The sequence below is a fragment of the Hemiscyllium ocellatum genome, chromosome 35 (genome assembly GCF_020745735.1).
Source record: "Hemiscyllium ocellatum isolate sHemOce1 chromosome 35, sHemOce1.pat.X.cur, whole genome shotgun sequence".
NCBI classification, from domain to species: Eukaryota; Metazoa; Chordata; class Chondrichthyes; order Orectolobiformes; family Hemiscylliidae; genus Hemiscyllium; species Hemiscyllium ocellatum.
The window spans coordinates 11,450,371-11,522,459 of record NC_083435.1 but is presented as its reverse complement, the minus strand read 5'-3'; the positions used below and the strand labels follow the sequence as shown (position 1 = coordinate 11,522,459).

General features: G+C 45.5%; 2 protein-coding genes across 3 annotated transcripts in view; both read right to left on the bottom strand.

Moving 5' to 3' along the window:
* LOC132832424 (zinc-binding protein A33-like) overlaps positions 1-5,192 on the bottom strand; it is a 22,560-nt gene extending 17,368 nt beyond the window's left edge. Inside the window, exons 1-4 of one of the 2 annotated variants that reach the window (XM_060850402.1) lie at positions 4,743-5,192; positions 4,545-4,640; positions 4,218-4,451; positions 244-266 (exon numbers count right to left, since the gene is read on the bottom strand). In XM_060850402.1, the coding sequence (XP_060706385.1) occupies positions 244-266; positions 4,218-4,451; positions 4,545-4,640; positions 4,743-5,153 (764 nt within the window). In that variant the 5' untranslated portion in view covers positions 5,154-5,192. The remainder of the gene's footprint in view (positions 1-243; positions 267-4,217; positions 4,452-4,544; positions 4,641-4,742) is intronic. The other variant, XM_060850403.1, reaches the window with a different exon arrangement.
* A 29,266-nt stretch (positions 5,193-34,458) lies between these two features.
* LOC132832963 (zinc-binding protein A33-like) lies at positions 34,459-71,408 on the bottom strand. Its single transcript, XM_060851210.1, has 6 exons — positions 70,790-71,408; positions 70,592-70,687; positions 70,265-70,498; positions 69,775-69,797; positions 68,491-68,606; positions 34,459-38,650 (listed from the first exon to the last, which is right to left on the bottom strand). The coding sequence occupies exons 1-6, from the start codon at positions 71,198-71,200 to the stop codon at positions 37,905-37,907; spliced, it is 1,626 nt and encodes a 541-aa protein (XP_060707193.1). The 5' UTR covers positions 71,201-71,408; the 3' UTR covers positions 34,459-37,904.
* Positions 71,409-72,089: the final 681 nt, after the last annotated feature.

Sequence of the window (72,089 nt, the reverse complement as noted above, 5' to 3'; positions counted from 1 at the left end):
ATTTACAGGCATCTTGTTATTGTTTACAATGCTGCAGAACAGCGTCGTAAAATCTAACACTGTTTAAAACCTGTAACAATTTTCTTCTTATAAAAAACACGTGTGTGGACCATAACCGGAGTTACTGTTATACGATGAATCACCCTTTAAAGCGGCACCATTAACCAGGAAATAAATCCATAATTACCCGTCCCTGAGTTACTGAGCAAACTGGGCAGAGTTTCAGTAAAGAGCATGTCCTACCTTCTCTTCCGACCAGCTTCCTCCTGAAAGAAATGAATCACAAACAGTGAGGATGGCAGTAACAGATTTCAGGAGGAGACAGACACCCGCCCACACACTCTCCACATGGAACTGGAACTGGATTACAATGGGAGTTCCAGGAGACAATTAAACTTGGGGAACACGGAGATAATAACAAAACAAATAAAAACGTCACAATCCATTCCCGGGAGAATGTCGGTATTCCCGAGTAAAAAATCACACAACACCAGGTTATAGTCCAACAGGTTTAATTGGAAACACACTAGCTTTCGGAGCGACGCTCCTTCATCGGGTGATTGTGGAGCGCTCGATCGTAACACAGAATTTATAGCAAAAATTTGCAGTGTGATGTAACTGAAATTATACATTGAAAAATTGATTGTCCGTTAAGTCTTTCATCTGTTAGAATACAATGATAGTTTCACTTCTTTCATGTGAAATCACAAAACCCTTCTTTTTAAAGTTGCATTCTCGGGTTAGCTGCTAACAATGGTGATAGCTAGACAATATGTTGAAGGTGTTGGCCCCCTGTGTTCTCTGTCTATGAACTGATGTTTAGATTGATTCGAATCTAATAAGTGAGATAACAGTGTTTTACATAAATTCATGCAGTTTTTGAGCTCAGAGTTCTACATGAATATCTGCAGTTTTTGAGCAAAGTGCAATGTATCTCTGCAATACAAATTCACCCCACAAAATATATGTGTGCATGTGGGTCTTTGTCTGTGTGTGTCTGGCTGTCTGGGGTGGGGGTTGTGAGTGTGAGAAAGTGTGTGTGTGTGTGTGTGTGTGTGTGTGTGTAGTGGGTGCAGAGTGTCTTAAGTCTACGAGGGGGTGCATGCGTGAGCGTGGAAATGTGTGTGTCTATAAGGGTGCGTGTGGGTGTCTGTGTGCACATCTGTGTGTGTCTGTGTCCGTGTGTATATGAGAGTGTGTGTGTGTAGGAATATCTGTGTGTGTGTGTAGTGCAATGGTGATCACCTGTAATGTGACATGAACCCAAGGTCCCGGTTGAGGCCCTTCCTATGGGTACCGAACTTAGCTATCAGCCTCTGCTAGGCCACTTTCCTCTGCTGCCTGTCCCGAAGTCCACCTTGGAGGATGGTCACCCGAAGGTCGAGGCTGAATGTCCTGGACCACTGAAGTGTTTCCCAATTGGGAGGGAACCCTCTTGTCTGTTGATTGTTGTGCAGTGCCCATTCATCCGTTGTTGTAGCCTTTGCTCGGCTTCCCCAATGTACCATGCCTCCGGGCATCCTTGCTACAATGTGTAAGATAGACAACGTTGGCTGAGTCACATGAGTACCTGCCATGTACAAGGTGGGAGGTATTCCCACACGTAATAGTGGTATCTATGTCCACAATCTGACACGTCTTGCAGTGTCCACCGTGACAGTGTTGTATGGTCCACCCTGTCATGGTGGACTCTGCAAGACGTGTCAGATTGTGGACATAGATACCACTATTACGTGTAGGAACATCTCCCACCTTGTACATGGCAGGTACTCATGTGACTCAGCCAACGTTGTCTATCTTACACATTGCAGGCAAGGATGCCCGGAGGCATGGTACATTGGGGAAACCGAGCAAAGGTCACGACGACGGATGAATGGGCACCGCACAACAATCAACAGACAGGAGGGTTCCCTCCCAGTTGGGGAACACTTCAGTGGTCCAGGACATTCAGCCTCGGACCTTTGGATGACCATCCTCCAAGGTGGACTTCAGGACAGGCAGCAGAGGAAAATGGCCGAACAGAGGTTGATAGCTAAGTTCGGTACCCATAGGGAGGGCCTCAACCGGGACCTTGGGTTCATGTCACATTACAGGTAATCACCATTGCACTACACACACACACACACAGATATTCCTACACACACACTCGCTCACATACACACGGACACAGGTACACACAGACGCGCACACAGACACCCACACACACCCTTATAGGCACACACATCCCCACGCTCACACATGCACCCCCTCGTAGACTTAAGACACTCTACACCCACTACACACACACACACACACAAACTTTCTCACACTCACAACCCCCACCCCAGACAGACAGACATACACAGACAAACACCCACATGCACACATATATTTTGTGTGGTGAATTTGTATTGCAGAGTCACATTTCACTTTGCTCAAAAACTGCATAGATTCATGTAGAACTCTGAGCTCAAAAACTGCATGAATTTATGTAAAACACTTATCTCACTTATTAGGTTAGAATCAATCTAAACATCAGGTCATAGACAGAGAACACAGGGGAGAAAGTGAGGACTGCAGATGCTGGAGATCAGAGCTGAAAGTGTGTTGCTGGAAAAGTGCAGCAGGTCAGGCAGCATCCAAGGAGCAGGAGAGTCGACGTTTCGGGCCTGAGACCTTCTTCACGAATGAGGAAAGTGTGTCCAGCAGGCTAAGATAAAAGGTAGGGAGGAGTCTTGGGGGAGGGGCATTGGAAATGCGATAGGTGGAAGGAGGTCAAGGTGAGCATTATAGGCCGGAGTGGGGGTGGGGACGGAGAGGTCAGGAAGAAAATTGCAGGTTAGGAAGGCGGTTCTGAGTTCGAGGGATTTGACTGAGACAAGGTGGGGAGAGGGGAAATGAGGAAACTGGAGAAATCTAAGTTCATCCCTTGTGGTTGGAGGGTTCCTAGGCGGAAGATGAAGCGCTCTTCCTCCAGCCGTCGTGTTGCTATGGTCTGGAGATGGAGGAGTCTCAGGACCTGCATGTCCTCTTGGAGTGGGAGGGGGAGTTGAAGTGTTGAGCCACAAGTGGTTGGGTTGGTTGGTCCAGGTGTCGCAGAGGTGTTTCCTGAAACGTTCCGCAAGTAGGCGGCCTGTCTCCCCAATATAGAGGAGGCCACATCGGGTGCAGCGGATGCAGTAAATGATGTGTGTGCAGGTGCAGGTGAATTTGTGGCAGATGTGGAGGGATCCCTTGGGGCCTTGGAGAGAAGTAAGGGAGGAGGTGTGGGCGCAAGTTTTGCATTTCTTAAGTTTGCAGGGGAATGTGCCGGGAGTGGAGGTTGGGTTGGTGGGGGGTGCGGACCTAACGAGGTGGACATGGAGGGAGTAGTCTTTTCCGAACGCTGATAGGGGAGGGGAGAGAAATATATCCCTGGCCGTCAGGTCCGTTTGGACGTGGTAGAAATGACGACGGCTGATACGATATAAATGGAGGTTGTTGGGGTGGTAGGTGAGGACCAGTGAGGTTCTGTCCTGGTGGTGATTGGAGGGGCGGGGCTCAAGGGCGGAGGGGCGGGAAGTCGAGAAGATGCAGTGGAGGGCATCGTCGATCACGTGAGGAATACAGGGGGCCAACACCGTCAACATATTGTCGAGCTATCACCATTATTAGCAGCTAACCCGAGAATGCAACTTTAAAAAGAAGGGTTTTGTGATTTCACATGAAAGAAGTGAAACTATCACTGTATTCTAACAGATGAAAGGCTTAACAGACAATCAATTTTTCAATGTATAATTTCAGTTCTATAACACTGCAAATTTTTGCTATAAATTCTGTGTTACGATCGAACCCTCCACAATCACCTGATGAAGGAGCGTCGCTCCGAAAGCTGGTGTACTTCCAATTAAACATGTTGGACTATAACCTGGTGTTGTGTGAATTTTAACTGTGTACACCCCAGTCCAACACCGGCATCTCCAAATCAGGTATTCCCGAGAATCTGCAGATAGTTTGGCAGCGGTTCGTCAAAAAAAAACAGAAATTACTGGAAAATCTCAGCAGGTTTGGAAGGATCTCTGGAAAGAAATCAGAGTGAACGCTTCGGGAGCATTGATCCTTCTTCAGTGACAACAACAGAACCGCCTGGACACTCACAAGGTCAGTTCACTTTTTTATACGACATTCCATATTATTTTTACAGTTGTCATCATCATGTCCGAAATCTGTCTGAAATAACCTGCAATATCTTCCCTCACCTTCAGAAACATCAGCTCGTCTTTTAGCTCCATCTGTTTCTGCAACTTTGAGAATTTCTTCTCAATAGAATTTAAATTCTCCGGAATCTCTCGAAGGTTTTTCTCCATTGGTTCTACAATCCTCTCCTCTTCTTCCCTGAGATCTCTGAGTAAACGCTGCTCTTTCTCAGTGAGAATCTGGTGCATTTTAGTGAACTCGGATGTGATGTGGATCTGCAGACTGCTCGCCTGTTCCTACCAAATGAAATGTGAAACCTCATTAATGTCCCGCGATAAAGGGAACAAAACTAACCGAGATCCCAGAAAATCAGCACAGGGAGACCTCACCCTCACTTCGGAAATCTTCCGTTTCAGGGTCAGTTCGGTTTTTACAACGGCCGATTTCTTCTTTGTGAGAGAATCTAAGGAAGATTTCAGCTTATTCTGTAATTGGGAAAGAAATTGAAGAATTAGGTGTGTTAGTTTAGGTTTGGGGTCAGGGATATGTGATGAAACGCGCACTTTACAAAATATTGTCTGTTTGACCTTGTAGGTTTCAAAGGCCTCATCGATCGGCAGGAAGCGGTGCTCTCTGTGTTCCCGCGAATCTCGACAAATCAGACAGATCAATTTCTTGTCAGTTTGACAAAACAGCTTCAGATCTTCCTGATGTACCTCACAGTGAGGTTTACTCTCATTCTCTTTCGGATCCAGCTTTAATTTCCGAGCCTCCTCGGCCAGATTCGCTAAGGCCAGATTTACCCTGAGATTTCTTTCCGGAAACACCTCTCTACATTCCGGGCAGGAGTTTATCTCCTTCTTTTCCCAACTCTGGGTGATACAGGAGCGGCAGAAGTTGTGCCCACAATCCAGTATAACCGGCTCGGTGAAGAAATCCAGACAAATGGGACAAACTGCCTCCTCCGTCAGTCTCAGGAGCTGCTGTCTGGAAGCCATGTTCACATTCAGCACTTCCTGATTCAAACCGCTTTCAGTTTCAATGTGACTGCGCTGGTGAACACATTCCATTCAATCACTTACCGATGGATTTTACTGCAATTATCAGAGAAGAGTAATCAGTAACTATGGTTTATAAAGATTTTGACCTGGGAACATGTGAAAAACAATATTTTGAAGGAGAAACAGGTTTAGGATGCTGACAGGGTTTTGACCCAATCCTAGGAGGGTGAAAGGTGCCTGGAGAGTTGCTTTTGGTGGAGGGACAGTGAGACAGAAGGGAGTGTAGGACGGAGTCTGAGGGAGGGCTCATGCTCTAGATGTTCATTAAATGCACAAAAAACTGCAAGGTTTAGCTTTATGAATCTTCATCTTGTTTCTGCCTGTAGATTTTAAAAATGTCATCAATTTACTTCATTCGTTAAAAAAATACACGCACAATCAGTTTCGCCGTTCGAGTCTGTACAGTCTTTGGAGAACAAAGTCTTTCCCAACAATTCCAACAAACAAACCATGGAGTTTCTAACGTGTGCAATATGCTGTTTACTGGAGGGACCAGGAGGGTCCGATAATTGAATGAACCCCAGTTTAGTTTGGCCAAAAGATAGATCCATCGGGATGTACAGCACGGCAACAATCCATTCCGTGCAACTTGTGCATGCTGATCAGATAACATAAATAAATCTAGTGCTATTTGTTAGCACCTGACCCATGCCCCTCTAACCCTTTCAATTCATAAACCCATCCAGGTATCTTTTCAATGTAGTAATTGTACCAATCTCCACCATTTCCTTGGGTAAGTCATTCCACCCATGCACCACCCTCTGCGTGAACAAGTTGCACCTTAGGTCCCTTTTAAATCTTTTCCCTCTCACCCTAAACCTCTAGTCCTAGACCCACCCAACCCAAGAAAAAGATCTTGTCGATTTATTCTATCCATGACCCTCATGATTTTTTAAAAACCCATAAGATCACCCCTCAGCCTTCAACTCTCCAGGGAAAACAGCCCCAACCTATCCAGTGTCTCCATACAGCTCAAACTCTTCCATCAAGCAACAGCACTGTAAATCTCTTCTGAACCCCCTCAGGTTTCACATCTTTCTCATAGGAAGAAACTCAGAATTGCACACAATAATCCAAAAGTGGCCCAATCAATGTCCTACACAGCCACATCATGACCTCCCAACTCCTATGAAATGTCATGACCATCAATAAAGGCAAGCATACCAAACGGCCCCTTCACTATCCTGTCTACCTGTGACTCCACCCTCAAGGAAATATGAACCTGCAAGACAAGGTCTCCTTCTTCAGCAACACCCTCCAGGACCTTACTATTGAGTGTACAAGTCCTGGCCTGGTTTGCCTTTCCAAATTGCAGCCCCTCACATTAATGTAAATTAAGTTACATCTGCCGCCTCTCGGCACGTTGGCCTTCGATGCATCTATGTGGTGACATGAATGCCCTGAATAATTGAACTATAACATTCCTCCTTTGATAAAGTACTGCAGATGTGGTGATCTGAAATAAAAACAGAAATTCCTGGTGAAACTCAGCAGGACCGGCAGAATCTGTGAAGAGAGATGACATGTGAATGGAGATGGTCTACATTATCATGCAATGATACTTGCATTGTTTACATAACACGAGATGTGGGTCACATAGTACTGAAAAATTCTATTCGTTTTTAGTCCAGTACTTGGTATCTGCACCAGCATTAAATCCATTGCATGCCCAGGCTCAAGCTGATCATTTCACATGCTTTGTACCATGCTTCACTCGGCATGTCATGCTGCAAAAGGACAGAGTTCAGTAAGTTAGAAACTGAGAACTTCAAGTCACATATTATTATATCATGACATATAAGTATGTCATTGAAGATGTATTAGACTACTGCTGTGAGATGTAAAACAATATCGCAAAGTTTTCAAAAAGATACCCAACATCAATAAACAATGTTGTACATAACCAAGCATTCTCAATTCTGTACCTATACAGACAGGTATGAACAACGTTAACAAGATTAACAACTTAAATTTTGATATAATGTTTTTGACAGTATGCCCTGATCTGACAATTATATGTCCACTTGGAGAGTTATGTGTTATTCATGGTTCCTCTCGGTCATCTTGATGCTGGCTGCTATCACTGAGCATCATCTCACAATCATTCCCTTTAATCTTTTATTCCTGACTCTCAGCACACCCTACATTGCTCTGGAGTCGGCTTTTGTTGTTTTACAATGTAGCATGGTGATCTATCATGATCTGATACAACATGGGTTGATTGCCTACCTTAGAAACGTTTCCTGTTATCCAAGTAGTTGTAACTGGATTTCTGATCCATTCTCTGTGTCCGGTGCCTAATTGTGGTGGACCTTCCAAGTCTAAATTGTGTTGGGGATGATGATCCTTTCCAAATTAGTGGTGAACATTTGGCATTGTAATGTGAAAATTCTGTTTTGTTGGATGACACTTGAAGTATATGAATTTGATGTATGTGCTAAACTGCTGATTATGGGATGACAATATGATATGAATAACTTGCCAATTAGTAGACGTTTTGCTATACTTTGCCAGTGAAATGTGTTTTTTGTCATATACAATTTGCTCTGGCACAGTGAATGAGCTGAAAATCGAAGTCTGTGTTTCAGTGATCACACTGATTTTGTTTCTCAGTCCACTGAACTATAGGAAATTTACAAAAGCAATGTCACAAGAATGTCATTTTCGCCATGCACTGAGAGTAAATCTGTTACTATTTTTTTCCTGAAGACTGGAAATAACAATGTATGGATGTAGAATCACCTTTCACTGCTCGGGTTAATCATTTTCATACAGCCACGAGACTGGAAGAACACAAGAAGCTAGGCGGGAGAAGTCAACATTTCGGGTATAACACTTCTTCAGAACGGGGTGGGGGTAAGGGGAACTGCAGAAAAAGGGAGTGGGGGAAGACCGGGAGGGTTTGTAGGATAGAAGGGTGGAGTGGGAGTGGTGAAGTAGTGACAGATGAACACAGGAAGAGAGTCTGACCTGATCAGCTGAAGGGCAGAATGAATCCAGTTGGTAGCTGGAGGGAAGGATCACACAGAGAAATGGGAGGACGGAGGATGTTCTGGAAAGGGAGTCGGGTGAAATGAAATGTGCTTCATGCGTATTCATGAGTTGTTGGATACCCCCATTCATCCCTGGCCAGTTTAAAGATTCATGTGCTCACCTTCTCTGTGTTCAGTACCCATTATTGTTGGTGTAACATGGTCATAATATCTTGGTGTAATGCTTTTGATATTATCACTTTCTTTCTCTTGAAAATTACTTGGTGTGAAATGCCAAGTTTATCAACTCTGTCTGGCCAAAATGATCAATTTCTTAGGAACTTCCTTAATAATGTCAGGCTACTCTCGGTTGGTTTTGGCAATGCTTCTCGGAGTAGGCAGTTGCCGACTGCAGCAGTGCAAGTGATTCCAGCCAAAACACTTGTTTGGTTGCATTTGGAGTATTATACGCAGTTTTGGTCACCACTCTACCAGCAGGTTGTGCAAATTTTGGAAAGTGTGCAGAAAAGGTGCACCAAGATGTTGCCTGGCCTCAGGTCATTGGAAATGAGAAAATGTTAAGAAGACTAAGATTACTTTCCCTTGAAAGATGACAGCTGAGAGAAAGCTTATAGAAGTCTACACAATTATGAGAGGCATAGCTAGGATATACAGTGAGAGGCATTTTTCCAGAGTAAAAATATCTATTACAAGGGGGCTCAGATTCAAGATGAGAGGGGAAAGTTTAAGGGACCAGAGTGAAGAAATTTACACACAGACAGTGATCGGTGCCTGGAACACGTTGCCATAAGAGTTGGTGGAAGCAGACACGTTGGTGAGACATCTGGATAGTAACATGAATAGGGAGGGAACAGAGAAATACAAACTAAATAAGGGCCGTAGGATTTTATTTTAGATTACCTCGGGCATGATGATTGGTACAGGCTTGGAAGGCTGAAAGTCCTATTCCTCTGCTGTATATCTCTATGTCCTCTGTAAGAGATCGATCTTGAGAAATCCAGAACATCCATGAACTTCTTGCCAATTAAGTTGATACGAAACTTCAATTTGATATGATTCATTATTGCCATGTCTACCAACACACTGTAAAAGTATTGTTGTGCATGCTGTCCAGGCAAATCATACCTTACATTAGCACATCAGGGTAATAGAAAAGAATGCAGGATATATTCCTATAGCTACAGAGAAAGTGCAGAGAAAGATCGACTTTAATATATGAGAGGACTGTCCCTGTGCTAAATTCGAATGTTTTCTACTGAAAGAATTCTCTCTAAACAAAAGTAATAAGATTTTTGTGTTGCATATAAGGATGTTGTATACAGCACCATCATCGTCTTAAATTGATTTATTGTTGTTACATGTACGTACATACAGTGAAAAGTTTGGTTTTGCATGCTATACAGACAAATCAATACCTCTTTGTTCTTGTATTCAGTGCGCTGAGTAATAGAAACAATTATCTCCTGTGCCATCTTAGTCTCCTCCTAACTGCCCTGCTGCCTTCAATGCGCTCTGGAGATGTACATCAAGATCCCTCTGATCCTCTGGACCTATTGGATCCTACTGTTCACCACGTAATCACTGGCGTTGTTGGTTGTCCCACAATGCATCACTTCATAATTTTCAGGATTAAATTCCATTTGCCACCATTCAAATATTGTCAGGACACAACGCGGTCTCCACTATCCAGAAGAGACTTGCATTTTCTGCCGCTACTCGTCTTGACTGAGGAGCCTGGATCCACTGAACCGGTTAGCTGCCTGTTCACACACGCTCTCCAATGTCTGTGTGTCCTCCCGCGAATACACTGGGCAAAATCCTGCTCAGGTGTCCGATCACCTGGAGAAACGCGGGTTTACATCGTGTGATCCGTGATCCCTTCCTGTGTTTATCCAGACCCCTTAGTTCTTTCAGAACGGGGTTTATCAACAGAATTATTACCAGAGTTTTACTGGAGTTATCTAGCATTGCTCTCCACTCTGTGTACGTGCCTTTAAACTTTGTGACAGGCAGGGGGCTATCAGCTCCTGAGATCATTGTCACTCAGTCTGTAAATATTGAACCGTCAACGGAATGAATTTGTCTTTGCTCGAATGTTTAAGAATTGATTTCAGTGCTCACTATCCCAGCATTATCCCACCGACAATCTTGGTATGAACCAGGAAATAAATCCTCACCAACAATTTATCTGAACTGCTGTTCAGTAAAGAGCGTGTCTTTCACTTTCCACAAACTTCCACCTGAACTCATTCCAAACTGAAACAGTGAGCCTGACAGTAACAGACCCACGGGAAGATGTGGTGGAATGAGCGGAGACAGGACAGATGGGAATTAACAGGGGGATGGAATGGATACATTTCGGAAGGAAGGCTGAGGAGTGGCATTAAAAACTGAAACTTAACCCGAGTCCCCGGTTACGTTGATAGTGACTGTCACACACCCACTGTATCAGGGAGGAGAAAGTGAGGGCTGCAGATGCTGGAGATCAGAGTCGAGAGTGTGGTGCTGGAAAAGCACAGCAGGTCAGGCAGTGTCCGAGGGGCAGGAGAAACGCTGTTTCAGGAAAAACCGAAATGTCGATTATCCTGCTCTTCTGGTGCTGCCTGACTTGCTGTGTTTTTCCAGCACCACACTCTCGGCACTGTATCAGGGACCCAAAGGCATTCACAACACAGAGCAATGACTGGATTAACGTGGGGGCTCCTGCACCTAACTGACCAAAGGAGCGGTAAGGATGTCAAAAATATGTCAATCCTCACAGATTGTGGGCGTCAGACGATTGAATGTATGTTATTGTCGGACGATGCAAACTCTACAGGTTTTACAGTGTCATGCTCACCCTGGGTTATATGAAAATATCAGATACACATTGGGTTGTTATGAGGATTTCAAACATACATCGGGTTATAGAATCACACAGTGATACAGCATGTATACAGACCATTCTGTCCAATTAGTCCAGGCCGATCATGTTCCCAAACTAAACTAGTCCCACTTGCCTGCGTTTGGTCCATCTCCATCCAAACTTGTCATATTCATGAAGTTAGCCAAATGTCTTTAAAGTTGTAACTGTACCTGCATCCACCACTTTCTCTCGCAGTTCATTTCACACATGAACGACTCTGTGAGTAAAAAAAGTTGCCCCTCAGGTTCTTTCTAAATCTTTCTCCTCCCACCTTAAAATAGTTTTGAACTCCCCACTCCGGGGAAAATAGCTATTCCCCTTATCCATGGCTTTCTTGATTTTATAAGGACACCCCTCAACTTCCGACATTCCAGTCAAAAAAGTCCCAGCTCATTTGAATGACTCAAACCCTCCCTTCCTGGCAACATCCTGGCCAGTCTTGTCTGAACCCTCTCCAATTTCATAATATCAGGCAGGGCGACCAGAACTGCTCACAGTACTCCAGATGAAACCTCGAACATTGTAGGCAACAACCACTTACGCTTATGTCTCAACTTTAACTGACTCAGACTGTCCCAGGACACGGCCCTGTATTATAAACCAAAATCCGGCAGCCAGGCCCGTTTGGAGCTGGAATGTCATGTGACCAACAGCCTGGCCGAGGGGGGATGTTTGAAGGGAGAAGGGTGAAAGCGAAGTCGAGGGGCGAGGGGGAAGGAGTTCAACCCAGAGATTGGGGCCCAGGCAACCAGAAGACAGAGCCACCTGTGAGCGACTCAAATCAAAGGCGCTCCCATTGGACAGATTTACAGGAATGCAGATTATCCAGAGGGGTTTACACTGCAGCTGATGTGGTAAATATAGAGAGAGCATGGAGATCACGGATTTCAAAGTAAGGGGGAGAATATTAAAATCAGATTCTCCTTCACCAGGAGTCCAAGGAGCTGAGTACGGGAGTGGAGGGGGGTTGGTGTTGTGTGTACTGAATACGGGTACGTTTGACAGCAGGTTGACAGCGGGTGGGATGTGGGAGTCCTGGATTGGAGTGGTGCTGGAAAAGCACAGCAGGTCAGGCAGCATTCAAGGAGCAGGAAAATCGACGTTTCGGGCAAAAGCACTTCACCAATCCTGTCTGGAATGGGAGGGGAATGTCGAGACTGAGATTTTTTAAAATAAAAGGCATGTTCTGCACTGAGCTGGGTTTGACTCGATGGGCAGAAAGTTTCCCTTCTGTACTATAAATCCATCTCAGACTCAATATTCTCAGAGAAAACTAAACTTGAGGATCACGGAAAGAATGAGAACCCAAGCGTAAAGCTCATGACAGTTTATTCCCGGAACGATACCGCTATTTCTGGGATTTCACAGATAGTGGGCGAGTGCTGGAATTCGATGAAAACAAACACACAGCTTCCCCCAAAAAACACAAAATCGTTTAATTTGTTCCTGCTTTCCAGTAAAAATACAGCCATGCAATTCACTCAGAGAGTCCGTGGCCATTCGGGCTATTAACCATCAAAGGCATTGCTCACTTTTTGTGGGTCTGAGGGCGGTTCACCGGGCCTGAAACGTTAAATCTGGTTTCTCTCCACAGATGCTGCCAGACCTGCTGAGCTTTTCTTGTTTCTGATGTGCAGCATCCGCAGTTCTCTTTTGCGGGCTCTGTTCAGTGAACAGTGTCTTCCTGCAGTTCTGAGAGTATGTCAGCAGGTGGCAGCCGTGCACCGTGTAACAAAGAGAGTCCGGCGCCTCAACCCATCCCAGCCTCAGTGAGTTAGGGAAATTGAGCAGCCAATATATTCAAAGTACGGACTTGAAAAGCACAATCTGGAAATAAAATGTTTCGTCGGTTAATATCGCTTGGAAGGTTTGGTTGTGTGAAAATTGTTCGTCTCGCATTGACACCGGGAGAACTGCCCTGCTCCTCATTACAGTGGGATCTGAAACCTCTGGCCCACCAAGCCTGCACTGACCTATCTTCACTCGTTCAGTTTTCAGTAATTGATCCATAATTGTGACTATTATGGTAGCACAAGAATTTTTCCAGGACATTCTAAAGCTCATGAGGTTTCCTGCCTCATCTCCCATCCCAAGCATTCCAAAGTCCCATCGCACTGAGGAAAAAACATTTTCCTGAAATCCCCTCAACACAAAGAACAAAGAACAAAGAACATTTACAGCTCAGGGACAGGCCCTTCGGCCCTCCAAGCCTGAGCCGATCCAAATCCATTGTCTGAACTTGTCGCCCAATTCCCAAGTATCCCTCTGCTCCCCACCTACTCATGCATCTGTCCAGATGCACCTTAAATGAATCTACCGTGCCTGCCCTTACTACCTCTGCTGGCAACGCGTTCCAGGCACCTACTACCCTCTGTGTAAAGTACTTTGCACGTATTGTCCTCTTAAACTTTTCACCTCTCACTTTGAAAGCGTGACCTCTCGTTATTAAATCCCTCACCCTGGGAAAAAGCTTATCTCTATTTATCCTGGCTATAACCTTCATTATTTTGTAGACCCCAATAAGGTCCCTCCTCAATCTCCTTTTTCCTGATGAAAACAACCCAACCTACTCAACCTCTCTTCATATCTAGAACCTTCCATACCAGGCAACATCCTCGTAAACCTTCACTGCACCCTCTCCAGAATGTCCACATCCTTTTGGTAATGTGGAGACCAGAACTGTACACAGTATTCAAAACGCGGCCGATCCAATGTCTTGTACAATTTAACATGACCTGCCAGCTCTTACACTCAATAACCCCGTCCAATGAAGGCAAGCATACTATTTACCTTCTTGACCACTCTATCCATCTGCGCAGCAACCTTCAGGGTACAATGGACCTGAACTTCCCAGATCTTTCTGCTCAGCAACTTTTCCCAAGGCTCTTCCGTTTACAGTATAGTTTGCTCTAGAATTAGACTTCCCAAAGTGCAACACCTCACATTTGCCTGGATTGAACTCATACTGCCACTTCTCCATCCAACTCTCCAGTCGATCTATATTCTCCTGTATTCTTTGACAGCCCCCTATGCTTTCTGCTCCTCCGCCAATCTTCGTGTCATCTGCAAACTGACTGATCAGACCAACAATGCCCTCTTCCAGATCATTGATGTATATGTTTTTATTGTAAACCTCCTGCTATTCATCTTCGTACTCCTCCGGGTGCTCCGGTTTCCTCCCACAGTCACAAAGATGTGCGGGTCAGGTGAATTGGCCATGCTAAATTGCCCGTAGTGTTAGGTAAGGGGTAAATGTAGGGGTATGGGTGGGTTGCGCTTCGGCGGGTCGGTGTGGACTTGTTGGGCCGAAGGGCCTGTTTCCACACTGTAAGTCTAATCTAATCTAAAGCCCGCGATAACGACCCTTCAACCCTCCGACTAATGGGAACAGCTCATCTCTGTCCAGTCTCTCCGTGCCCCTTTTAATCGGATACTCCTCAATCAGGTCCCCTTTATCCTTGTCTGCTCTAAAGAACACAACCGGACCCTATCCAGCTTCTCTTCAGAGCAAAACTGCTCCATCCTGTGAACCTGGGCTGCATCTCTTTCCGCGATAGAGAGAACAAAACTAACCCAGATTCCAGAAAGTCGGCACAGGGAATGTCGTAAATCTTCTGCTTTCCTTCTTTTCTTTGCTGTTTACAAAACAGCCGCTCCTTCTCTCTGGAAAATTTCGAAGAAGATTTCAAACCATCCTCGGGTTTGGAGAGTTAATAACAGAAGGAAAGGGGTTACCTGTGTTACCTCTAACGGGGGAAGACTAGATCAAGCATATCTTTAGCTATTTTGCCCTTGTGGATCCCAGCAGCTTCATTGAACAGCAGGAAACTCCGAGTCTGCTGTCTGAACCAAAACCAGAAATTGCTGGAGAATCTCAGCAGGTCTGGCACCGTCTGTGGAGAGAGAGAAACTCAAAGTTAACTCAGACTTTGGAAGAAACGGCACCTGACTTGAAACGATCGCTCTCAACAAGACCCGTCTTCTCAATTTCAGAAAATAGCTTCAGGTTCACCCGATGATCCTCCCGCTTCACTTCCTCCTCTCTCACTTTCTGGTTTACATTCTCCAGCTTGACAGACCATACTCACTATTTATAAACCCTCCAGTCAGAGAACACATCCTCCCAGTACCTACCCTGTGAAGCATATGTGGAATTTTTAAATGTTTCAGTCAGTTTATTTTCCCGTCCTCTAAACTGTAGCTGGGAGAAAGTGAGGACTGCAGATGCTGGAGTTTATCAGAGTTTAAAAATGTGTGGCTGGAAAAGCGCAGCAGGTCAGGCAGCATCAAAGGAGCAGGAGCATCGACGTTTCTAAACTGTAGCTGTTATTTACCATGTCTTCTCAGTCTGTCTTCATCATACAGTTTCCAGCAGATATTCACCAAACCATCCAGAAAATTTACCGAACAAAGGTCTATAAAATCACAGTGGAACTTCACTATTCTGAAACCTCAACTCTTTTCTTTCAAATGAATTCAAAGTGAAAATACGGGCTGTGATCGGAAGTGTTACTGTATCTCTCTCCACAGAAGCTGCCTGGGCTACGAGAGGAGGTCATTCAGTCCATTGTGGGGCTAACCATCCTTCACTTTTCTCACTTACATTCTTTGCAGTCATGATTGAAGAAGGAGCGTCACTCCGAAAGCTAGTGTGTTTCCAATTAAACCTGTTGGACTATAACCTGGTGTTGTGTGATTTTCAACTTTGTTCTTTGCAGTGGATGTTATTTCCTGCAACACTGAGAGTCTGTCAACATGTGGCAGCCGTGTACCGCATAATAACAAGAGGCCAGCGATGGGACAGCGACTCAACCCGTCCCAGAAACAAACTACACCCACAATGGATTGGGGAAATGGGGTAGTCAACATATACGAACTACAATCGTTAAAAAGTACAATCACAAATGACTCGCCAGTTAATTTCTCTTTGAAAGTTCCTGTTGTCGAAACATCGTCGGTCTCGACATCGGGAGATCTCCACCGCGCCTCTTTATTGTGGAATCTGAAACCTTCCCTTCACAAACACTGGGTTTTGCTTTAACAAGAGCAGCAGCAGGTCCTTCAGCGACTCTAATCTCTTCCACCGTTCAATCAGATCGTGGACAATCTCAAATCCTTTCACCCGCAATCGCTTGGCTTTAATTGATCCTTTCGTGAGCTCCAGTTATTTCCGTATCCCTCACCATTGACAGGAAAGAATTCCTCAATGTCCCCAACATCTGGTCATGGAACAATAAACATTGGGAATTCACTCCCCAATTGCTCCATTGAATTTTGTAAAGAGTATGACACTGTTGCCCCCACCCCCACCCCAGCCGGGGGAGAGGAGGTTGGAAAGCTAAACAGGATTCCGTTCTTGGGGGCGGGGGGGAGGTGGGATTCCCGCCGCTAACAGGTTTAATGCTATTCACTCAGTAAAATGACCAAATGATGAACAAGAAGGAATCTGTGAATGAGTGTAGGTGACAGATGGCATAACCATCTTCAGCTGCGTCATCAATGACCTTCCCTCCATCATAAGGTCAGAAGTCGGGATGTTTGCTGATGATTGCATAAAGTTCAGCACCATTCGCCCCTCATCAGACACTGAAGTCATCCGTGCCCCAGTGCAACAACCCCTGGGCAATATCAAGGCTTTGGCTGGATTAGTGGTGCTGGAAAAGCACAGCAGTTCAGGCAGAATCCGAGGAGCAGTAAAATCGACGTTTATGGGAAAAACCGTTCATCAGGAATAGAGCCAGAGTGCCTGGAGGGTGGAGAGATAGAGAGAGGAGGAAAACTTCTTCAAGGCAGGCTGACAAGTGGCAAGTAAGACTGATGCCACATAAATAATAAGCAATGATAGAACCTAACTACCACCTTTTGATGTTCAATAGCATTACCATTACACAGTTCCCTACCATCAACACACTGCAGGTTGCCACTGAACAGAAATGGAACGGTCCTAGCCATATAATTACAATGGTTACAAATTCAAGTCAGAGCCGAGGAACCCTGCAGCAAGCAATCTATCTCCTGACTCCACGAAGCCCACCCAGCATTTCAAAACTTCACGTCAGGAATGTGATGGAATATTCTTCACGTGCCGAGATGGATGCAGCTCCAACAAGACACAAGAAATGTGATAGCAATCAGGACAAAGCTGCCTGCTCTATTGATACCGCATCCAGAAATATTCACTCCCTCCTCCACTAATGTTCGACAGCAGTAGTGTGTCCTATGTCCAAGATGGACTACAGATATTCAGCAAGATTCCATAGACAACACACTCAAATCCCACAAACAGTACTATCTGGAATGATAAGGGCATCGAGTACATGGGAACACAGTTACCTGCAAGTTCCCCTCCACGTCCTGACTTGGAAATATATCACCAAGTCACTAGGTCAAAATCCTGGATTATAACGTGGTATGAACACGAAACAAATGCTAGCCCAGCCAGCAATCCCCATACCCAACGAATGATTAAAAAATGTCATTATATTCAAATGTGCTCAAAAACAATGAGCCATCATTTGACATCAAATACTATAATTTGGAGCATGTTTTCAGTCACCCTTTGCCATTTTCCACATCAAATATGTTCAAAAATGGAAAAGGCAAAGTGAATGCACTTGATAGCATCAAAATTAAACACTCAAAAAGCAAAAAAAAATCAAATATATCAGGTATGATCAGCAATCGATTACATTGATAGGAATTAGGGATTTGATGAATTAAGTATAAGTATATACCTCAGCCCTTTGTCACAGGTTCTTCAAGAATGTTGGACTTGCATGGTGGGTTTGTTTATTTCTGTGCCTCAGGGCTGGTAGATGTAGATGCTTGCTGATTAATAGTTTGGACAGCCTTTAGAGGTAAATGATTGTCCCATTAACTGCAACAGCAACTGTGCCCCAACCGCATGGCCTGGCCCAGCATTCCATTGATAAAGCTAAAAATCACACAACACCAGCTGATAATCCAACAGTACAAGCTTTCAGTTAAACCTGTTGGACTATGACCTGGTGTTCTATGGTTTTGAAATTTATCCACTCCAGGCCAACACCACCACCTCCACATCATGGCTTCCATTGATAAGATTGTGTGCACCAGACTCCTCAATGTAAGCTGTGGTTTTTCCACATGCCTGAGAGCTGCCAGATGGTGAAGGAAACACTTACAGCATTTCCACTTTCTCCTGGTAATGGGCCTGATGGTTCAGAAATTCTTTTGAGTACATGACAATGAGTGTGATTTGGAGGTCTGTGCAGCTGCCAATTGAAAGCAATTCAATGGTCATGTCACAAGAAAAGCCTGACCAGATTTTTGTCTTTGCTCTCTCGATGAACTGGACTTGCTCATTTCCAAATTTCAATCATGACTCTCCTGTCTTCTGCTTTGGTGGTATCCAGTGTTCCTTGCTGTGTATTGGCATTGTCGTCATGGCTGTTCCAGTGAGTGTGATTTTGTTCAGGGTGACTGTCCTGATGTAAATTTCCAGCGGTATGTGTAAAGAAACTCCTTTTGTCTTCATAACAAGAATGTTGAAAAGAAAGTCAAGTGTGACATCATTGTCTGGTGTGTTGTGGTTCCTTGGCGTCAGGTCGTGACTATTCCGTGAGACCTATGTCTACATCACAGAACGTGCGGGAGGGGATTCTCTAAGTACACATTCACTTGCGGGTGTGCTCTCACTGATATATTGTGCTATGAGATAATGACGGCAGTGTGCAAGAAATGCACCTTTACCAGAGTAATAATCACAGTGGAAAAATTCACAAACAAAAAAGTGCTTCACCACCCACTTCACATTCAATGACAAGACCTATAAACAAACCATTGGAAACCAATTGCAATCACCAATATCAGGTTCCTAGAAGAAGCACTCATGCAGAGACTCAAACAAACAGCCCTTCCAAATATCCAAACCCAACTTTTGGTCCACGATGTAGATGATACCTTTGTCATCACGAAATGAAACAAATTAGAGAAAACCTCCAACACCATCAACAATATACTTAGTGGCAAAAAATCATGAAATAGAGGGAAAACAATGAAAAAGTGTCATTCCCAATTGTCACAGTACACTCAATGGGGAACTTCAAACCAGCGTGTACAAGAAAACAATACACACAGACCAAATACTTAATGACAGAAGCAAATCATCCCACAAATGAAGCTGCATGAGAACATTATTTCAACAAGCCACTGAAAACTGCAGCATCGAGGAACTATGAACAGCAGAAGAGAAATAGCTATACAGTTTATTCAAGAAGAATGGGTACCCAATAAACAAATCTGCCAATTTCTCAGCAACATGCCCAAGCAAACAGGCACAGTATGCCCAGACACCGAAGCCACTTTACCTGACATTAAAGACATCTTTGAAATGACATCCACATTACTCAGTCACCTTGCCATCATGGAAACCCACAAACCTACCGACACACTGAAACAGAGTCTAATGAACTGTATTAACCTGGTCCTCTGGAGTATTACTCCAGTGATATAACCAGTACACCATCATATCTGTTCATCAAAGCAAAGTAACCCAATCTTTGTGTCACAAGACAAATAAAAAATAAACCTGATATCTTTTCATATTCCACTCACATTTTCTGGCCTAGCTCTAACATTAGTCAAGTAAACTCTCCGCTTACAATCTTTTTAAACTTATATGTCTGATTTTGCACTTCTGTTCAGCATTGCTTTCTTCACTGTCTGCGATTCAGCTATGATTCAGCACATCATTCAGCAGTGGAGAGTGCTTAAGAGGACCCTCATCGGTGAACTGGAATTAATTCCTTCCTTGATGTTGAACAAAGATTTTGAGAATGTCTCTAAGCCCTCTTGTGGCACAGTGGTGGTGTCCCTACCTCTTAGACCCAGATTCAAGTCCTACATGCTCCAGAGATGTGTAATAAAGTCAATGAACAGGTTGATAAGAAAATCTTGTTGAGAATGCCTCATGAGCATGGAATAGGCAGGGTTTCCTTCACTAAAAGACGACTTTCTTATCGTGTTAATTAGATCTTCATTTCACTTTCTCTATCGCCCAATGTTGAAAACGTCATTGTCTATGCCATACCTGTTAAGTCATGTACTTGAAGCAAGATTAAGTTGGTTCAATTACATTGCAATCCACAAACATACAAGGTAGACTGTGGGAGAAAGATCTGCCACCCTGCCCACCCACAGCATAACCACAAAGAAATACAGAAATCAAGCCTGCCAACACACACAGAACACACCCACAATGCTCCAGTCTTGACCAAACTGGCTAAAGTAGAAACCAGACATGGCCTAGATACTCCCAGTCCAGAGAATACACTTCCCAAACGGGCTTCACAGCAAGCTCCCAGCCTGATGAGCACTGCAGTCCCAATACACGAAGGGCAATCTCGTTTCCCATTGAAACTGATACTGAAGAAACAAAGAGGCAGGTCGAGAAACCCCAGAAAACTTTGCTCCCAGGAGGATCACAATGGACAGACCTGGATGCCTGGAGAAGGGACATTTGCACATATTCACGCAGACAGGAAAGACTGTCCATGAAGAATACTCTCAAAGACATACTCACCTACTCACAGAGATGGCTGGAATCCCCTGTGTCAATTACAAATGAATTGCTCCTGCTGGACGCTTGATTAATGTCCACTCAGTTAAATCTTCTTCCAATCGCTTTACAATTTTTACCATTGTACTGTAACTACTTTGCAATTATCACCTTTGCATTGTACCCCGATAAAGCCTGCCTGCACTCCCCATGGGCAGGCTGGTTAATTTCTCTTCTGCCATATTGCTTTATTTTTTAATAAACCGTTTGCCAATTTCACTGCGATTCTCATTTATGATCTCTGATTCATTGGACTGAATTTCTCCGACAGAGATAAAAGCCAATTTGAACAGCCCTGCTTTATCCAGCCAATGTGCCTGAACTCAATGCAGTATCTATGTGACATGACAAGGAAAAAAGTGTAGCACTTAATTTGAAAATCTTGCTTCACTTTATCTGTCATGTTACACCTTCTGCTTGATCAGTTTCATTGGGTGCACCAGAAAATGCCTCAATGATAGTGAGGGTTTTATGGATCCAGAACATCCAGCAAATCCTTGAGATCTTTGTTTAGCTGGGCCCAGGGGGGAGGGATAATTGATAGAAACAAGGAGATTATTAACAATTAGGTGTAATGAACTAGTGTGCATGGTGAGAGGGTCTGGTTAGTAACCTGCTGATGGGACAGACTGGACAAAGGTAAAAGCTTCAAGATAATCTTTGTGACAAGGAAACTTGTCAGTCTAGAACACATTGTGAGCAAACAAACAAAAAGTTGCTGATGTTGGAAATGTGAAACAAAAACAGGAATTGCTGGAGAAACTCTGCATGTCTGGCAGCCTCTATGGAAAGAAAGCAGAGTGAACATTTCAGGTCCAGTGATATTCCATATTTGTAAATGGATCACTGGCCATGAAACATTGACTCTACTTTCCCTCTACTGATGTTGCCAGACCTACTGAGTTTCACCAGCAATTTCTGTTTTTGTCGCATAGTTTGTGATTGGCAGTGACATGTTGGTTTGATTTGGTTTATTGTAGTCACTTATGCAAAGCACAGCAAAAAGTTTCATTTTGCAAGCAGTACACAGGTCGATGATAGCCAACTAGGATGGCACGGTGGCACAGTGGTTAGCACTGCTGCCTCACTGCGCCAGAGTCCCGGGTTCAATTCCTGCCTCAGGTGACTGACTGTGTGGAGTTTGGATGTTCTCCCCGTGTCTGCGTGGATTTCCTCCGGGTGCTCCAGTTTCCTCCGACATCACAAAGATGTCCAAAATTGTCTGTAGTGTTAGGTAAGGGGTAAATGAAGGAGTATGGGTGGGTGGCGGGTCGGTGTGGGCTTGTTGGGTTGAAGGGAATGTTTCCACACTGTATGTAATCTAATCTAAAGGACATACAGTTCATTGGATGCTTATACAAGGTTACAATTGCACAGGAGGTGCACAAAGCAAGATCAACATTAGCAAGATCAATACTATTAAAGTTAGATCAGCAAACTGCTAACAGCAGGGGAAGAAATTGTTCTTGAATCTGTTGGTGTGTGTGATCAAGCCTCTGTATCTTCTCCCTGATGGAAGAGGTTAGAAAAGAGCATTACTGGTGTGGGAGGGGTTTTTGATGATGTTGGCAGCCTTTCCACAGTAACAAGAAGTGGAATTGGAGATCATGGATAGAAGGTTGGCTTCCATGCTGGTCTGGATTTTGTACATATGCTCAATAGTTTTTGGTCCTGGGAGAAGAATTGCCATACAAGCTGGCGAAGTGGGCCGAGAAATGGCAAATGGATTTTAATGCACATAAGTCTGAGGTCCTGCATATTGGAAAGTCAAATCAAGGTGAGCAAATCATGATGAATATTAGGGCCTTAAAGAGTGTAGTAGAACAGAGGGACTTGGAGGTCAGGTACACGGTTCTCTGAAAGTGGAGTCACTGGGAGACAGGTCAATCACGAAGGCTTTGGCACATTGGCCTTCATCAGTCAGAGCACTGTGTTTAGAAGTTGGGAAGTTATGTTACAGTTGTGTATGACATTGGTGAGGCTGCATAGAGTCATAGAGCTGTACAGCATGGAAACAGTCCCTTCGGTCCAACCTGTTCATGCCAACCAGATATCCCAACCCACTTTACTCCCACCTGCCAGCGTCCGGCCCATATCCCTCCAAACGCATCAAAATGCCTCTTAAAAGGTTGCAATTGTACCAGCCTCCAGATATCCTCTGGCAGCTCATTCCAGACACATACCACCTTCTGCGTGATAAAGTTGTCCCTGAAGTCTGTTTTGTATCTTTCCCCTCTCACACTAAAAGTATGCCGTCTAGTTCTGGACTCCCCGACCCGAAGAAAAAGATTTTGTCTACTTATCCTAACCATGCCCCACATAATTTTGTAAACATCCATAAGGTCACCCCTCAGCTCTGACGCTCCAAGGAAAACAGCACCAGCCTGTTCAGCCTCTCCCCATAGCTCAGATACTCCAAACCTGGCAACATCCTTGGAAATCTTTTCTGAACCTTTTCAAGTTTCACAACATCTTCCCAATAGGAAGTAGACCAGAATTGCATGCAATATTCCAACATTGACAAAACCAATGTCCCGTACAGCCTCAACATGACCTCCCAACTCCTGTACTCAATACTCTGACCAATAAAGGAAAGCATACCAAACGCCTTCTTCACTATCCTATCTACCTGCAACTCCACTTTCAAGAAGCTATGATCATGAACTCCAAGGTCTCTTTGTTCAGCAACACTGCGTAGGACCTTACCATTAAGTGTATAGATCCTGCGAAGACTTGCTTTCCCAAAATGCAGCACCTCGCATTTATCAGAAGTAAACTCCATCTGCCATTTCTCAGCCCATTAGCCCATCTGGTCCAGATCCTGTTGCAATCTGAGGTAACCCTCTTTGCTGTCCACTACACATCCAATTTTGGTGTCATCTGCAAACTTACTAACCGTACCTCTTCTGCTCGCATCCAAATCATTTATGTAAATGACAAAACGTAGAGGGCCCAGTACCGATCGTTGTGGCACTCCACTGGTCACAGGCCTCCAGTCTGAAAAACAACGCTCCAACACCACACTCTGTCTTCTACCTTTGAGCCAGTTCCGTATCCAAATGGCTAGTTCTCCTTGTATTCTGTGAGATCTAGCCTTGCTAATCAGTCTCTCATGGGGAACCTTGTCTAATGCCATACTGAAGTCCATATAGATCACACCTACTGCTCTGCCCTCATCAATCTTCTTTGTTACTTCCCGAAAAAACTCAACCAAGTTTATGAGACATGATTTCCCGCACACAAAGCCTTGTTGACTATCCAGAATCAGTCCTTGCCTTTCCAAATACATGTACATCCTTTCTCTCAGGATTCCATCAACAACTTGCCCACCACCGAGGTCAGGCTCACCGGTCTATAGTTCCCTGGCTTGTCTTTACTGCCTTCTTAAACAATGGCACCATGTTTGCCAAGCTCCAGTCTTCCGGCACATCACTTTTCACTATCGATGATACAAATATCTCAGCAAGAGGTCCAGCAATCACTTGTCTAGCGTCCCACAGAGTTGTTGGGTATACCTGATCGGGTCCTGTGGATTTATCCACCTTTAACCGTTTCGAGTCATCCAGCACTTCCAACTCTGTAATATGGACATTTTTCAAGGTGTCACTATCTATTTCCCTCAGTCTATTACTTCCATATCCTTTTTCACAGTAAATACTGTAAGAATGGGGAAATGTGTTGTTTTTCAAGGGAGTATATGAGGGATCTAGGCAAGTAGGGAAATGTATCTTTACTTTTAATGCAGATTAAAAGTACTAAATTTAATGTAGAATTATTAAAGAAATATTTAAAACAGTAATTTCATCAAAAACACTAAGATTGCTGAAACATATAAGCGAGGCACGAAACGATACATCGTTAAGATGTATGTTCAAGAATGGAATGTACCTGTGAACAATGAAAGATGTTACAAAATAGAAGGAGGGAACATCAAGATACAAGTTTAGCCTTATGTCAGCACGTGCAAGGGGGATGATTGACAACTTGGAAAGAAGGAAGCAATGAGCGTGGAGTATAGATGAGCAGAGATGGAATGGTAAGAAAGATTGGGTAATGTAGGGATCGGAAGAGGTGACCTCACGTAGCTCAAAAAGTATAACTATGTAGCACTTTGAAATCTCTTCACTTCAATTGCTTTCTGCAACTGGGGTCCTTTCTTGCAAGATCAGAGAATAAATTGTTTTGTTTCAAGCTTTGGTGGTCTTGTCTAATTTTATTGAGTTTGTTTCTTACAGATTTGAGTGCTCGTCCTGGGATCCCAAGCTCCGATCGCTCACCAATTTCGGAAAAATCGGAGAAGGTGCACCCCACTGATTTCGGCGGTCTCTACTTTCCCCCATTGTTGCGGCGGCTCGGGCGAGCGAGATCTGGACTGAGAGACCCTGGAAACAAGACGAGCAGACGCGACGTGGCGGGTTCGGTCAGGTAACTCTTGTGCTCAAGACCTGTGTAAGAAAAAGGTCTTAAATAAGTATTATCCGGGCGACCAGGTTAGGCAGCGGGTTTTGTTTTGTTGTCAGTCTTTGCCAAGAGCGAGGCGCACTAAGACACGACGTGTTGGTCGGGTAACTCTTATGGACTTAAGATCCGCATTCGCGGGCGGTCGGGATTTGCAGCAGTACTTGCTGTTTCGCCGCGGTTCTAGGTGCACTGGAAGTGGTGGATTGGTCGGGTAACTCTTCTGCGGCTGGGATTTGCATCATTACTTGCTGTTTAGTTGTGGTGCGAAGGGCACGAAGACGTGATGGTTCGGTTGGGTTACTCTTGTGTACATAAGACCTGTGTAAAGGTAAATTTCGGGCGACCTAGATTGACAGTGGTTTTTGCTGTCTGGTATTGCCGTGGGATGGGGCGCGCATTCGACCAGATAACTCTTGTGCACTGACCAAGTTATGAAAATTGACCTTTAAGTATTACCTTGGTGGTCGGTTCCGTACGAGAAGTACGGGGGAATTGGCAACTTAAAAAATAAATTGGCTAGATTAATCTAACGAGAAAGGTGTCTATCTGATTCGATCACCCAGCCTTAGACCGGTTGTTAAGAGGGAAAACCCCCACGCGAAGGTCAGGACCCTGAAGTGGGTGTGGAAGAAGGTGACACCGGACCTCAGCGAGGTTAATTAAAATTATATAAAGAAACGGCCGAGTGTTAAAATGGAAAATAAGAATAGTGAGTTTAAGTGTCGAAGGAGACATGTAGGAAAAATGTTAAGAGATTGGAAGTACAATCCTCGAAGGCAAGGAAAGGATTAAAAAAAATGATAAAATGTCAATGGAAAACAGCCTTAGAGTCAGAAGGAATCAGATTATGTTTCATGTCAGAAGGGCTAGTAGCTGAAGGGTTACTGAGGGTACACTTCGTAACTAACTTATAGCCAGACATCCAGAAAAATATTCAAAACCTAGAGGAGTCATTGCAGGAAGCTCAAACTGTGTGTGTGTGTGTGTGAGAGAGAGAGAGAGAGACAGAGAGAGAGAGAGAGAAAGAGAGAGAGGGAGAAGACCTGGACACCTCGTAGAAAGTTTAACATTTTGTGATTCAGTCTGAACACACATTTGATTTTTGGTGATTGAATGTTCCCTGGAGCTTGAGATCCGGGACTGTTTTGAATCTGATTTCTATTATGGAAATTTTAACATGATTTCTTTAAAGGTGAAGGATTTTTCAAGATTATGAAATAAAATGTTAACTCCTGCTTTTTTTTTTACAGGTCATGACGACATTACTATTATACTATTAGTCTTCAACTAATTTCTTTTATCCTTACATAAAAGCGATTTATGGTGGATGTTGAAGTTTCAGTTCAACATTAGATTGGAATAAAAAAATATCATATGGTTAAAATCGGTGACCTTGGATTTGGCCATTATTCATGCATTAGAAGTGTTTTTTTAAAAAATGACCTATAGCATTGTAATTGAGCAAAGACTGGTCAGGACTACTTAAGAAAACTAATTTTGGATCAAGGGACTAAAACTGCGTAATTATAGTGAATTTCAAAGTTGGGAACTGTATGCATTTTACATTTTCAATATTAAACACTGAATAAATGAATTTATAATACATAAATATATATTTACAAGTAAGATTCCTAAATGTATATCTAGGAACAGGCGTTAAATCATAAATTGATAAATTATATTTGAGATTACAGGGAGCAAGAAATATTGCAATATTTCTTTAAAAAATCAAAGTCTACACAAAACATTGAGTGATGAGGAATGGCCATGAGGTTGCCCTAAAGCTGTTCAGTTGGTTAAATCGGCTCAGCAATTGATCTGGCAACGTAACATGAGAAGCAGAAACAGAAGGCAAAAATAATGATAGCCGCGGTTGATGAGGAAATAAAGAAAAGGACAAAACTAAAAGGATAAGGAAACTGGAATGGTGGTGTGCAGTATGTTGAAAATAAAGGGAGGAGAAGGGATCGGGGAGGAGATGTTAAGGGGTCTGGTAGACAGGAACAAGAATCAAAGTGGAAATCCCCACAGGCGGGATGCTATTACTGTGGAAAGACAGGTCACTCTAAGAGAGAGTGTCCAGATCCGAAAAAGGAAGTGAAGGCAGTGCCGTTTATGATTCTTGATGTAAAATAGGGGTGTCAGGAGTTCATAGAACATAGAACATAGAAGGATACAGCGCAGTACAGGCCCTTCGGCCCTCGATGTTGCGCCGACCGAATCCTACCTAACCTATACTAGCCCAATAACTTCCAAATGCCTATCCAATGCCCGCTTAAATGACCATAAAGAAGGAGAGTTCACCACTGATACGGGCAGGGCATTCCATGAACTCACAACCCGCTGTGTGAAGAATCTACCCCTAACATCTGTCCTATACCTACCACCCCTTAATTTAAAGCTATGTCCCCTAGTAACACCTGACTCCATTAGCGGTAAAAGATTCTTAGTATCTACCCTATCTAAACCCCTAATCATCTTATACACTTCTATCAGATCTCCCCTAAACCTTCTCTTCTCCAATGAGAACAGCCCCAAGTGCCTCAGCCTTTCCTCATAAGATTTTCCTACCATTCCAGGCAACATCCTGGTAAACCTCCTCTGCACTCGTTCTAAAGCTTCCACATCCTTCCTATAGTATGGCGACCAAAACTGCACACAATACTCCAGATGAGGCCTCACCAGAGTCTTATACAACTGCAACATGACCTCAGGACTCCGGAACTCAATTCCTCTGCCAATAAAGCCCAGTACACCATATGCCTTCCTCACAGCACTATTTACCTGGGTGGTTCCTGCCCCGGGGACACACCAGGAGCCCTTGATAAATTTAAAGGTGGGACCTTACAAAGAGGACGCAGTTTTTTCAGTGGATATGGGAGCAGCATGAACATCCCTAAGCTTTAGACCTAGCGGTGTGAAATTAACTAACAAACATCTCAAGGTTTCTGGAGTAAAAGGTAAAGAATTCTTAAATCAGAATGCAGGACAATAACTCACAGACTCTAGGATCTTGAAATGTGAGACAATCTTAATAGAACAGGATGTCCTTGTGTTAGGCAAAGAGAGTTGCTTGAATCCAGCTGCATATCTGTGGCGGAGAGAAGGGTGTGGTCCCTGGAAATCCAGAACATAACTGCCTTGATATTACTGAATGTCAGACTAAAGTGCGAATGAACTTAAGAAACATACTGTTGCATGCGTGAGCTCGGTTGTTTATCGACAGGTCCTCATGGATGATTGAGGGTAAAAGGCACAATGGATATGCTGTTGCAGACGGGATAGAGGGGAGTATTATCCAGGCTGAAAGACTGCCTAATGGCTGGTCAGCCCAAACTTGTGAACTCTGTGCCCTAGAAAGAGCTCTCAGAACCTAAGACAACAAGAAAAAGGAACGATATGTACAGACTCCAAATATGCCTTTGGAATGGTACAAAGTTTCGAAAAAAAAACTGACAAGACAGAGGACTGATAAATAGCAGAGGAAATGAACTAGCTTATGAGGAATTGATAAAACAAATGCTGGAATCTCTGTTACTCCCGAGAGAAATTGTAGTAGTTCATAAAAATGGACATCAGGAGGTGAATGACCTGGAATTAAGGGGAAATAGACTGGTCAAGGAGGTAGTTAAAGAAACGACCCTGAATCCACAAGGAGCAGTGATATACTCCCTAATACCTGCAATTTTTGATCTTCAGAGTGCCCCATTGTTTACTACAAAGGGGGGAAAGGGACTAAAAGATTTAGGAGCTGCAAAGACAGCAGATGGAGCAGCCTTATAGTAGTTAGTATCCACCACCCCACCTCACCCCACCCATCAAGTCAGAACTGTGTTAAACCAAAAGGCAGGAAGATGGTTGACGAGGCCATCCTGATGGAAAAAGATGATCTGGTGTTAGCAACAGACACCTGTCTAAACCCAGCCACCTTCTTATGGAAGGGAGAACCCCGAGACAAACGAGACTTAGAACATGACTGTTTTGATATCATAGAGTGTCAAACCAAAATTAGGCAGGACCTGAAAGATCTACCTTTGCATGATGGTGATAGATTGTTTATAGATGGATCATCGAGAGTAGTGGAAGGAAAAAGACACAATGGATATGCAGTAGTGGACGGTAACAAAAACTAAACAGTGGAGGCAGACCAGCTGCCTAACACATGGTCAGCCCAGACCTGTGAATTGTACCCATTAAATCAAGCTTTAAAACACTTAGAGAATCAGGATGGGACAATTCACACTAATTCTAAGTACGTATAAAATAATAAGGGAAAGGCTCAAAGGAGGAAGGAACCCAGGCGTGAGACCCTTCCAATGTATACAGGTGGATTACACCGAACTACCCCAAGTGGGAAAACAGAAGTACCTGTTGGGCCTTGTAGACCACTTGACTGGGTGGGTGAAAGCTTTCCCAATATCATTAGCCACCTCAAAAGGAGTGGTAAAAACCCTTCTTGAAAATTTCATCCCATGATATGGAATAGTGGAAAGTATAGATTCAGACCAAGGTAGCCATTTTACTTCCAAAGATCTTACAAGGAGTAATGGCAGGATTAAAGATCTCTCAGGAATTCCACACACCTTGGCATCCACCCTCCTCTGGGTGGGTGGAACGAACTAATCAAATCTTAAAGAAGCAATTATCTAAGTTAGTCCTAGAGACTCGATTCCCCTGGACAAAATGTTTACCTATCGCAATGCTATGCATTATGACTGTTCCAAGACATGACATAGGCCCCTCTCCTTTTAAGATGATGTTTGGATTACCTTTCTTGGGTGAAAAGGAGCAGAGTTATCAACTTTAGAGTTAAATATATGTTTTTAAAGAACTATATTGTGGCACTCGGCTCTTCTTCGTCTGTTTTTAGGAAGAAGGGTGTGTTTGCCAGATATCTCCACTCGAGTTCGACAACCGGGTGATTGGGTCCTGATCAAGACCTGGAAAGATACCAGACAGGAGGGACCATTCCTAACCCTCCTGACGACTGAAACAGCTATCCGGACTGCTGAGAAAGGGTGGAGTCATCACACTCGCGTCAAAGTTCCTGTAAACGCCCCATTGGCGGAGTGGCATGCTCATCCTACAGACAACCCTCTGAAAGTTAAGCTGAGAAAGAGGGAATGAACTAAAATAAAAGACTCTTTTAATATTTGATGATATATATTGCATTGATTGTAAGGGTTGCGTGGACTCACCTCTCCCTGGTGCCTAAAAAGATTAAGATAGGGAGATAGGCAGGGTTCAGAGATGGGTATAGTACTATAACATTAGTAGTACTAACTGTTCAAGGAAACGGGAAAAATCACTTTACTACACTATGCAAAATTATGCCAAACAAGAGATACTTGCCGACTGTTGGGTCTGTGCAGAAATTTCACACCGTGGCGAATCTGGGATCCCCATCTCGGTAATATCGCTCACCAAAGGTATAGGTGGAAGGAATAGGGGAGATGTCAGGGGTGGGTTCTTTACCCAGAGAGTGGTGGGGGCATGGATTGCGCTGCCCGTGGGAGTGGTAGAGTCAGAATCATTGGCGACCTTTAAGCGGCAATTGGATAGGTACATGGATGGGTGCTTAATCTAGGACAGATGTTTGGCACAACATCGTGGGCCGAAGGGCCTGTTCTGTGCTGTATTGTTCTATGTCTATGTTCTAAAGAGGAAGCATATGATGCACAATAATTTGACTCGGGCTCAAATAATACAAAGTGGGAATATGAAAGGAGTACCGATAAGTTTGCGGGATGGTTCCCAAGACCAGCCTCGAAAACTCGAGGTGTTATCAATAGCTTCAGAATTTCCCCACTGAAAGGAGCAGTGAATAAGCATTGCCCCAAAACAAGAAAGGCTAGAGTGGTTGCTGTTACCTTGCTTATATAGTCCCTCACCTCCGAATAGAAAAACATGAGCCCAACCCGAGGAAGGAGGGGGTGGTTAGACGTAACACCCGAGATGTCCCTGAAGGAGACTGTCTACTGTGGACACTACTCCCTAGCTACGGCTTTATGAGGGGAGGAATGGAAATACAGAAACTGGCAGCTGCCCTTGAAAATTTAATTATAAATACTGCTGACGCAATGGGAGAAACTCAATCCCAGATATCGGCCATAACCACCGAAATGATAGCAACAAGACTAACAGCTTTACAGAATTGAATGGCTTTAGACTACCTCTTGGCCGAAAAAGGGAGAAACCTGTGCGTTGAGTGGTAAGGAATGCTGCACCTTCATCCCAAACACCTCTTCCATAGTGGAAGATAAGGCAGAAATAGTAAAGAAAAAGATATGCAATATAAGAGAAATTGAGGATGAACTCCAAAAAGATGAAAGATCGGGATGGAGTGACTGGAGACTGACCGGTTGGGGAAAATGGTTAGATAATTTAGGCATACATGTATGACTAATAATTGGAGGTTTACTAATAGAATTCAATGTGTTAAAATGGATAATGACTCGGCTGGTAATGTCTTTGGGAGGACAATAATCAATGATGATTATGAATATAACTCAAGCACAAGAAAGAGAATGTGATAGGCTACTCCAAGAGTTTGAGAAAAGGCAGACTTCGGAGGATAGAAATGACAAGATTGTGAACCTCGGCACCATAGGGTGAAAAAAGGGCAGAAAATAAAAATTTGAAAAACAACAATTGTTTAATAAAAGAAAATCGGGGAATTGTAAGAAATGGGGAAATGTGTTGTTTTTCAAGGGAGTATATGAGGGATCTAGGCAAGTATTAGGGAAATGTATCTTTACTTTTAATGTGGATTAAAAGTACTAACTTTAATGTAGAATTATTAAAGAAATGTTTAACACAGTAATTTCAGCAAAAAAACTAAGATTGCTGAAACATATAAGCGAGGCACGAAAAGATACATCGTTAAGATGTATGTTCAAGAATGGAATGTACCTGTGAACAATGAAAGATGTGACAAAATAAAAGAAGGGAACATCAAGATCCAAGTTTAGCCGATGTCAGCACGTACAAGGGGGATGATTGACAACTTGGAAAGAAGGCGACAATGGGCATGGCGTATAGATGAGCAGAGATGGAATGTAAGAAAGATTGAGTAATGTAGGGATCGGAACAGGTGACCTCATGTAGCTCAAAAAAAATTGTGTAGTACTTTGAAATCTCTTCACTTCAAATGCTTTCTGCAATTGGGGTCCTTTCTTGCAAGATCGTAAAATAAATTGTCTTTTTTCCAGCTTTGGTGGTCTCGTCTAATTTTACTGAGTTTGTTTCTTACAATACTGATGCAAAATATTCATTTAGTATCTCCCCCATTTTATGTGGCTCCACACAAAGGCCGCCTTGCTGATCTTTGAGGGGCCCTATTCTCTCCCTAGTTAACCTTTTGACCTTAGTATATTTGTCAAACCCCTTTGAATTCTCCTTAACACTGTTTGCCGAAGCTATCTCATGTTCCCATTTTGCCCTCCTGATTTCCCTCTTAAGTATACTCCTACTTTCTTTGTACTCTTCTAAGGATTCATTCGATCTAACCTGACATATGCTTCCTTCTTTTTCTTAACAAAACCCTCAATTTCTTGAGTCATCCAGCATTCCCAATACCTACCAGCCTTCCCTTTCACCCTAACAGGAATGTACTTTCTCTGGTTTCTTGTTATCTCTTTTCTGAAGATCTCATATTTTGCAGCCATCCCTTTCCTGCGAGCATCTGCCTCCAATCAGCTTTTGAAAGTTCTTGCCTATTACCATCAAAATTGGCCTCTCTCCAAAGTAGAACTTCAACTTTTAGGTCTGGTCTATCCTTTTCCATCACTATTTTAAAACGAATAGAATTTTGGTCACAGGCCCCAAAGTGCTCCCCCACTGACACCTCAGTCACCTGCCCTGCCTTATTTCCCAAGAATAGGTCAAGTTTTGCACTTTCTCCAGCAGGTACATCCACATTCTGAATCAGAAAATTGTTTTGTACACACTTACGAAATTCCTCTCCATTTAAACCTTTAACACTATGGCAATCCCAGTGGATGGTTGGAGTGTTAAAATCCCCTACCATTACTACCCCATTATTCTTAATGATAGCTGAGATCTCCTTACAAGTTTGTTTCTCAATTTCCTTCTGACTATTAGGGGGGTCTATAATACAATCCCAATAAGGTGATCATCCCTTTCTTATTTCTCAGTTCCACCCAAATAACTTCCCTGGATGTATTTCTGTGAATATCCTCCCTTAGAAAAGCTGTAATGCTATCCCTTATTTTGCCACTCCCCCTTCTCTCTTGCCTCCCTTTCTATCCTTCCTGTAGCATTTGAATCCTGGAACATTCAGCTGCCAGTCGTGCCCATCCCTGAGCCATGTTTCCGTAATTGCTATAATGTCCCAGTCCCATGTTCCTAAGCATGCCCTGAGTTCATCTGCCTTCACTGTTAGTCCCCTTGCATTGAAATAAATGCAGTTTAATTTATTAGTCCTACCTTGTCCCTGTACTTGAGTATTGGGTACAGTTTTGGTCTCCTTGCTGTAGGAAGGATGTTATTAAACTAGAAAGAATGCAGAAGACCTTTACAAGGATGTTGTCTGGACTCGATGGTCTGAGTTAGAGGGAAAGGTTGGACACATGCAGACTTTTTTTCTTTAGACCGAAGGAGCTGGAGTGAGAGGGGAATCTTTCAGAAGTGAATAAGTTCATGAGAGGCATGAATAGGGTGAATGTACTCAGTCTTTTACACAGGGTTGCAGAATCAAGGAAGAGAGGACATCAGTTTCCAGATAGTGGGAAAAGAATAAAAAGGGGCAATGATTTGATGGACAGGGTGGATTGCATACAGAATAAGCTGACAGCGAAGTGGTTCAGATGGGTGCATGAACAGCATTTCAAAGAACAGTATTTCCTTGAGAAGGATCAGGGCCAAGTGCAGGGAAATGAGGTTAGCGTGGATAGACCATTTGGTTGGCATGGACCAATCTGGGCCAAAGGGCCTCTCTCTATGGTGTAGGATGCTATCAATCTCTGATTCTAAGACCCGAAAGAAGGTAGCAATGACTGAAGGTCCGGAGTAAAAGTGGGATAATTTCCAGGCAGCTAACACTCCATTGACTTGAAATAGTGATTTTCAAAATAATCCAGACAAAGTTGGAATGCAAGGTATAAGGATACATATTCTGGAGAAATTGACAAATAGAATCTTAACAGGTTTACTCTCTTGGATTTATTGATTAAGTTTTTTTTTAAAAAAACCTTACTTACACTCGAGTAAATCACAGATGTTGATTTCATTGAAGAAACTATTTTCAAATTTGATACTGCCCTCCAATATAAATTATAATGACATAAATGCAAACATTGCAAAAATCTGAATTGGTTCTGCGCACAGAGTGCGAGAGTAATTAATGATTTTTATCAAACATGCATTTTCCTTGGGCTGACGTAAGGATTCTCTCAGTGCAGATAATGATGATAGATAATAACTCAGGGACAAGTGATAACTGTAATTCCAACTACATTGCAGTTTGTACCAGCGGAATGCTTTCAAACAGGGTTAAATATTATCTGATTATGACATAAATGATCAGTTCACCCATCCCTTTCAAATCTGAGGTTTTCAAATTTTCCAAATTTATGAAAGAGCAGCAAAATTCTGGACAACAGTTACAAACTGAAAACAAAACAAAACCAGTCTCGCTATGTTACTAAATCATGTACATTACTGACTCATGATGGAAGTCTAAAGAAGATCATTCTGAAATGTTTATTTTGATTGAGCCCAGTCCCCCCACAAAGACCATACCGACTCTGCAGTGAAATGATTTAAATTTCCCCCCGGAAACACTCCACTGACCCTGCAGGGAAACGATTTGGTGCACCCCCTGGAAAGACTCCCCTGAGCCCAGACTGAGGCCCACTGATTGATTCATCTCCATCACCGTCATGGAGCGCCACCTCCCGCCTGTGGAGCAACATTACAGGCAGGAAGGTCCCCGGGTTCCTGCAGCTCACACCTCATTCTACCCAGTCAGTCCCTCTTCACAATTGAGCTTCTATTTGTTTCTTCTCTCCTCCTCCTTCTTTCCCCCAAACTGAGACCGTCCCCCATCAGTTTACAGCTGGCAGGAGGCAGGGGATGGGGTGAAATTATGGGATGGACGTGCAAGGTAGGTGAACTTGCAGCGTGTGTTGGTACTTGGGAGTTCAATGTTCTGGCTATAACGGAGACATGGGTAGAACAGGGACAAGATTGGTTGTTGCAGGTTCCAGGGTTTAAATGTTTTAGTAGGGTCACAGGTAGGTGTAAAAGAGGGGGAGGTGTGGCATTGCTTGTCAAAGATAGTATTACAGCAGTGGAAAGGACGATGGATGAAGACTCGCCATCTGAGGTAGTTTGGCCTGAGCTTAGAAATAGGAAAGGTGAGGCCACCCTGTTAGGAGTTTTCTACAGGCCTCCTAATAGTCCGAGAGACATAGAAGAAAGTACTGTGAGGATGATTCAGGAGAAGAGTGAAAGTAATAGGATGGTTGTTATGGGGGACTTTAACTTTCCAGATATTGACTGGGAAAGCTATAGCTCGAGTACGTTAGATGGGTCGGTGTTTGTCCAATGTGTGCAGGAGGGCTTCCTGAAACAATAGACAGGCCAACAAAAGGTGAGGCCATACTGGATTTGGTTCTGGGTAACGAACCAGGCCAGGTGTTAGAATTGGAGGTAGGTGAGCACTTTGGGAACAGTGACCACAATTCGGTGACTTTTACTCCAGTGATGGAGAGGGATAAGTGTGCTCTACAGGGCAAGAGTTATAGCTGGGGTCAGGGAAATTATGATGCGGTGAGTCATGACTTAGGATGCGTGGCTTGGAAAAGTAGGCTTCAAGGGAAGGGTGCAATCAATATGTGGAGCTTGTTCAAGGAACAACTACTGAGTGTCCTTGATGAGTATGTACCTGTCAGGCAGCGAGGAAAGAGTTGTGTGAGGGAGCCGTGGTTTAAAAAGGAATTGGAATCCCTTGTTAAAGGGAAGTGGGCGGCCTATGTAAAGATGAGGCGTGAAGGTTCAATTGGGGTGATTGAGAGTTATAAGGTAGTCAGGAAGGATCTCAAGAGAGAGCTAAGAGCAGCAAGGAGGGGACATGAAAAGTCCTTGGTTGATAGGATTAGGGACAACCCAAAGGCTCTCGATAGGTATGTCAGGAATAAAAGGATGACTAGGGTAGGAATAGGTCTCGTCATGGATAGTAGTGGGAAGTTGCGTGTGGAGGCTGAAGAAATTGGGGAGACACTGAATGAATACTTTTCGTCAGTATTCACTCAGGAACAGGACATTGTTGCCGATGTGAATATTGAGTCACAATTAATTAGACTGGGTGGCTCTGAGATATGTAGGGAAGAGGTTTTGGAAATTCTGGAAAGGGTGAATGTAGGTAAGTCTCCTGGGCCTGATGGCATTTATCCTAGGATGCTCTGGAAAGCAAGGGAGGAGATTGCAGAGCCATTAGCCTTGATTTTTATGTCCTCGTTGTCTACTGGAATAGTGCCAGAAGACTGAAGGACAGAAAATGTGGTTCCCTTGTTCAAGAAGGGGAGTAGGGATAACTCTAGTAACTATAGGCTGGTGAGTCTTACCTCTGTTGTGGGCAAAGTCTTAGAGAGAATTGTAAGGGATAGGATTCATGAACATCTGGTTAGGAATAATGTGATCAAGGACAGTCAGCATGGTTTTGTGAAGGGCCGGTCGTGACTCACAAACCTTATTGAATTCTTTGAGAAGGTGACTAAGGAGGTGGACGAGGGTAAAGCAGTAGATATGGTGTATATGGATTTTAGTAAGGCGTTTGACAAGGTTCCCCATGGTAGACTACTGCAAAAAATACGGAGGTATGGCATTGAGGGGGAGTTGGAGTTTGGATTAGGAATTGGCTGGCTGGAAGAAGACAGAGGATCGTAGTTGATGGTAAAGGTTCACCTTGGAGTGCAGTTAACAGCGGTGTTCCGCAAGGATCTGTTTTGGGACCATTGCTGTTTGTCACTTTTATAAGTGACCTGGAGGAGGGGCTAGAAGATTGGGTGAGCAAGTTTGCGGAGGATACTAAAGTCGGTGGAGTTGTTGACAGTGAGGAAGGACGTGGCAGGTTACAGCGGGATATAGATAAGCTGCAGAGCTGGGCAGAAAGGTGGCAAATGGAGTTCAATGTCGCTAAGTGTGATGTGATTCACTTTGGTAAGAGAAACAAGAAGATGGAGTACTGGGCTAATGGTCGGATACTTGGTAGTGTGGATTAGCAGAGGGATCTTGGTGTCCATGTACAAAGACCTCTGCAAGTTGCCACCCAGGTAAATAGTGCTGTGAAGAAGGCATATGGCTTACTAGCTTTTATTGGTAGGGGAATTGAGTTCCGGAGTCCTGTGGTCATGTTGCAGTTGTATAAGACTCTGGTGCGGCCGTATCTGGAGTATTGTGTGCAGTTTTGGTCGCCATACTATAGGAAGGATGGAAGGCACTGGAACGGGTGCAGAGGAGGTTTACCAGGATGTTGCCTGGTATGGTAGGAAGATCATATGAGGAAAGGCTGAGGCACTTGGGGCTGTTTTCATTTGAGAAAAGAAGGTTTAGGGGTGACTTGATAGAGGTGTACAAGATGATTAGGGGTTTAGATCGGGTTGACCATGAGAACCTTTTCCATGTATGGAGTCAGCTATTATGAGGGGGCATAGCTTTAAATTAAGGGGTGGTAGATATAGGACAGATGTTAGGGGTAGATTCTTTACTCAGCAAGTAGTGAGTTCATGGAATGCCCTGCCAGTAACAGTGGTGGACTCTCCCTCTTTATCGGCATTTAAATGGGCATTGGATAGGCATATGGAGGAAAGTGGGCTAGTGCAGGTTAGGTGGGCTTGGATCGGTGCAACATCGAGGGCTGAAGGGCCTGTACTTCGCTGTTTCTTTCTATGTTCTATAGATCTGTCATTGCCCTTTAATCCGCAGATTTTCAGCGGAGCGGAGTTTTTCCCATCATCATTCCCTCCCGGATTGAAGAAGGGAAAAAGCCTCTCAGTGAAAGTGTGGGTGAAAGTATGGAGATGGGACATGGTGTCCGCATTGTAAAATGATAACTGTCCACCCTTATAGTCCAGGAAAATCCCAATTTTCCGGGGATTCACACTCGGGGAGAGGAGGGTATAATAGGGGGAGGTGGCGGCAAAATAACCACATCCGGATACCAGCCACACAATCCAGAATCCAATCTCCGGGCTCGGGGTGATTCCCCCTTTCCTCTCCACAGACTCTCGGGCCACTCCCAGATACCACTCAGTCTTCTCCCCCACCTCTACCTCCCAGTAATGTCTCCCTGATGTGAATCCCTCTGATCCCAGGACACATTCCCAGGAATCAATTCTCTCCGGGGAGTCAGAGAGCGGCTGCCGTTTGTCTCCGAGTCTCACACTGGTCCGGTCCTCAGACAGGATGAGCCGGGGATGTGCTGTGTTAGGATCCAGAGTCAGAGAGGCTGGAGCTGTGGGAGAGATCACATAACACCGTCAGAGAGAGGGAGGGTGCGTGAGCGAGGGGAGCAGGAAGTGAGGGGGTGAGCGATGGAGGGGAATAGGAGAGAAGGGAAGATGAAGAGAGTGTGCAAAAAGAGAATTTGAACAAGAGGGGCGGAGATAGGGAAAGGGGAGTGAGTGAGGGAGAGTGTGGTGAGAGAGGGAGAGCGGAGGTGTGAAGAGGAAGGATGGGAAAGGCGGAAGGATGGGGAGGGATGAGTGAGGGAGATGAGACAGCTCATTTGGAAGGATAAGAGTGGGGACATGAATTGCACAGGAAGAACAGAACCCGAACCCTAATTATAACCCTATCGCAGGAGGGAGGGGATGGTTAAAGAGTGGGGGAGAGTGAGGAGATTTGGGATAGAGGGTTGTGATTGACGAGGGGTAGGAAAGAGAGGAGGGCTGAGTGAAGGGGCAGTACGAGAGAGAGAGGTGTGAAGAATGCGGAGGAGCTCAGAAGGTGGTGAGCAATGGGAGGGTTGAGTACTCTGGTGAGAGCAATGGCAGGTCGGAGAATGCAAAAGAAGAGGGGAGAGTGAGGTGATGTGAGGCAGTGGGAATGGGAATAGTGAGGGGAGGCAGGAGTGATGGGCAGCAAGGGAGTGGGGAGACTGAGGGACGGGTAGAGTGAAAGTGCATTTGTAAAGAAGTGTTTAGCTAAGTGGGAGGGAAGCATCTGGAGAATGGGAGGAAATGAGGGGAGCTATTTAACCCCAGAGCAGGGAGTAGAATAGTGAAGAAATGGAGTACGTGATGGAGGAGGAAATGATTGGAATCGGACTAAAGATATTGGAGAGGGTTGCTGGTTTTATGAGGGGTGTGGACTGTTTGGAATGCTGTAGGGGAGAATGAGTTATACTATAGAATGGAAGGGTGGCAACAGGAGGTCTGCAAAATAAGTAGACACTTGAGGTTTGGAGATCAGGAGAGTGAGTGGGAGAGTTGAGAGGTGGAGATACCGTGAGTGAGGGGAAGAGAGAAAGGGAGGTGGGAGTGAGGAGGAAGGGATGGCTGAGCTGGAGGGGAGAAATACAGATTCATTTTTGCCATGGGAGGTGAGTGAGTGGGAGAGGAGTGTGAGTGGCAAGAAGTGACAGGATACATAAGGATGTGTTAAGATGCCAGAGAATTAATCCACGTGAGGAAGTGAGAGAGTGCAAAATAAGGTCTTGTGGGAATTCTGGAGGTGAGTGAACTGGAGGATGACGTAGACTCGAGCAGGGGAGAGGAGAGTTAAGATGAGGGGAATGTAAGATTGTAAGGCTTCAAAGGAAGGACAGAGTTGGGTCTCAGAACTTGAAGAATTCTGTGGAGGAATGTGGAGGAGTTGAGTGAACGTGAGAGTAAGGTGAAGGGGAGTCAGGTGAAGGCAAGTGTGAAAGGGAAGAGGAGTTTGAGGAGGCAAGATTAAACGGGGAGGGAGAATTAGGGGTGTGGTGAAATCATGGCAGAGTGATAATGGAGAATGGAGTGGAGGGGAGAGCGAATGTGAGATAGGAGTGAGGGGCGGAGCAAAGAAGAGGGTGTGGGCACAGTGAGGTTGAGCGAAGAGTGACCGGATTGGGAAGCTGTGCTCTGGAGGTTAGTGAGGGAGAGGGAAGAATGAGCTGAAGGTAGGAGGAGTGATCAGGAGGTGATGTGAGATTGAGGGGAATGGGAGAGCAGGAGGGAGTGAGGGGCATTGATGGGGAGGTGTGGGCAAGCAAACTGTCAGGGGGATGTGGAGTGACAAGGAGAGGGAGAATGGGAGAGTGAGGTAGCGGCGAGAGGGAATTGTGAAGGTAGGACAATGAAGAGAGGGTGGGGAGGACTGAATGGTGAACAATCTTGCAACATGTATGAGGTGAGGGAAGCCATTAGCGTCCCTGCTGAGTACACTTGCAAGAAGTGCACCCATCTCCAGCTCCTCCAAGCAGTGTTAGGGAGCTGGAGCTGGATTTGGATGAACTGCGGATCATTCGGGAGGCAGAGAGGGTCATAGATCAGAGCTTTAGGGAAGTAGTTACTCCGAAAGTTCAAGATAGATGGGTGACAGTGAGGGGGAGTGGGAGGAGGAAGCCAGTGCAGGGACCCCCTGCGGTCATTCCCCTCAAGAACAAGTATACTGTTTTGGATACTTGTGGGGGGGATGACTTACCAGGGGCAAGCAACGAGGTTCAGGCCTCTGGCACAGAGCCTGGCCCTGTTGCTCAGAAGGGAAGGGTGGAGAAAGGTAGAGCGATAGTTCTTGGGGACTCGATAGTGAGGGGTACAGACAGACGGTTTTGTGGGGGCGACAGTGACTCACGTTTGGTATGTTGCCTCCCAGGTGCAAGGGTACGTGATGTTGCTGATCGTGTTTTCCGGGTCCTTAAGGGGGAGGGGGAGCAGCCCCAGATCGTGGTCCACTTTGGCACCAACGATATAGGTAGGAAGAGGGGTGAGGATGTCAGACAGGCTTTCAGGGAGCTAGGTTGGAAGCTCAGAGTTAGAACAAACAGAGTTGTAGTCTCTGGTTTGTTACCCGTGCCACGTGATAGAGAGTCGAGGAATAGGGAGAGAGAGCAGTTAAATGCGTGGCTACAGGGATGGTGCAGGAGGGAGGGATTCCGGTTTCTGGACAACTGGGGTTCTTTCTGGGGAAGGTGGGACCTCTATAAAAAGGATGGTCTACACCTGAACCTGAGGGGCACCAGTATCCTTGGGGGGAGGTTTGCTAGTGCTCTTTGGGAGGGTTTAAACTAACTCCGCCGGGGCATGGGAACCTGGACTGTAGCTTTAGGGTACAGGACCTTGAGTGTAGGGAGGTTATGAATAATGCAGCGATCTCGAAGGAGGGTGCCTCTAAACAGAAGGGTGGATTGAAGTGTGTATACTTCAATGCCAGAAGTATAAGAAATAAGGTAGGTGAACTTGCAGCGTGGGTTGGTACCTGGGACTTCGATGTTGTGGCCATTACAGAGACGTGGGTAGAACAGGGACAAGAACGGCTGTTGCAGGTTCCAGGGTTTAAATGTTTTAGTAGGATCAGACATGGGGGTAAAAAAGGGGGAGGCGTGGCATTACTTGTCAAAGATAGTATTACAGCAGTGGAATGGACGATGGAAGAGAACTTGCCATCTGAGGTAGTTTGGGCTGAGGTTAGAAATAGGAAAGGTGAGGTCACCCTGTTAGGTGTATTCTACAGGCCTCCTAATAGTCCTAGAGAAGTAGAGGATAATATTGCGAGGATGATTCAGGAAAAGAGTGAAGGTAGCAGGGTGGTTGTTATGGGGGACTTTAACTTCCCAGATATTGACTGGGAGAGCTATAGCTCGAGTTCATTAGATGGGTCGGTGTTTGTCCAATGTGTGCAGGAGGGTTTCCTGACACAATATGTAGACAGGCCAACAAGAGGTGAGGCTATACTGGATTTGGTTCTAGGTAATGAACCAGGCCAGGTGTTAGACTTGGAGGTAGGTGAGCACTTCGGGGACAGTGACCACAACTCGGTGACTTTTACTTTAGTGATGGAGAGGGATAAGTGTGTGCCGCAGGGCAAGAGTTATAGCTGGGGTCAGGGAAATTATGATGCAGTGAGGCATGACTTAGGATGTGTGGATTGGAAAAACAGGCTTCAAGAGAAGAACACTAATGAGATGTGGGGATTGTTCAAGGAGCAGCTACTACGTGTCCTCGATGAGTATGTACCAGTCAGGCATGGTGTAAAGGGCCTTGTGAGGCAGCCGTGGTTTAGTAAGGAATTGGAATCCCTTGTGAAAGGGAAGAAGGCAGCATATGTAAAGATGAGGCGTGAAGGTTCAGTTGGGGCGATAGAGAGTTATAAGGTAGCCAGGAAGGATCTAAAGAGAGAGCTAAGAGAAGCGAGAAGGGGACATGAAAAGTCTTTAGCTGGTAGGATTAGGGAAAACCCAAAGGCTTTCTATAGGTATGTCAGGAATAAAAGGATGACTAGGGTAGGTATTGGTCCAGTCAAGGATAGTAGTGGGAAGTTGTGTGTGGAGGCGGAGGAGATTGGAGAGACACTAAATCAATACTTTTCATCAGTATTCACTCAGGAAGAGGACACTGTTGCTGATGTGAATATGGAGTCACAAATGATTAGAATGGATGGCCTGGAAATATGCAGGGAAGAGGTTCTGGGAATATTGGAGACGATGAAAATAGACAAGTCTCCTGGGCCTGATGGCATATACCCTAGGATCCTATGGGAAGCTAGGGAGGAGATAGCAGAGCCATTGGCCTGGATTTTTATGTCGTCATTGTCAACGGGAATAGTACCAGAGGACTGGAGGATAGCGAATGTGGTCCCCTTGTTCAAGAAAGGGAGTAGGGATAGCCCTAGTAACTATAGGCCAGTGAGTCTGACTTCAGTGGTGGGCAAAGTCTTAGAGAGAATGGTAAGGGATAAGATTTATGAACATCTGGATAGGAATAACGTGATCAAGGATAGCCAGCATGGTTTTGTGAAGGGCAGGTCGTGCCTCACAAACCTAATTGAGTTCTTTGAGAAGGTGACTAAGGAAGTGGACGAGGGTAAAGCAGTAGATGTTGTGTATATGGATTTTAGTAAGGCGTTCGATAAGGTTCCCCATGGTAGGCTAATGCTAAAACTACGGAGGTATGGCATTGAGGATACATTAGAGGTTTGGATTAGGAATTGGCTGGCTGGAAGGAGACAGAGGGTAGTAGTTGATGGACTATGTTCATCTTGGAGTGCAGTTACTAGCGGTGTACCACAAGGATCTGTTTTGGGACCATTGCTTTTTGTTATCTTTATAAATGATCTAGAGGATGGGCTTGAAAGCTGGGTAAGCAAGTTTGCGGATGACACAAAAGTCGGTGGAGTTGTGGATAGTGAGGAAGGAAGTGGTAGGTTACAGCAGGATATAGATAAGTTGCAGAGCTGGGCTGAAATGTGGCAAATGGAATTCAATGTAGCTAAGTGTGAAGTCATTCACTTTGGTAGGAGTAACAAGAAGGTGGATTACTGGGCTAATGGTAGGCTACTTGGTAGTGTGGATGAGCAGAGGGATCTTGGTGTCCATGTACACAGATCTCTGAAAGTTGCCACCCAGGTAAATAGTGTTGTGAGGAAGGCATATGGTGTACTGGGCTTTATTGGTAGAGGAATTGAGTTCCGGAGTCCTGAGGTCATGTTGCAACTGTATAAGACCCTGGTGCGGCCTCATCTGGAGTATTGTGTGCAGTTTTGGTCGCCATACTATAGGAAGGATGTGGAGGCATTGGAACGAGTGCAGAGGAGGTTTACCAGGATGTTGCCTGGAATGGTAGGAAAATCTTATGAGGAAAGGCTGAGGCACTTGGGGCTGTTCTCATTGGAGAAGAGAAGGTTTAGGGGAGATTTGATAGAGGTGTATAAGATGATTAGGGGTTTAGATAGGGTCGACACTGAGAACCTTTTACCGCTAATGGAGTCAGGTGTTACTAGGGGACACAGCTTTAAATTAAGGGGTGGTAGGTATAGGACAGATGTTAGGGGTAGATTCTTTACACAGTGGGTTGTGAGTTCATGGAATGCCCTGCCAGTAGCAGTGGTGAACTCTCCTTCTTTATGGTCATTTAAGCAGGCATTGGATAGGCATTTGGAAGTTATTGGGCTAGTGTAGGTTAGGTAGGATTCGGTCGGCGCAACATCGAGGGCCGAAGGGCCTGTACTGCGCTGTATCTTTCTATGTTCTATGTTCTATGTTCTATCAAGAGGAATGGATGGATGTGGGGAATGTGGAGGTGAGTGGGTTGTTGGGTGGAGAATGCAGTGAGGCCATGGTCTGCCAAGCTAAGGGATGGTTATGGGCATGTGCAAACCAAGGTCAAGGGGAGAGTGTCTGGCCTGGGAGGCTGTGCTAAAGGGGACAGTGAATAAGAGGGAAGGTTGAGTGGAGAGTGAGCAGGACGGCAGAAAGAGAGTCGGAGAGGTTGGGGGTGGGTCGGGAGAGTAGGGTCAGAGATGGGAGTGGGGAGTGAGCAGAATGGAGACAATGAGAGCAGGAGAGTGTGGGGTGGGAGATCAGGAGGGAGTGTTGGTTACAGGGAGGGCGTGGAGAGTGAAATCCATGGAAGGGTGATGGGAAGGGAGGGTGAGGAGAGTGGGTCCTGTGTGGAGATGGAAGGGCGATGCTGTGAGGGATAGGGACAAGGAAACTGAGGAGAGAGAGAGAGGGGATGAATAAAGAGGTGGACTGTGTGAGAGTTCACGACTGTGGAGGAGGGGAGAGGCAGGGTGTAAGGGAAAATGAGAGGGAAATTGGCACCAAAGGGGATGGGGAGGGGGAATGTAAATGAGGAGGATGACTCAAACAAGGAGAATCAGGGAGATGGGACGAGGAAGTGAAAGGGAAATGTGTGGGGGAAGGCATAGAAGATGGGGATGAGTGAGGGGTGTGACGATATTACTGCTTAATTAAGGTTAGGTTGTCCTTGTTTTTTTCGGAGGGGTTATAAACACAGATTCCAATGCCTCTGGTTTGTATACGTTTTCGGGACAAATTGATCATGGATAACAGATACTGCCTCAGGCAAAAGGCTTTCAAGATTAAAGGAACGCTTGTATAATCGAAAGGGAGTGTCCAGGTCTCCCAAGTCAACTTAACTCTGGTTTTGGTTTGGTTTGGCAAGCAGTCAGGTTTTTTGACCGTGTCTCTCTCTCTCTCTGACATCTCTCCTGTGAGAACCTGGGTTTAAGGTTTCCTTTTTTTTTGGCAAAGAGGTGCTTATGGGGATGTTGCAAGTATTTACAACAGCATCTGTAATTTGTGATTGAGTCGCTTGGGTTTTTAAATACTTACGTTATTCTGAGGAGGTAGGACAACTTTGGGGTGGTAATGGGAGTTGTGCAGGTGAGAGAATGGGGGATGCTGTGAGGCCTGAGTGATGTGATGGGTAGGGGTGTCTTCACAAGGAAGAATTTTAAAAACAAGAAGCATTCTTAAAACAGAGGAAACCTGCAGAATTGCCAGTGACAGAGTGATCTTTGTGTTCTAATGTATGAGACAGAAAATGTGAAATACATGAACAGTGAGTAATTAAGAAGGTTAATCTTTTGGCTGAGGTAATATGAACATTGCAGTAAAAATGATATCTTTTAGTTTTTGAGAGAATCTGCAGGACCCTGGTGAGACCACACCTGGAATATTGTGCACAGTTTTGGTCTCCAAATTTGAGGAAAGACATTCTGGTTATTGAGGGAGTGGACCGTAGGTTCACGAGGTTAATTCCTGGAATGGCAGGACTATCTCACGCTGAATGATTGGAGCAACTGGGCTTGTATATGCTTGAGTTTAGAAGGCTAAGAGGGGATCTGATTGAAACGTATAAGGTTGTTAAAGGATTGGACACTGTGGAGGCAGGAAGCATGTTTCTGCTGATGGGTGAGTCCCGAACCAGAGGACACAGTTTAAAAATAAAGGTAAGGCCACTTAGAGCAGATTTGAGGAGAAACTACTTCACCCCGAGAGTGGTGGGTAGATGGAATGCTCTGCCCCAGAAGGCTGTGGAGGCAAAATCGCTGGATACTTTTAAGAAAAAGTTGGATAGAGGTCTTAAGCACAGTGGAATCAAGGGTTATGGGGATAATGCAGGAACAGGAAACTGATTGAGAATGATCAGCCATGATCATAATGAATGGTCTACTCCTGCACCTATTGCGTATTGTCCACTGCTTGTGCCACAGGCTAAAAGAAAGTGAAGTCGACACAGTCCCAGAGGCTACTGTCTGATCTGAGAGTGAAAGCTGGTGGTGATTTTATTGTCAGCGTCATCAACCCTCACTGAAGGGGCATGAATGAGAAGACAAGATGTTCACAGAGTAGGAATTGAACCTGAATTGTTACTGTCAGTCTGTATCATACAGCAGCTATCCAGCCAACTGATTTAACCAACCTACAGCGCCATAGAAAAACACAGCATCAAATGAGGCCCTTAAGCCCATTGTGGTCATCAATGGCCTACCAAATTCTATTCCATTTCCCAGCAGCTAGGGAACTTGGGGAAATAAATAGTGCTGTCTTCAAAAGGGTTCACATTACAGAAGAGGATGTGCTGTTGAAGTCTTCAATTGTGCAAAAATAGGTACATTCCTGTGACCAGAAACTAGAGAAACTAGGGAAGAGATTGCTAGACCCATTGCTGACAAATTTGTATGAACAACAGCCACAGGTGAGGTGCCAGAACTCGAGGTCAGCTAATTTGTTGCCATCATTTTAGAAAGTTTGTAAACAAAAGTAAGGGAACTATAAAACCAGTGAGCTTCACAGCAGTGGTCGGTAAGTTACTGGAGAGGGTGGGACAGGATTTACATGACCCTCTTATTAGGAGTCATCAACATGGCTTTGTAAGTGAGAAATCATTTCTTGATTGAAATTTTCGAAGATGTTACAAAGTAGATGGATGAAGACAGAGCAGTAGATGTTGTCCTTATGGACTTCAGCAAAGCATTCAAAAGAGATTTGCAGGGTTGAATTGTTCGTAAGGTTATGGGATTCAGGCAGAGCTGGATGACACAGTACAAAATTGGATTGAAGGTAGGAGGTACAGTGTGATGGTAGAAGGTTGCTTTTCAGACTGGAGACCAGCGGTGTGACACAAAGATTGGTGCTGGATTCCATTGCTTTTGGACCTATATATAATCATTTGTGAACATCGGATGCATGGTTTTCAAGTTAGTCTGTCTCGGACAACTCCCTCCCCTTCTTGATCTCAATGAACCTATCTCTGGCAGCAGTCTCCAAATGGATGGTTGCTATAAACCTATAGACTCTGAGAACTACCTGAACCACACCTCCTCCCACCCAGTATCCTGCAAGAACTCCACCCCATTCTCCCAATTCCTCCGCCTCCGCCACATCTGCTTGGACGAGGAGACATTCCACTCTCGAGCATCCCAGGTGTCCACCTTTTTCAAACAATGTGCATTCCCCCACCCTCATCCAGTCAGCCCTCCACTGCTCCATCTCCATTCCCTGTTCCACTGCTCTAAACATTCCCACCTCAACGCAGTAAAGACAGAAACCCTCTTGCCTTCACCTTCCACCCCACCAGTCTCCACATCCATCAGATCATCCTCAAACACTTGTTCCAACTCCAACTTCACCCTGCCTTCAATTACATCATCCCCTGCCCACTCCTTTCTGCCTTCCACAAGGACTGTTCCTTTCACCAGTCCTCGGTTTGTGCCACTCATCCCACTGACAGCCCCCCACCAACACCCCCACCATGCACCCAGACTCTCACGTATCTTTCTCTGCAACCGGAAAAGGTGCAAAAGCTGCCGATACACCACACAACTCCGCTCCATCCAGGGCCCCAAACAGTCCTTCCAGCTGAGACTGAGGTTCACCTGCCTCTCTTCCAACCTAGTTTACTGCATCAGGTGCTCCCGATGTGGTCTTCTCTCCATTGGAGAGATCAAACGTAAATTGAGGGAACAGTGTGCTGAACATTGCAGCCGGGTCCGTATGGGCCGACCGGACCTCCCAGTCACTGCCCATTTAATTCCCCTTCCCAATCCTTGTCCGACATGACCATCTTTGGCCTCCTCCATTGCCACAATGAGTCAACCCCCAAATTGGAGGAAAAGCATCTGTTCCGTTTGGGCAGTCTACAGCCGGTAGGACACAACAATGAGTTCTTCAATTTCAAATCACCTCCCTTCCCTTCCCCTACTCCCTTCCCAGCCCCTCCCCCACCCTTGCACTCCTGCTCGGCACCAACTGGATTCACTCCACCCATCGACCAATCCTCTGCCTGTCTTCACCAGCCCCATTTCACCATCCTACTTCCAACACCCTTTTTATCTACAGCGTTCCCCCCATCCCCCAACCCCCTCATCCATCCTCAGTCTGGAAGAAGGGTTACACTCGAAATGTCGACTTCTCTGCCTCCTGATGCTCCCTGGCTTGCTGTGTTCTCCCTGCCTCCTATTTGTCTCACATGGTTCATAAGCTGTCAGGTGACATGAAAATATTGTCAACTGGACAGTAAAGAAGATTACATTAGACTGCAATGGAACCAGATGGCTAGTGAGTTGAGGAGTGGCAGATGGAGGTACATTTAGATAAATGTGGGGTGTTGAATTTTGGTCGGGCAAACCAGGCCAGGACTATTACAGTTGATGGTGTGGCCCTGGGGAGTGTTACTGAGCGGGAGGCCTGGGTGTGCAGATACGTGGTTCTTTGGGGTGGAGTTGCAGGTAGACAGGGCAGTGAAGTATGGCATGCTTGCCTTCATTGGTCAGATCATTGAGTATTGGAATTGGGGCATCATTTTGTGACTGTGCAGCACACTGGTGTGAGATTCTGGTCACCCTCCCATGGGTAAATATGTCGTGAGGCTTAAGAATGTGTGGAGGGCATTTGCAGGGATGTTGCTGGGAATGGAGGGTTTGAGTTATAGTCGTGACTGAACAGGCTGGGGATTTTTGTCCCTGTAGAATAGCAGGCTGACAGGTGACCATTTAGAGGTTTATGAAACTTTAAAGGACACGGATAGGGTGAATAGCTAATGTATTTTCCCCAGGGTAGGTGACTCCAGAACTGGAGGACTCAGATTTAAGGTGAGTTGGGAAAGATTTAAAAAAAAAACCTGATGGGTAACTTTTTCATGCAGAGGATGGTGCGTGTATGGAATGGTCTGCCAGAGGAAGTGGTGGAGGTTGGTCTAATCACAATATATAAAATGCATCAGGATGGGAATATGAATAGGAACGGTTTCGCGGGATAGGGACAAATGACTGGCAAATGGGATTAGCGTCTGTTCAGGATATCTGGTCTGTGTGGAATCATTGGATGGAAGAGACTGCTTCCATCCTGTGTGACTTTATCATTCCATTTGAATAACTTCCTAAATGCTGCAAAGATTTCTATCTCTTTTCAGGCAGTGAGGTCCTGATGCCGACCAGGATCTGGGGGGAAATATTAGACTTAATTCCATTCGAAAACCCCAGCTCCTTCTCTTAAATTTATGCACCTGTTATTGTCCATTCCATTCCTCATAACTTTCTACACCTTCATCAGGCTGTCCCCTCAGCCTTCCCTGCTTCAATGAGAACATCTCCAGCCGATCGAGTCTGTCTTCAGAGTTGAATCGGGCCAGCCCAGCCTGCATCTTGGTGAATCTCAGCTGTTCCAGCCCGGCCCTGTCTCCTGTTGGATTTTCTACACACTGCCTTAAAACGATCACGTGGAGAATTTGGAAGAATTCTGTCCTGTCCGAGATCTTCACAATCTCCCTGTCCCAGTTCAGGAAGCTGAATTCCTCCGATGTCACAACTCTTTTACTTTTATCACTCCTCTGAGATTTCTCTACCTATCAGTGCTTAATCTCTGACTGGCGTGGGTCTATAGTACTTTCCTAACGATGTAATACCCAATTTTTATGAAGTTCTCCCATGTGGATTCACCGGAGATGCTGTTAGACTCATAGAGGTACACAGAATGGAAACAGACTCTTTGGACCAACTCATCCAAAATAATCTTGTCCCATTTGCCAACACTTGGACCATATCCCTCTAAACCTTCCTGTTTGTGTATCCATCCAAATGCCTTTTAAAAGTTGGAATTGTGCCAGCCCCCACAATTCCCTCTGCATCTCACTGCATAAACGCAGCATGAAACATTTTCCTCTTAGATTCCTTTTAAATTTTTTCGCACTCACCATAGACTTCTGCCCACTAGTTCTGGACTCCCCCACTCCTAGCTTGTTTATTTGCCCTATCCATGCTCCTCAGGATTTTATAAACTTCGCTAAGGTCACCCCTCAGCCTTCGACTCTCCAGGGAAAACAGATGCATCTGCATATTGAATAAGAAAATATTCTTGGACATACTTAGACTCCTACTCATCCAACTCCTTAACACAATGGCATTCCCAGTTTATGCTTGGAAAGATAAAATTCCCTTTTCTTACAACCCTATTAATCTTACAGATAACTGAGATTTCCCTGCATGTTGCTTCTCAATTTCCCACAGTGTATCTGAGAGCTTTTCTACAATCCCAATGAGGTCTTTCTGAGTAACACGCAAACAACTTCCCTGGATGTTCTCCAGGAGTATCCTTCCTAAGTATAGCAATAAGGTTATCTTCAATTAAAAATGCCACACCCTTCCTTTCTTGCTTCCCATTCTATCTTGACAGTGACTCCCTACCCTTCCCTGAGCCACGTTTCATCAGTAATAGCTATGATATTCCAATCCTGTGTTCCCAACCAAGCCCTAAATTAATCAGTCTTATCTGTCAGGCCTCTTGCATTAAATAGATGCAGTTCAGTTGCTCAGTCTTAACTCATTCTCTCCTGTGCTCCTGCCTACCTTGAGTACTTAATTTGCTCCCTTTATCTACTGCGCCTTATTTCTTTGCTCACATAAATACACCCACTCCCCCTTTACTAGTTTAAAGCCCACCAAGTCGCACTAGCAAATCTCCCCTTCAGGATATTGATCCCCTTCCAATTCAGTTTCAACCCATCTGTCTTCGACAGGTCACTTCTATCCCAGCAAAGGTCCCAGAGGTCCAAACATTTGAATTCTTGCTCCTTCCTTCAGCTACTTAGCGACACATTATCCTCCTACTCCAATTCTCACGAGCACATGGTACTGGGAATAATACAGGTATTACTACCATTGAGGAACTCTTTATAATCTCCTGCATCACTATTAGGAACAATGCAATGTATTAGTTCCCTCTGTACCACTGAACCTTTCCACCACAACTGATATCATCAAAACAGATGACTTTTCATCATCACAGTGCTCTTCCTGTGACATCACTGTTCACAGATTGATTCTCTTATTGAGAATCATAGAGTCAGAGAGATGTACAGCACGGAAATAGACCTTTTAGTCTGACTCATCTGTGCCAACTAGATTTCATGATCTAATCTCGTTCCATTTGCCCGCACTTGACAATATGCCTCTGAATCCATTCTCTTCATGTACCCATCCAGGTGCATTTTTTATGTTGTAATTGTAACTATCTCCACCACTCCCCATGGCAGCTCATTCCAATAATGCGCTATCCTTTGCATGAAAACATTTCTCCTTAGGTCCATTTTAACTCTCACCCTAAACCTATGCCCTCTACTCTAGACTTCCCAACCCCAGGGAAAAGACCTTGTCTATTTATACTGTCCATGACCCGCATGATTTTATAAACCTCTATCAGGTCACTCCTCAGTCTCTGATGCTCCAGGGAAAACAGCCCCAGCCTATTCAGCCTCTCCCTTTAGCCCAAATCCTCCGGTCCCGGCAACATCCTTGTCAATCTTTTCTGAACTCTTTCAAGTTTCACAACAGCCTTCCAATAGGAGGGAGACCAGAATTGCACACAGTATTCCAAAACTGGTCTAAAAACTGTCCTGTACAGTTGCAATATGACCTCACAACTCCTGTATTCGATGCTTTGACCAAGAAAGGAAAGCATGCCAAATATCCTCTTCACTAATCTATCCACTTGCAACTTCACTTCCAAGGAAACATGAACCTGCACTCTAACATCTCTTTGTTCAGCAACACTCCCCAGGACCTGACCATTAAGTATGGAAGTGCAGCACCGTACGTTTATGTAAATTAAAGTCTATCTGATACTCCTCGGCCCATTGGCCCCATCTGATCATGATCCCGTTTAGTCATCTGCGAACTTGCTACCTATCCTCCTATGTTTACATTCATATCATTTTTATAAGTGATGAAAAGTAGTGGACCCACCACCCATCCTTGTGGTACATCACTGGTTACAGGCCTCTAGTCCGACAAGAAACCATCCACCACCACTCTCTGTTTTTTACCTTCGAGTCAGTTCTGTATCCAAATGGCTAATTCTTCCAGTATTCCATGAGATCTAACCTTGATAACCAGTTTACCATGAGGAACCTTGTCGAATGCCTTACTGAAGTTCATTTAGATCACGTTCACTGCTTTGCCATCATCAATCCACTTTATTACTTTTTCAAAAATGAGGAGATACTGCATGTCGCAAAAATGCAAATTTCACAAAGAAAAGCAGAAATGAAAGGGTGATCGTGTAGCATTGTTGATATGGGATGAAGTAAATACAACAGCAAGAAATAATCTGAAATCAGAAGAATATAGACTGCACATGAGTGAAGGCAAGAAATAAAGTAAATCGTTTGGCAGAAATGATCTGTAAGACCCCAAACAGTAGCTACACGGTGGGGCAGATAATAATCAGGAGATAAAAAGCGCAAGTAGTATTAAACCTGGGTGACTTTTACCAACATGTTGGTTTAAACAGTGAGATTAGTAGAGGGAGCTATGAGCACATAGTTTCCTAGAATAATAATAATTTGAATCCAACCATGTATTTGCCAATTTGAATCTGGTGAAGTGTAGTGAGGCAGGTTGGATACATGATGTCAGAGTCAACACTGACCATAACATGGAGGAATGTAGCATTCAGTTTGAAAGGGAGGATCTTGGTTGGAAAATAACTGTGTGAAGCTTAAACAAGGGTAATTGCAAAGGAATGATGGCTGAGCTTGCTGGAGTGGAAAGGGAAAGCACTTAGCATCAAAGATATTCCAGGGAGGTGGAAGAGAGGATTGGCAACATTATTCTGAGAAGGATTGAAAGGAACAGGGTGATCATTATGGGGATATTAACTTCACCAACTTTGACTGGAAATGTTATACCTCTTGTACATCGGATGAATCAGTGTTTGTCCAGTGTGTACAGGAAGGTTTCCTGACACAGTATATCGAATGGCCGAATGGAAGGGATACTACACTGGATCTGGTGCTTGGAAATGATTAGATTCACTACAGTGGGGAAACAGGCCTTTCGGCCCAACAAATCCACAGACCCTCCAAACAGTAACGCAAACAGATCCTTTTCCCTCCGGTTAATGCCCCTGACACGATGGACAATTTAGCATGGCCAGTCCATCTGACCTGCGCATCTTTGGACTGTATGGGAGGAAACCAGAGCACCCAGAAGAAGCCCACGCAGACACGGGGAGAATGTGCAAACTCCACACAGACAGTTTGCCCGAGGCTGGAATCGAACCTGGGATACTCGGGCTGTGAGGCAGCATTGATAACCACTGAGACATCAAGCAACGCAGTAATGATCCAGGCCAGGTGTTTGATTTAGTTGTAGGTGAGCACTTTGGAGAGAGTGACCATAATTCAGTTATGTTTAGTTTCGATGGGGCAAGGGCAATTATAATGCCATTAGGCAAGAATCAGGATGCATAGAATGGGGTCGTATAGAGTGGGGGGATACAGACTATCGAAATGTGGAGGGGGTTAAAGGAACAGATATTGTGTATCCTTGTTAGGTAGTCCCTGTTACGCAGGGAGGAAGTGACAAAGTAAAGGAATCGTGATTTACTACAGAAATTGCATCTCTTGTAAAGAAGAAGAAGGAGGCTTATGTGTTGATGAGGCAAGATGGTACAGATGAGGCGATGGAGAGTTACAGATCAGCAAGGAAGGATTTAAAGAGAGAGTTAAGAAGAGCAAAGGGAGGACACGAGCAGTCTTTAGCAAATAGAATAAAGGAGAACCCTAAAGCTTTCTATAGGTATGTGAGGAATAAAAGGATGATTAGGGTAGGAATAGGGTCAATCAAAGACAGTCGTGGGAAGTTGAGTGTGGACCCTGTGGAAATCGGAGAGGAGCTAAATGAACATTTCTCATCGGTGTTCACTCAGGAAAAGGTGAATTTTGTGAAGAAGAAGAATGAGATACGAGATATTAGACTCAAAAGGAATGATGTCAGTTACACATAGGTGTTATCAATTCTAGAAGGAATGAAAGTAGACAAGTCCCCTGGCCAGATGGGATTTATCCGAGGATTCTCTGGGAAGCTAGAGAGCAGGTAGCAAAGACGTTGGCTTTGATATTTGAGTCGTCGCTGTCTCCACATTTAGTATCTGAGGACTAGAGGATTGCAAATGTTGTGCCATTGTTCAAGAAGGGCAGCAGAGGTGACCCAGGTAATTATAGGCTAGTGAGCCTTACGTATGTTGTAGGAAAGGTCTTGGAAAGGATTATAAGAGATAAGATTTATAATCATTTAGCAAGCAACGATTTGATTTCAGAGAGTCAACATGGTTTCGTCAAGGGCAGGTCGCGTCTCACAAACCTCATTGAGTTTTTGAGAAGGTGATAGATGTAGATGAGAGTAGGGCAGTTGACATGGTATGCATGGACTTCAGCAAAGCCTTTGATAAGTTTCCACATCGTAGGCTGATGGAGAAAATGCAGAGGCATGGAATTGAGGGTGATTTTGCAGTTTGGATCAGAAACTGGCTTTCTGGAAGAAGGCAATGAGAAGTAGTTGATGGAAAATATTCAGTCTGGAGTCTAGTTACTAATCATGCAACAAAAGGATCTGTTTTGGGATCACTGCTGTTTGTCATTTTTATGAATGACTTAGACGCAGGCATAGGTGGATGGACAAGTAAATTTGCAGATGATCGTAAAGTCAGTGGAGTCGTGGACAGTTTGGAAGAATGTTACACATTTGAGGGGACTTGAATAAACTGCAGAAATACGCTGAGGGATGGCAAATGGAGTTCAATGCAGCTAAATGTGAGGTGATGCACTTTGGGAAGAATAACAGGAAGGCAGAGTATTTGGTCAATGGAACGATTCTTGGTAGTGTGGATGTGCAGAGAGTTTGGAGTCCATGTGCATAGATCCCTAAAAGTTGCCACCCGGGTGGATAGTGCTGTGAAGAAGGCATATTGTGTGTTCGGTTTCATTGGTAGAGGGATTGAGTTCTGGAACTGCAATATCATGCTGCAACTATACAAAATGCTGGTGCGGCCTCACTTGGAATATTATGTACAGTTCTGGTCACCCCATCGCAGGAAGGATGTGGAAGCATTGGAAAGGTGCAGAGGAGATTTACCAGGATGTTGCCTGATCTGGAGGGAAATTCTTATGAGAAAAGGCTGAGAGACTTGGGTCTGCTCCAAGTGGAAAGAAGAAGGCTAAGGGGGGATTTGATAGAGACATACAAGATGATCAGTGGATTAGGTAGGGTAGACAGTGAAATACTTTTTCCTCGTGTGATGACATCAGCATGTACAAGAGGACATAACAACAAATTGAGGGGTGATAGATTTAAGACAGATGTCTGAGGAAAGTTCTTTATGCAGAGAGTGTTAAGGGCGTGGAATGCCCTACCTGCTAACGTAGTCAACTCAGCCACATGAGGGAGATTTAAACAATTCTTAGAAAAGCTCATGGATGCTTTTGGGATAGTGTAGGTAGTCAATCTGAGTATAGTTCACAGGTCAGTGCAACATTAAGGGCTGAAGGGACTGTTCTGCGCTGTATTGTTCTATGTTCTATGTTGTAAGATATTTGAGGAACAATGGCAGACGCTAAAAAGAACAGCACATGACTCACATCAAAGATATATTTCAGTGAGGAAAAAGAGTTATAGGAAGGGGATGAGCCAGCAACAGTTAACACGGGAAGTTAAGCACTTATGAAGAGTCATCTAGACTTGAAATGTTAGCTTGCTTTCAATGTCCGTGTGAAGATTTGTAGCTCGGGTGGCTACTCATTGCTCATTTGCTGCCATATTCCCACTATTCCAAATCACACCCTTCCCTCACTTGGAAGTGACAGCAGTTTTAGGTACCTGCGCCCTCCTGAAGGACCATCCCATACCATCTCACATTCTGAACACTTGGAAAACTGACCAAAAACATTACATGGAATAAGTAGACTCAGACTGAATTGGACCTCTCCAAAATGTCATGAGCGGACATTGCGTTTACTGCTTGATCAGTAGGATTACTGAAAATATTGGAACAGTGGATTTGTGATTAGTACTGCTGCCTCACAGCACCAGGGAGCTGGGTTCAAATCCAGCATCAGGTAATTGTATGAAGTTTGTACATTCTCCCATGTTTGTGCTGGTTTCCTCTCACAGTGTGTTGCTGGAAAAGCGCAGCAGGTCAGTATCTCCAAGGAACAGGAGATACGACGTTTCGGGCTTATGCCCTTTTCCAGCAACACATTTTCAGCTCTGATCTGCAGACCTCACTTTTTCCTCTCACAGTCCAAGATGTGCAGCTTTTGTCCATTGTGTCCAGGAAAGTGCAGCTTTGTGTATTAGCCATGGGAAAAGTGGAGTTAAAATAATATGTGAAGGCATTGGGTCCTGGAGGGATGCTTTTCAGAGAGTCAGTGTGGATTCGATTGGCTGAATGGCCTGCTTCCACATGGGAAGGATATTGTGATTCTAACAACCTCACAACCTGCAAGCTGGAATTTTATAAATATCTCTCTCATGTTTAATATTAGACTACGTTACACCCATAGATATTTATCAGGCTAAGCAGATCTGGCAGCATCTGTTCAGAGAAATCAGAGTTAACGTTTCAGATCAAGTGACCCTTCCTCAGAACTGATGGGAGCTGGGAAATGTCAGTTTATATACAGAAGCTGGGGTGAGGGGTGAGAGGTGAGAAGTAAATGATAGGTGGAGATTGAGCCCAAAGAGAGAGAAGAGCAGTTAGACAGACAAAGGATTGGATAATGATCTGGGTAGGGGAGTGAAGAGCTGTTAATGGAGGCTGATGAAGGGCTTATGCTCGAAACGTCGAATTCTCTATTCCTGAGATGCTGCCTAACCTGCTGTGCTTTGACCAGCAACACATTTGCAGCTGTGATCTCCAGCATCTGCAGACCTCATTTTTTACTGTTAGTGGCTGACAATGTTTTGTGTGTAATCACAGTCTCTGTGATAACAAGGCACTAGCCCACTTTCCTCCATATGTCTATCCAATGCCCATTTAAATGCCCATAAAGATGGAGAGTCCACCACTGTTACTGGCAGGGCATTCCATGAACTCACGACTCGCTGAGTAAAGAATCTACCCCGAACATCTGTCCTATACCTGCCACCCCTTAATTTAAAGCTATGCCCCCTCGTAATAGCTGACTCCATACATGGAAAAAGGATCTCATGGTCAACCCAATCTAAATCCCTAATCATCTTGTACACCTCTATCAAGTCACCCCTAAACCTTCTTTTCTACAGTGAAAACAGCCCCAAGTGCCTCAGCCTTTCCTCATACGATCTTCCTATCATACCAGGCAACATCGTGGTAAACCTCCTCTGCACCCATTCCAGTGCCTCCACATCCTTCCTATAGTATGGCGACCAAAACTGCACACAATACTCCAGATACGGCCGCACCAGAGTCTTATACAACTGCAACATGACCTCAGCACTCCGGAACTCAATTCCCCTACCAATAAAGCCCAGTACACCATATGCCTTCTTCACAGCACTATTTACCTGGGTGGCAACTTTCAGAGATCTGTGTACATGGACACCAAGATCCCTCTGCTCATCCACACTACCAAGTATCCGACCATTAGCCCAGTACTCCATCTTGTTTCTCTTACCAAAGTGAATCACTTCACACTTAGCGACATTGAACTCCATTTGCCACCTTTCTGCCCAGCTCTGCAGCTTATCTATATTCCGCTGTAACCTGCCACATCCTTCCTCACTCTCAACAACTCCACCGACTTTCGTATCATCCGCAAACTTGCTCACCCAACCTTCTAGCCCCTCCTCCAGGTCATTTATAAAAATGACAAGCAGCAATGGTCCCAGAACAGATCCTTGCAGAACACCGCTGGTAACTGCACTCCAAAATGAACCTTTACCATCAACTACTACCCTCTGTCTTCTTCCAGCCAGCTACTTCCTAATAAAAACCTCCAACTCCGCCTCAATGCCATACCTCCGTATTTTTTGCAGTAGTCTACCATGGGGAACCTTATCAAATGCCTTACTAAAATCCATATACACCACATCTACCGCTTTACCCTCGTCCACCTCCTTAGTCACCTTCTCAAATAATTCAAAAAGGTTTGTGAGGCACGACCGGCCCTTCACAAAACCATGCTGACTATCCTTGATCACATTATTCCTATCCAGATGTTCATAAATCTTATCCCTTACAATTCTCTCTAAGACTTTGCCCACAACAGAGGTAAGACTCACCGGCCTATAGTTACTAGGGTGATCCCTACTCTCCGTCTTGAACAAGGGAATCATATTTGCTATCCTCCAGTCTTCTGGCACTATTCCCGTAGACAACGAGGACATAAAAATCAAGGCCAATGGCTCTGCAATCTCCTCCCTTGCTTCCCAGAGAATCCTAGGATAAATGCCATCAGGCCCAGGGGACTTATCTACATTCACCCTTTCCAGAATTTCCAACACTTCTTCCCTATATATTTCAAAGCCATCCATTCTAATTAATTGTGACTCAATATTCACATCAGCAACAATGTCCTGTTCCTGAGTGAATACTGACGAAAAGTATTCATTCAGTTTCTCCCCAATTTCTTCAGCCTCCACACGCAAATTCCCACTACTAACCATGACAGGGCCTATTCCTACCCTAGTCATCCTTTTATTCCTGACATACCTATCGAAAGCCTTTGGGTTTTCCCTAATCCTATCAACCAAGGACTTTTCATGTCCCCTCCTTGTTGCTCTTAGCTCTCTCTTGAGATCCTTCCTGGCTACCTTATAACTCTCAATCGCCCCAATTGAACCTTCACGCCTCATCTTTACATAGGCCGCCCTCTTCCCTTTAACAAAAGATTCCAATTCCTTTTTAAACCACGGCTCCCTCACACAACTCTTTCCTCCCTGCCTGACAGGTACATACTCATCAAGGACACTCAGTAGTTGTTCCTTGAACAAGCTCCACATATCGATTGCACCCTTCCTTTGAAGCCTACTTTTCCAAGCCACGCATCCTAAGTCATGACTCACCGCATCATAATTTCCCTGACCCCAGCTATAACTCTTACCCTGTAGAGCACACTTATCCCTCTCCATCACTGGAGTAAAAGTCACCGAATTGTGGTCACTGTTCCCAAAGTGCTCACCTACTTCCAATTCTAACACCTGGCCTGGTTCGTTACCCAGAACCAAATCCAGTATGGCCTCACCTTTTGTTGGCCTGTCTATCGTGTCCGGAAACCCTCCTGCACATATTGGACAAACACCGACCCATCTAACGTACTCGAGCTGTAGCTTTCCCAGTCAATAGCTGGAAAGTTAAAGTCCCCCATAACAACCATCCTATTACTTTCACTCTTCTCCTGAATCATCCTCGCAGTACTTTCTTCTACGTCTCTCGGACTATTAGGAAGCGTGTAGAAAACTCCTAACACGGTGACCTCACCTTTCCTATTTCTACGCTCAGCCCAAACTACCTCAGATGGCGAGTCTTCATCCATCGTCCTTTCCACTGCTGTAATACTATCTTTGACAAGCAATGCCACACCTCCCCCTCTTTTACCCCCACCTCTGACCCTACTAAAACATTTAAACCCTGGAACCTGCAACAACCAATCTTGTCCCTGTTCTACCCATGTCTCCGTAATAGCCAGAACATCGAACTCCCAAGCATCAACCCAGGCTGCAAGTTCACCTACCTTATTTCATATACTTCTTGCATTGAAGTATAACACTTCAAGTCAGTTTCCTGCTTACAGGCACCCTTCTTCGAGATTGATGCCTGGTTCCTAACCTCCCTACACTCCAGGCCCTGCATCCTAAACCTACAGTCTAGGTTCCCATGCCCCTGCAGAGTTAGTTTAAACCCCCTGAAAGAGCACTAGCAAACCTCCCCCCAAGGATACTGGTGCCCCTCAGGTTCAGGTGTAGACCATCATGTTTATAGAGATTCCACCTTCCCCAGAAAGAACCCCAGTTATCCAGAAACTGGAATCCCTCCCTCCTGCACCATCCCTGTAGCCACTCATTTAACTGCTCTCTCTCCCTATTCCTTGACTCTCTATCACGTGGCACAGGTAATAATTCAGAGACAACAACCCTATTTGTTCTAACTCTGAGCTTCCAACCTAGCTCCCTGAAAGCCTGCCTAACATGCTCTTCTCTCTTCCTACCTATGTCGTTGGTGCCAATGTGGACCACGACTTCGGACTGCTCCCCTTCCCCCTTAAGGACCCGGAAAACACGATCAGAGACATCACGTACCCTTGCACCTGGGAGGCAACATACTCTCGACCCCACAAAACCGCCTATCTGTGCCCTGAACTATCGAGTCTCCAATAACTATTGCTCTGCTCTTCTCCACCCTTCCCTTCTGAGCAACGGGGACAGGCTTCGTGCCAGAGGCCTGACCGCATTGCTTACCCCTGATAAGTAGTCCCCCCCCACATGTATCCAAAACGGTATACTTCTTCTTGAGGGGAATGACCACAGGGGGTCTCTCCACTGGTTGCTTCCTCCCAGTCCCTCTCACTGTCACCCATCTGTCTACAATCTTTGAAGTTACTACTTCCCTAAAGCTCCGATCTATGACCCCCTCTGCCTCCCGAATGATCCTAAGTTCATCCAACTCCAGCTCCAGTTCCCTAACATGGTTTTGGAGGAGCTGGAGATCGGTGCACTTCCTGCAAGTGTAATCAGCAGGGACGACCAACAGAAGATCAACTGTTCTACGTAGTCAACAAAGAGACAGGCGTAGCTGGGGCCCATACGTGTGCCCATGGCTACCCCTTTGGTCTGGAGGAAGTGGGAGGATTCAAAGGAGAAATTGTTAAGGTTGAGGACCACTTCAGCCAAACAAATGAGAGTGTCGGTGGAAGGGTACTGTTGGGATGTCTGGAGAGGAAAAAACGAAGGTCTTGGAGGCCCTGGTCATGGTGGATGGAGGTGTAGAGGGATTGGATATCCATGTTGAAGATGAGTCGTTGTGGGCTGGGGAAACGGAAGTCTTGGAGGAGGTGGAGGGTGTGGGTGGTGTCTCGAATGTATGTTGGGAGTTCCTGGACTGGGGGGATAGGACAGTGTCGAGGTAGGTAGAGATGAGTTTCAGTGGGGCAGGAGCATGCTGAGACAATTGGTCGGCCAGGGTGGTTAGGCTTGTGGATCTTGGGAAGGAGGTAGAACCAGGCAGTGCGGGGTTCCCGGACTATGAGGTTAGAAGCTGCGGGTGGGAGATCTCCTGAGGTGCTGAGGTTCTGCATGGTCTGGGAAATGATGGTTTGGTGATGAGGGGTGGGATCATGGTCTAGGAGCCAGTAGGAAGAGGTGTCCTCGAGTTGGTGTTTAGCTTCAGTGGTGTAGAGGTCAGTGCGCCAGACTACCACTGCACCCCCTTTATCCGCTGGCTTTATGGTGAGGTTGGGATTGGAGCAGAGGGATTGGAGGGCTGCGCGTTGTGAGGGTGAGAGGTTAGAATGGGGGAGGGAGGTAGACAGGTTGAGGTGGTTAATGTCCCGGCGGCAGTTGGAAATGAAGAGGTCGAGGACAGGTAATAGGCCAGCGCGGGGTGTCCAGGTGGATGCAGTGTGTTGGAGGTGGGTGAAGGGGTCCTCGGAAGGTGGGCAGGAATCCTGATTGTGAAAGTAAGCTCGGAGGTGGAGGCGACGGAAGAATTGTTCGACGTCACGGCATGTGTTAAATTCATTGATGCGTGGAAGGAGGGGGATGAAGGTGAGTCCTTTGTTGAGGACTGATCGTTCGTCCTCAGTGAGGGGGAGGTCTGGAGGGATGGTGAAAACTCAGTAGGGCTGGGAGCTGGGATCTGGTGTGGGTGTGGAGCTCGGAGTGGGGACGGAGCCAGTACCTGGAGTGGGTGTGATGGTGGGGGAATGGGGGTGGAGTCATGAGCAGGAGTAATGTGCCCCTCTGGGTTCTGGGAGGTGGGGATAGTGACAGTGGGGTCTGTGGAGGACGTGTCAGCAGACTGCAGGTGAGTGGCGCTGGTGGGGGTGGAAGTGGTGGCAGACACGGCAGTAGGGGTGGCGGAAGTCACTGAGCGTGTGGCATCAGCGATGATGTGAGGGCCAGAAGTGGCTTTGGTAGTGGCCATGATGGGGGCGGAAGTGACATCATCAATCAGCGTGGAAGCTGCATCAGCCGCATGGCTAATGGCGTTTCCGAGGCCAGGGGAATCTTCTGGAATGCTTGAGGAGCGCTGGTTATGGAGGTGGGTGGATAAAAGTGGAGAAAATTACAATTTTTGATGTTTGAGATGGAGTTGAAGTACTGTTTGTTGAGAGTATGAATTCTCCTGTGGATGTAGTACAGATTGGGTCCTTTGCAATTCTGAGAGAATGTGGCCCTCAGCAGAGGCAGGGCTGACTGTAGAGAGCTGAAAATGTGTTGCTGGTTAAAGCACAGCAGGTCAGGCAGCATCCAAGGAACAGGAAATTCGACGTTTCGGGCCAGAGCCCTTCATCAGGAATGAGGAGAGTGTGCCAGGCTGGCTAAGATAAAAGGTATAGAGGAGGGACTTGGGGGAGGGATGATGGAGATGTGATAGGTGGAAGGAGGTCAAGGTGAGGGTGATAGGCCGGAGTGGGGTGGGGGTGGAGAGGTCAGGAAGAAGATTGCAGGTTAGGAGGGCAGTGCTGAGTTCGAGGGAATCGACTGAGACAAGGTGGGGGGGACGGGAAGTGAGGAAACTGGAGAAATCTGAGTTCATCCCTTGTGGTTGGAGTGTTCCCAGGCGGAAGATGAGGCGCTCTTCCTTCAACCGTCGTGTTGTTATGTTCTGGAGATGGAGGAGTCCAAGGACTTGCATGCCCTCGGTGGAGTGGGAGGGAGAGTTAAAGTGTTGAGCCACGGGGTGGTTGAGTTGGTTGGTTGGTCCGGGCGTCCCAGAGGCGTTCCCTGAAGCGTTCTGCAAGTAGGCGGCCCGTCTCCCCAATGTAGAGGAGGCCACATCGGGTGCAGCGGATGCAATAGATGATGTGTGTGGAGGTGCAGGTGAATTTGTGGCGGATATGGAAGGATCCCTTGGGGCTTTGGAGAGAGGTAAGGGAGGAGGTGTGGGCGCAAGTTTTGCATTTCCTGCGGTTTCAGGGGAAGGTGCTGGGAGTGGAGGTTGAGTTGGTGGAGGGTGTGGACCTGATGAGGGAGTCACGAAGGGAGTGGTCTTTGCGGAACGCTGATCAGGGAGGGGAGGGAAATATATCCCTGGTGGTGAGGTCCGTTTGGAGGTGGCGGAAATGACGGCGAATGATACGCTGTATACGGAGGTTGGTGGATTGGTAGGTGAGAACCACTGGGGTTCTGTCTTGGTGGCGGTTGGAGGGGCGGGGCTCAAGGGCGGAGGAGCGGGAAGTGGAGGAGATGCGGTGGAGGGCATCGTCGATCACGCCTGGAGGGAATCTGCGTTCCTTGAAGAAGGAGGCCATCTGGGCTGTACGGTATTGGAACTGGTCCTCCTGGGAGCAGATGTGGCGGAGACAAAGGAATTGGGAATATGGGATGGCGTTTTTACAGGGGGCAGGATGGGAGGAGATGTAGTCCAGGTAGCTGTGGGAGTCAGTCGGTTTATAGTAGATGTCTGTGTTGATTCGGTCGCCCGAGATAGAAATGGAAAGGTCTAGGAAGGGGAGGGTGGAGTCTGAGACAGTCCAGGTGAATTTGAGGTCGGGATGGAAGGTGTTGGTAAAGTTGATGAACTGTTCAACCTACTCGTGGGAGCACGAGGCAGCGCCAATACAGTCATCGATGTAGCGGAGGAAAAGGTGGGGGGTGGTGCCAGTGGCGTTGCAGAAGATGGACTGTTCCACATATCCTACCAAGAGACAGGTATAGCTGGGGCCCATGCGGGTGCCCATGGCAACTCCTTTAGTTTGGAAGAAGTGGAAGGAATCGAAAGAGGAGTTATTCAGGGTGATGTCCAGTTCAGTCAGTCGAAGGAGGGTGTCAGTGGAAGGGTACTGGTTGGTGCGGCAGGAAAGGAAGAAGTGGAGGGCTTTGAGTCCTTCGTGATGGGGAATGGAGGTGTACAGGGACTGGATGTCCATTGTGAAGATAAGGCGATGGGGACCGTGTAAGTGAAAATCATGGAGGAGGTGGAGGGCGTGGGTGGTGTCCCGAACGTAGGTGGGGAGTTCTTGGACTAAAGGGGACAGAACCATGTCGAGGTACGCGGAGATGAGTTCAGTGGGGCAGGAGCAGGCTGAGACAATGGGTCAGCCGGGGCAGTCAGGGTTGTGGATTTTGGGCAGGACGTAGAAACGGGTGGTGCGGGGTTGTGGGATGATGAGGTTGGAGGCGGTGGATGGGAGATCCCCTGAGGTGATGAGGTTATGGATGGTCTGGGAGATGATGGTTTGGTGGTGGGAGGTGGGGTCATGGTCAAGGGGGCAATAGGAGGAAGCGTCCGCGAGCTGGCGTTTGGCCTCAGCGGTATAAAGGTCTGTGTGCCAAACTACTACCGCGCCTTCCTTGTCTGAGGGTTTGATGGTGAGGTTGGGGTTGGAGCGGACGGAGTGGAGGGCTGCACGTTCTGAGGGTGAGAGGTTGGAGTGGGTGGGAGGGGTGGACAGGTTGAGTCAGTTAATGTCGCGGCGGCAGTTGGCTATAAATAGATCGAGGGTGAGTAAGAGGCCAGCACGGGGTGTCCAGGTGGAGGGGGTGTGTTGGATTCGGGAGAAGGGGTCGTCAGAGGGTGGGCGGGAGTCTTGGTTGTAAAAGTAGGCACGGAGGTGAAGGCGGCGGAAGAATTGTTCAATATCTCGCCGCGTGTTGAACTCATTAATCCGAGGGCGTAGGGGAATGAAGCTGAGGCCTCTGCTGAGGACTGATCTTTCATCCTCAGAGAGGTGGAGGTCTGGAGAGATGGTGAAGATCCGGCAAGGTTGGGAACTAGGACGTAGTGTGCGACCAGAGCTTGGAGTGGGGGCGTGGTTAGGGGCGGGGGCGGGGACAGAGATCGGCGTAGGGGCGTGGTTAGATGTGGTGACGAAGCTTGGTGTGGGGACGGGGTCATGCGTGATGACGAACGTCGGCGTGGAGGCGGAGATCATCTGCACGACCACAACGCTTCAGGTGTCAACCTGCACACCACAATGCCTCAGGTGTCAACATCACTAACCTGCACGACCACAACGCCTCAGATGTCTGCTCCCCCGCGCCGACTTTCGTCATCACGCGTAACCCCGCCCCCACAAGGGATGAACTCAGATTTCTCCAATTTCCTCATTTCCCCTGCCCCCACCTTGTCTCAGTCGATTCCCTTGAACTCAGCACCGCTCTCCTAACCTTGCAACCTCCTTCCTGACCTCTCCGTCCCCACCCCACTCCGGCCTATCACCCTCACCTTGACCTCCTTCCACCTATCACGTCTCCATCGCCCCTCCCCCAAGTCCCTCCTCCCTACCTTTTATCTTAGCCTGCTGGACACACTTTCCTCATTCCTGATGAAGGGCTTTTGCCCGAAACGTCGAATTTCCTGTTCCTTGGATGCTGCCTGACCTGCTGCGCTTTAACCAGCAACACACTTTCTTGCCAAGAACAGCACCTCATTTTCCACTTCTGGACTCTGCAGCCTCCCTGCCTCAATATCGAATTCAATAATTTTAAGAATTGAGCGCTCCCATGGCCTTCCCTCAACCCCATCACATTAGGCCTCGTCATTCAGAGTCTGGTATTACACACAACCCATTGTTAGCCACAAACCTTCCCCATCAACAGTTCCTCACCCTCTGAGACTGACTGTTATCGATTCCTTTCTCTGTCCCACTGTTCTTCCTTGTCTTTAGGCTCTGTGCCCAGATATCGTACAGTCCTTACCCCAATCCCCACACTAATGTCTGCATATAAACGACATTTTCTGAGCTGCCGTCAGTTCTGAGGAAGGGTCACTCAATCCAAAACATTAACTCTGATTTCTCTCCACAGATGCTGCCAGATGTGCTGAGCTTTTCAAGCAACTTCTGTTTTTGTCTCTTATTTACAGCATCCACTGTTCTTTCAGTTGCTATTTATCTGCTACAGTTTTCATCATTGACCACTTCAGTAAGACCATCACACGCCTTCCATTACACAATGTAATCTCTCAGTATTTGCAACTCCTTCTCTTCGCTGAACCACCTAAATCCCACCTTCCACACTCAAACATCCTCTTCCCCCTCCCCTCATTCTCACACTGATAATGTCCAACTTCCACATCACCCTCACCTTCACCTGGTCGATCTGTGATTGCTCTTTCTCTTCCTTGACATGTCTGTTTCCATTTCTGGGGATAGACTGACCAATAATATCCACTATAATCCCATTTCTCCTGCTACGTAGAGTATACATTCTCACACCCTGCTTCCTGTAAACACTCTATTCCATCCTCCCAGTTCCTCCGTCTCCATTCCATCTGCTCTGACAAAGCAAACATTGACAAGGGAGCCTCGGAAATGCCCACATCCTTCCTCAACTGAGGATTCACCAGCACTGTCATTGAGAGTGCTTTCAATCTGGTCCGACACCTCCCACACTTCTGCCCCCACCCCCTCTCTTTTCTGCCACAACAACGATAGTGTTCCCCTTGTCCCAACCTACCATCCCACCAGCATCTACAACCAGACGAGCATCAGACACCATTTCCGCCACCTGCAAGTAAGATGTCACCACCAGGCATATATTTCCCTCTTCTCCCTTGTCAGCCTTTCACATGGACCATTACCTTCCAATCACCCTGATGCTCTCTTCCTTCACTCCCAACATGCACCCACAGCCCCACAGCAACATCCTCAGCAACCGTCAAAGGTACAACACCTTCCCATTTACCTCCAGTATTCAAGGGTCCAACACACCTGCAAGGTGAGGTCACACTTCACACAATCTAGTCTCTTGCATTCACTGTTCACAAGTTGGTCTCCTCTGTATTGGGGAAACAAAGCATCTGTGTTCTGCCATTTAAGAAAAAGGACCCTGAGCTTCCAGTTACCAACCACTTTAACATACCATCCTATTCTCTGGGCAACATCTCTGTCTCTGGCTTGCTGCAGTGCTCCACTGAAGCTCTGCGCAGTCTGGAAGAACGACATCTCATTTTCCACTTACAGACCCTGCAGTTCTGTGGACTCAATTACAAGGGCAATAATTCTAGTCCCAGAGCTCTATCATGACCTAGACCCCTACCCCACACACCGGGTTTTGTTTTCACTGCCATTATACTCTGCCTATTATTTGGCATTAACAGTCTCTATCACCAGGTATTCACTCTCCTAACAAAATCGTTATACATTTTCTTCTGTCTTTCTAACTGTACTTCTCTCTGTTTCGGACGATCCCCACCTATCATTTCCTGCTTACCTCCTCCCCCACTGTACCTTCTGCATATAAACCGACTTTTACCAGCTACTATCAGCTTTGAGGAAAGATCACTCAATCTGAAAGGTTAACTCTGATTTCTCTCCACAGATGCTGGAAGACCTGGGGAGCTTTCCAAGGAATTTGTGTTTTGTTTCTCTCACAACCCCCTTTAGATAAGTGCCTGTTAACACTGGCTCTTAAATGTCTACATGCCTTTTGATATTATGATAGAAACCTTTCCTCCAATGTCTCACCAGATGGAGCCAGCCCAGTCTACTCTAGAAATCCTGTTTCCGTGCTCTATTCCTCTGGTTCGACAGAACCCTTCACTGGGTAACAACAAAGACTGCAGATGCTGGAAACCAGAGTCTAGATTAGAGTGGTACTGGAAAAGCACAGCAGGTCAGGCAGTATCTGAGCAGCAGGAAAATCGACGTTTCTGGCAAAAGCCCTTCATCGGGAATAGATTTTCCTGCACTTCGGATGCTGCCTGACCTTCTGCGCTTTTCCAGCACCACTTTAATCCAGAACCCTTCACTGCTCTCACACACAGAGCTGATGGCTTCAGACACTTACCCAAATGGACCCAGAGAAAATACAATGTTTCCAGGGAGAATCTCCCAGAATTAACAACTACTGATGTGAGAATGTAAACTGGGCCCTTCGAGACCTGACACAACTGGATCTACCATCAGAAAAATGAATACCCGTGTTTACCTGGGTTAATAGTGTGCAACATTTCTCTCCAGACTGTGTAGTGTAAAGGGCCAGTGAACTGTCCGAGAGACAGAGAGCCATCAGCAGCTGAGAGTGTCTTTGTCTCATTACTTCTCCTGTAAGCATTAAACAGATGATATCATAAACTCTGTTTTGTTCGAACATTTATGAAAACATTTATATATTCAAGCATTCCGCATTTTTCATGTTTGAGTCAATGGGATAGAAAGTGAAATGTTCATCTTATTTTTGTAACTGATCCAACAAGAATTCGATAATGCAAGGGCAATGATTGGAAACACCCAGGTCCAGAGAAAGGCCCATGTCCTGATAACAGATTAGGTACTGAGACATCACACACCGCAGGAGATAATATACGTTTCCTCCATCCCCTTGCCGTATTATAAACAGAGCTTGTGGAACAGAGACAAAAAACCGGAAACATCTAAAAGCCTCATATCCAACTGTGTAATACATGGGTCCCACAACCCTCTGAGAATCCTGCTCCTCTACTTCCAGCCTCTGACCATCTCCGATTTTAGTCTCTCTCTGCTCCCCACACACCCCACCCCCTACCACCCATTGGAGGTTGGGCCTTCAGCTGCCCAGACCCTCAGCTCTGGAATTCCCTCCCTGAACCTCGCCATCTTTCTATTCTAATTTCCTCCTTTAATATCCGCAAAAACCAACAGCAATCACCTGGATTAATAGCTCAGTGACACATTTCAATACTTTCCAACTCTCGTGTAAAATACTCAGAACATGACGTTACACTAATTAAAGATGTTTTTTATTTTGCATTTATTGTTCCCTTTATAAAGGCTATGGTGCGAGTTAGTGTTGTAAAAAGTGAAACAAAAATTATTCCCCCTTTCAACTCTGACTGTCTAGGGCTGGTCAGAAGCCATGCAGGGACAGGGATGGCCATTCCCTGGAAACATGGGCCATGTGTCTCTCACAGGGTCAGGGGGTAGGTCACAGTCACACAAACAGTCACAAAAATCAGGGCAGTGATCACTTCCAGCCTCGGAACCAGGCTGTATTTACAGGCATCTTGTCATTGTTTACAATGCTGCAGAACAGTGTCATAAAATCTAATACTGTTTAAAACCTGGAACAATCTTCTTCTTATAAAAAACACGTGTGTGAACCATAACCGGAGTTACTGTTATCCGATGAATCACCCTTTAAAGCGGCACCATTAACCAGGAAATAAATCCATAATTACCTGCCCCTGAGTTACTGAGCAAACTGGGCAGAGTGTCAGTAAAGAGCATGTCCTACCTTCTCTTCCGACCAGCTTCCTCCTGAAAGAAATGAATCACAAACAGTGAGGATGGCAGGAACAGATTTCAGGAGGAGACAGACAGACACCCGCTCACACACACTCTCTCCACATGGAACTGGAACTGGATTACAATGTGAGTTTCAGGAGACAATTAAACTTGGGGAACACGGAAATAATAACAAAACAAATAAAAACATCACAATCCATTCCCGGGAGAATGTTGGTATTCCCGAGAATTTGCAAATAGTTTGGCAGCGGTTAGTAAAAAAACAAAAATTACTGGAAAATCTCAGCAGGTTTGGAAGGATCTGTGGAAAGAAATCAGAGAGAACGCTTCGGGAGCATTGATCCTTCTTCAGTGACAACATCAGAACCGTCTGGACAGTCACAAGGTCAGTTCACTTTTTTCCACGACATTCCACATTATTTTTACAGTTGTCATCAGGTCCGAATCTGTCTGAAATAACCTGCAACATCTTCCCTCACCTTCAGAAATATCAGCTCGTCTTTTTGCTCCATCTGTTTCTGCAACTTTGAGAGTTCCTCCTCAATGGAATTTAAATTCTCCTGAATCTCTCGAAGGGTTTTCTCCATTGGTTCTACAATCCTCTCCTCTTCTTCCCTGAGATCTCTGAGTAAACGCTGCTCTTTCTCAGTGAGAATCTGGTGCATTTTAGTGAACTCGGATGTGATGTGGGTCTGCAGACTGCTCGCCTGTTCCTACCAAATGAAATGTGAAACCTCATTAATGTCCCGCGGTAAAGGGAACAAAACTAACCGAGATCCCAGAGAATCAGCACAGGGAGAGCTCACCCTCACTTCGGAAATCTTCCGTTTCTGGGTCAGTTCAGTTTGTAGAACAGCCGATTTCTTCTCTCTGAGTGAATCTAAGGCAGATTTCAGCTTATCCTGTAATTGGAAAAGAAATTGAAGAATTAGATGTGTTAGTTTAGGTCTGGGATCAGGGATATGTGATGAAACGCGCACTTTACAAAATATTGTCTCTTTGACCTTGTAGATTTCAACAGCCTCATCGATCGGCAGGAAGCGGTGCTCTCTGTGTTCCCGCGAATCTCGACAAATCAGACAGATCAATTTCCTGTCAGTTTCACAAAACAGCTTCAGATCTTCCTGATGTTTCTCACAGTGAGGTTTACTTTCCTTCTCTTTCGGATCCAGCTTTAATTTTCGAGCCTCCTCGGCCAGATTCGCTAAGGCCCGATTTACCCTGAGGTTTCTTTCCGGAAACACCTCTCTACATTGCGGGCAGGAGTTTATCTCCTTTTTTTCCCAACTCTGGGTGATACAGGAGCGGCAGAAGTTGTGTCCACAATCCAGTATAACCGGGTCAGTGAAGAAATCCAGACAAATGGGACAAATTACCTCCTCGGTCAGTCTCAGGAGCTGCTGTCTGGAAGCCATGTTCACACTCAGCACTTCCTGTTTCAAACCACTTTCAGTTTCAATGTGACTGCGCTGGTGAACACGTTCAGTTCAATCACTTCCCGATGGATTTTACTGCAATTATCAGAAAAGAGTAATCAGTAACTATGGTTTATAAAGGTTTTGACCTGGGAACAAGTGAAAAACAATATTTTGAAGGAGAAACAGGTTTAGGACGCTGACAGGGTTTGACCCCATCCCAGGAGGGTGAAGGTGCCTGGAGAGTTGCTTTTGGTGGAGGGACAGTGAGACAGAAGGGAGGGCGGGACGGAGTCTGAGGGAGGGCTCATGCTCTAGATGTTCATTAAATGCACAAAAAAGCTGCAAGGTTTAGCTTTATGAATCTTCATCTTGTTTCTGCCTGCAGAATTTTTTTAATTTCAAAAATTTACTTCATTCGTTAAAAAAATACACGCACCATCTATTTAGCCATTCGAGTCTGTACAGTCTTTGGAGAACAAAGACACTCCCAACAGTTCCAACAAACAAACCATGGAGTTTCTAACGTGTGCAATATGCTGTTTACTGGAGGGACCAGGAGGGTCCGAAAATTGAATGAACCCCAGTTTAGTTTGGCCAAAAGATAGATCCATCGGGATGTACCGCACGGCAACAATCCCTTCAGTCTAACTTGTGCATGCTGACCAGATATCATAAATAAATCTAGTCCCATTTGTTAGCACCTGACCCATACCCCTCTAACCTTTTCAATTCATAAACCCATGCAGGTACCTTTTCAATGTAGTAATTGTACCAATCTCCACCATTTCCTTGGGCAAGTCATTCCATCTACTATAAACTGACTGACTCCCACAGCTACCTGGACTACACCTCCTCCCATCCTGCCCCCTGTAAAAACGCCATCCCA

What these genes read in the sequence shown, in the direction of transcription:
- LOC132832963 (XM_060851210.1), bottom strand. Translation starts at nt 71,200, where the DNA reads ATGGCTTCCAGACAGCAGCTCCTGAGACTGACCGAGGAGGTAATTTGT. An exon ending in AGGCTGTTGAAATCTACAAG is followed by an intron (nt 70,688 to 70,789) that starts GTCAAAGAGACA and finishes TTCCAATTACAG; the next exon opens with GATAAGCTGAAATCTGCCTT. An exon ending in GGAAGATTTCCGAAGTGAGG is followed by an intron (nt 70,499 to 70,591) that starts GTGAGCTCTCCC and finishes TTCATTTGGTAG; the next exon opens with GAACAGGCGAGCAGTCTGCA.